The following is a 60948-nucleotide window of genomic DNA, read 5'->3' on the forward strand; positions in this document are numbered from 1 at the left end:
TTATTGGTCTAAAGAATTACGCTGAATATCAGGTAAGTGTGGCGCGACATTGTGTCGTGTTGACGATTGTTCCTCCCACTGCTATGAGCTTGTGCAGATCGGGATTTTAGATCGTCATAGAGAAAGCGGAGTCTACTTCACCCAGCGTGTCGCCGCCTCGCGGCTGCTTGTGGCCTCGCTGGATTTTGCAGGACTCTACAGCTCTTTACTCAGAATATTTGTAGTTCTTGTGAAGTGATACGAATGGTGTGTGTCTTCAGGTGTGTCTGGCTGCGGTGGGGTTGGTGTGTGATCTGTGTCGAGCTCTGATGGCCAATATTCTGCCTTATTGTGATGAAATCATGCAGTTACTGCTGGAGAACCTGGGCGTAAGTCTCACATCACGTCACACACGTATTATAGCACAAACACACTATATGTAACTCCAGCTGTGTCATTTCTCAGAATACACTCAGGGTATACAGTGATGGGGGAAATGATAGTTTGCCCACTGACAAAGAAATGATCAGTGTATAATTGTAATTGTTGGTTTATTGTAACGGATAGAGACAGAATATCATCAAGAACATCTGGAAAAAAATATATGAACGTTATAAATTGATCTGCATTGAGGATTTGATCCCATATCGTCCAGCAAGAAGTCTTTGTATCACAGATTGGTATGTGCTTATGGACCACAGTTTAGTCCTGTCACTTTATGAAAGTTCTCCTTCTGTGAGGGATCATGTACAGGCAGCCTGTGGTTATGGCGGAGGGTCTTGTTTCACACTGAAACGGCTGGTTGTACATCATCACGCTTATTACACGGCTAATTGGCACATGAGAAAAAAACTGGTTATGAAATGTGAATTCGAAATTATTAGCTCATTTTTAATGAATGCAGACCTTCTGCGAGGAAATTTTTTTAGTCTCTGTTTTAAAGAAACGACGTTCAAACGTCACAAACAGGCAATTTGGTTAGTTTTCTTATCTTAAATGATTTGCTGCATCTGGGTTAGCGTGTGTTATTCAGTGAACAGGGAATAACAAACCTGCAAATGTCGCGACTGGCCAATAAGAATCAACATTACAACAAGCTGTGTAATGAAGGAAATAAAAGATGCCTGCCAACGGAATCTGTGTCTTCCATTTCAACTTCTCCACCATGGTCAAGACCAAAGCTGTCAAATGACATCTGTGACTCGGTTGTAGAGCTGCACAAAGCTGGAATGGGCGTGGTGAGGAGACAACTGTTGGTGTGATTATTTGGAAATTCAAAATAACCATCTATTGCCCTTGGTCTGGAGCGTCCCTAATGGGGTAAAGATCATCCTAGAACTACACAGATGAAGCTTGTTAATGATTTCAAGGCATTTGGGACCACAGTTAACAAGCAAATCATTGGTAACACACCGCAACAATAGGTTGAAATTCTGCTACACCTGCAAGGTCCACCTGCTCAAGAAGGCCTGTCTGGCGCATCTGAAGTTTGCTAATGAACATAATTTCTAGGCAAGCACGTTGTTGGAAGCATTATGCTTTAGGACTTTTTCCTGGATACAGGATGACTTCACATCATTGAGGGGCTGAGGGACGTGGTCATGTACAGTAAAACCTCCTCCCCTTAACTAGATCACTGAATATGGGTCGTGGAAGAGCCAAAACATATCGCCAAGACAACCAAGAAGTTGCTCAAGAAGAAGCACATTAGTGCCTTGTTTCCACTGAGGGATACGGTTCAGTACGATACACAGTTCTCCCGTTTCCACTGTGAATGGGACCAATAAAGCGAACCATACCATAACACTTTTTTGGGACCGTTTCGTAAGGATGCCTAGCTCGGTTAGTACCAATAGTGCCAGAATCTAATGGGTGGAGCTAGTATCACTGTAGAACGCTGATTAATCTACAGAGAATTGTCACTTGCGTGCACTACAAGGGGAACCAATGAGTATAGATACCAAGAGGCAAAACTCAATAGAACATTCCATTGCAACCCCTGCACCGGCGCCATTTTGGGGTGAAAGCCACTCTGCTGTGGCCATGGCAGCAGCGCAGTTTTCTCTCAAAAAAGCACCAGAGTTGTGCTGCTTGGTCTCTATACTCTTTGGGCGATAATGATGTAAATCGCTACTTTCCGGCGTACACCAAACATACCAGATGTCAGTGGAAACGCAAGCCTGATAATGATCGCCCGTGACGAAGCGTACCGTACTGTACTGACCCAACCGTACTGCTCAGTGGAAACCAGGCATATGTGTCCTAGCCAGTCTCCAGACCCTAGTCCTATAGAACATCTGTGAAGGAGGCCAAAACGTCAAGTTGCAAAGTGACAACCAAGAAACCTTGAAGATTTAGAGAGGAGTGGACGAAATGTCTCCTGACACGTGTGCATCTGCTGACCAGCTATAAGAAACGTCTGACCTCGGCTTGCTATCAAGGGTTTCTCCAGTTATATTTTGCTCGGGGATCAAATACTTATTTTTCTCAATGAAATGCCAATCAATTTATAACTTTTATATAATCTTTTTCTGGATTTTGTGGTTAAAATGCTGTTCTCGGTTAAAATAAACTTGAATGAATGGTCTAAAACTTTTACGGTAAGTAGGCAAACTTATAAAATCTTTGTGTATAGAAGGATCGTCTCTGAAACTGTCTCTTTGTGTCTGTAGAATGAGAATGTGCACAGGTCTGTGAAACCTCAGATTCTGTCCGTCTTTGGGGATATTGCTCTTGCCATTGGAGGTGAATTCAAGAAGTATCTGGATATTGTGCTGGACACTTTACAGCAGGCCTCACAAGCACAAGTGGACAAGGTAAGAGCCATGCATTCACCTGTGCTGTCACTTCCACCGTGATCTGATGACTTACTGGCTTTGCAACACAAGCTTTGAGGGTCCAGACGGTGTTTTATTTGTTTGCCGAGTACAACGGTGTGCTGGTGTGTGTTACAGACGGATTACGATATGGTGGATTATCTGAATGAGCTGAGAGAAGGCTGTCTGGAGGCATACACCGGCATCATTCAGGGTTTGAAGGGAGACCAGGAGAATGTACACCGTAAGTATTGTCTGACCTTGAAATGGCTGAACGTTGACTGAACGTTGACTGAACGTTGAATAAAACCCTGCGTGTGTGTTTGTGTGTGCAGCTGATGTGATGCTGGTGCAGCCTCGTGTGGAGTTTATTTTGTCCTTCATTCATCACATTGCCGAGGATGATGATCATTCAGATGGAGTTGTTGCTAATGCTGTAGGACTCATTGGGTAAAATCTTACTTCATATAACCTGAAGGCTAGTTTGGCCAAGCACAAGGTCTTTCAATGGGTCACTAAACAGTGTGTGAAGAGAGAAGCCCATTTAATAAAGATGAGTCGGTATATAAGTCAGTTGGTCCTGTCCACTTGTATGTCAGCATGTTGTTTGAATCAAATATTGTACAGTATAGACATTAGTACACATCATGTAACTGGTAAGTGTTCAGCAACACATTGTTTAGATGTTTCTTAACCAATGGGTTTGATTTGTTGATCTCTCTTCAGTGATCTCTGTACGACCTTTGGCAAAGATGTCATGAAGCTGGTGGAGGTTCGACCTCAGATCAATGATCTGCTGACAGAAGGCCGGAGGTCCAAGACCAGCAAGACCAAAACATTGGCTACATGGGCCACAAAGGAGCTGCGAAAGTTAAAGAGCCAAGCTTGGTGTGTGACGACAGATTCATGAGTTGACCTTAGTTCTCATCGTTGATGTTCTGTTGATGTGTTTTACAGTATGCATGCTACAGATCCGCTTTGGATGCCGCTGTTTGAAATGTTCTCTGTTGTTGTGTTGCGTGTGTGTTCCAGATTACTGGCTGTGGAAAGAGTAATGGAATCCAACCCACTGAGGTTTCTTCTGTCTTGAACACAAGTCAAAGCAGAAGTGATGTGTGCGCTGAGATGAGTGAGAATGTGAGCGAGAGAGAGAGCGAGTGAGAGAGAGAGAGCGAGAGAGAGAGAAAGCGTGAGAGACATCACACCACCTTCAGAATTTAATTCCAGCAGAAAACACAGCAGCCCAAAACCTTCACCGATTCAAGCCCTCCTCATGTGTGGACTCTCTCTGACCCGACCAATAAACCGTAGAAGACAACATTCTGTGCAGGCGCACGCTCATATCTGTCCCCGGTTAGTGAAAGACAGGACTGTTTTACTCATCTGTGGACACTTTTTTTTTGGCACTTATTAAAAACAAAGTTAGGACTATGGATTGTTCCCGATGACGCGATGCACTTGAGACATAAGAACACGGGGCAGAGATGATGATGCTGATGCTGATGCTGCTGGAGTTTATAATGGCGTGACTGGAGTGTGTGTGTGAATGAGCGGGGGGGGCTCTATATCCCCTCTAATGTTTCAGCCGCTAATAAATAAAACATTAGAAATCTTGTTGCAAATTCCGTGAACTGCACTTCTGTAAAAGTGAACATGGGAGAGCCAGCAGGCAATGAGTGAACCAGATGAAGGACATTCATCTTGCTTTTCACTGCAGTCTTTTCATACTTTTGTTTTGGGTTTTTCTTTTCGTTCTAGTTCTCTTTAGTATGTTAGTATGGGCTCTACTGGGCTTTCACCTGACCTGCAAAGGGAAGGAATAGAGGAACACCACCACTGGAGAGGTGGAATCTGATCGGCAAGCACTTACACGTCTCACTTTATTCCCCCTTCATTTGATTTGCAGGATGAGTGCCAAATCCATGCGAGTACTGATGATGGACATGTGCTTAAACATTCATTAACACACAAATTTCCAAATAAACATGTCACTGTTTCATTTACATTGATGTGCTTTGCTTGTGTGTGTGTTTTGCCAGCATTTCATTTAAGTCATTCACTGAGCTTTTAAACAATGACAATGGACAGAATCAGACATTTGTATGAGGTTATATTTTTCCATTGATATGAAAAAAATAAAATTTAACGTTTCCTTAGCAGTTGTGGTACTTTGGCTGCCTTGCATTGCAAAGAAAATGAATGAAAGTGACAAGTTTTCTTTGTCATTATTATTGTGTGGCCTCTGCCAGATTGTGGGTTTTCTTTACTGAAAGACTGCGCTGATGCTTCAAGAATCCCTCAAAACTTTACGTTTGATGAATGAAACCCATATGGAGTGAAATACGAGCGTGATGGTGAAAGTGCTGCGTTGTATTGAATATTTGGACCTGATGTTCACATGATGCAGTTTGGGAACGTTCATCAGCTTGAACGCTAATAAATGACATGAAAACCTTTCTGGTGTTTTGATGCAATTTCTCTGCTCTGTGCTTTTGCAGGTAATCCAACAATATCATCTACGTCAAGTCATGTTGTTCATGCTGTCCTGTAGCAAAATGTTAAATGTTCAAATTCCATAAGATGAATATCATGATATTTATATTAGCCCTTGGACAAAATAATATGAACGCCGGGTAATTAGGTGAATCCCTGCTTGCCTTTAATGCATCTTCAAACTTCATCACAACAGATCAAATCACTTTTGAGTAGACTCGCATGTACGAAAACATCTTCGGTTACTTCCGAGAGTTGCTCTTGAAATAAACAATCAGACTCTTAATGTTACAGATGCTCTGCCACAATTTATGCCCTTTAGACATCCGACATGTTCAACAGTAACATGTGTCAATCACTGCTAAACACAACATAACATAAACATATATAGAGCCATTGTTGGGTTAAATTAACTGTGATAATGTGCATGTTTGACCCAACAGTGGGCCGTCAGGTAAAACCCCAATGGATGGGATTTTGATGGGAGCCATCACAGCCTCCGTTTAAAACTCCTTCAGCTAACAGCAGCTTATGATGTTGCTCAGGAGTAAATGACCCTCCTCCATCCCCAGCTCCACCTCACATTTACAATCAGGACTCCACTTCTGTTATTGCTTTTCAAAAGTCTCAATCACTTTACATAACGTGTCTTGAAGGACTAACATGTGTTTGTTCTGTAGTTTACCGCTTCTTTTCTTCACGGCTGCGCGGATGGGCAGGGAAATTTGGACCAGAACAGAACCATCACCAATCTACACTTTATGGCGTTGGTGAACATGACAAAACTGATGAAATCATTAAAAGGTTTTTCTTTCACTAACAACATTAAACTCTATAACAGCGGATGTTGCCCTAGCCCTGTACATCTACTGTATGTACGGATATCAAATCCATCAGCTTTCTGTATGGGAACATGAAGAGTGAGCATGCGGTTTATACAGCAGAGTTCAGCCAGCTTTTCAGGCGACTGATGAAGATGATGAAGTTATCATGAGCACAGCTGAGGCACACAACAAGTTCAACTATTAACACATTTTGTATTAAAAGAGGAGAATCTGTTTTCGGAAATTAGACAGTTTATTAACTTGACAGTATTCTTCAGTATTGAGAATCAATGGTGCTTAAGACGCATCATCACAATCAAGACATTCTTAAAGCCACATCTTCCTTAATACACAAAGCTTCTGTTGTCGCATAAATTAAATAAATAAATAAATAAATAAATATATACATTGACAATGAGGAGACGTATGAGGGTTTAAATCCAAATGAACTTATGATTACATACATAAAAGCGTGCATACACAAATATACATGTATATTGCTTGAACATTCAATAGTAAACATGTTTATGTGAGCAGTGCATATGTGTGTATGCACGCTTTTATGTATCTATCCATAAGTGCAGTTTGATTTAAAACCTATACGGCACCTCATAGAGACGCACTGGATCTTACACCGTTAAAGGTGACACACAACACAGTTACACACAGATGTGACACACACTAGTGAAGGTTATTCTGTGTGATCCGTTCAGGAGAAGGCGATGTGACGCAGACAGCGGAAGACGTCCTGCGTAAACCTGCGCAGCTGCTGCAGTGACAGATGAGCCGCCACCTGCACTATATAATCACTGCTGAGACGGGAGGAGATGTCTGGAATATTCCTCTGGGAGACGGTCACGGGAATCTGAGCCAGCTGCTGCATCTGAGCAAACAAAAGCTGTGATGAACTCACATTCTTCACAATGTCAATCAACAGGAACTTTATTGTTATTAAAAGTCTTGAGAATGAGTTTGGCGGGTCGGTAACAAACATCAATAAAACATTCATGACCACCAAGCATAGAGCAGACCGAGATCTGAGACACATCAACAAATATGATTTGGAAATAGTTGAGATTTAATTTGAGACAGAAGATAGATGATACCTGTTGGACTTGAGTGGACAGATCTCTCATATCTGCTAACAGAAGCTGGAGTGTTTCAGTGGAGCTCAAGACGTCTGAGAGTTTCTGCAGAAGGTCCTGATGAAGATCTAAACCCTCCAGTATACGACTCAAGCTCTCGGCCTGATCACAACAAACAAAACATCATCAGAAAACACCCAGCAGCCTCACAGCTTGCTTTAGTCAAGGCTTTCATTGCAGATATTTACCAGACTGTGATCCTCTGAGATCTTCTTGAGGACTGGAGCTGCAGGAATCCCAATCTCCCTTAATAAATACTCCAGGTTATGTGCTTCAGCGGAGAGTTCAAGGGTCAAACCCTGCGAGAGACCCACACACTGGACATTATTAACAGCACGACTCGAGTCACTCATTCACTCGGGTGTCACGACCCGTGTGGTCACACAGTACACAGACTCACCGTTGTTTTGACGCATGCGTCGTGCACGCGCGGAATGTCGTCCAGAATCTTCTTCGCAAAACTCAAGCCGAGCTCCGCCGCACGCGTCAGCGCGTCACGTTCTGTTAGCGGCGCGGCACACAGGAGCGCCAGACAGCAGTGGACTGCAAGAACTGTGGCAGAAAATGAACGTTTCGTTTAGCAACGACGGGAAAACTTTTCATAAACAGTCTCGTAGAAAAGTTCATCAAATAGAAACATCAGTGCGCAACGAAGTAAAGAAAAGTTACTTACGGAGACGCAGAGACTTCATCGTGTTTGTTGTCTCTAGAAGTGTAATGAGTGTTGTGTTGATGTGCTCTATTTAAACACAATGACATTGATCAACCGGTGATATGACCTGCTTTAGCAGGGGCAGACGTGGAGCCTATTCACAGTGAATCAGGTAAAGTTTCAAAACTTGGGAACGCACTCAGAATGAATCATTTGTCAAGGGATTTCTTCACGCATGTTCTGCCCAACATTTCGTTTCCGTGAATCTTATTCATTCATTCACATTTGACGTGTCATGTTTCACACACATCAGACGACATGTCGCAAGATCTCTCAATCGCGCGCGCGCTGGAACTTCCTCCGTTTCATCACTGAAGGAAAACCAAACCCGACACTATTTAATAACTATATTGTCCTTCTGTCGTCACTCGGTGAAAACTTCCCCATTTATCAATTTCAACACTGTATTTCCTGCTTTCTAGTTTATTTTCTTCCCTATTTCATTTCAATTATTAGTACAATCTACCAGCCCGAGTGGAGAAATATAGCCTGTAAAAATATTGATCTGTTATTGCTAATATCATTTTAAATCTTAGATTATAAAATAGCAAAATTATAATATTAAACCAGCAGCGCACATTCGAAACAATCATGTGTTCATGAAAGATACAATCAGAAAGCACACACACAATATAAGGATTTTATACACAACGTGGAGTCCAACAACTACCCGACGCAAAGCAGAGGTGCATTAAAATCGTTTAGAACGCGGCGCTCTGGAATACTTGATTCTGATTGGCCAGTTGAGACATTCCAAGTGTTATAAAGCACAGCTAGCAGTGGATTATCCCGTTTATACCACGTTAATCTGCCAAAAGCTGTTATGTTTTACATTGTAATTTTTGATCAGAAAATGATTATTATTTCTGTCAGTTAATTTCATACATGGCTCAAACTGACTGAATTACCCGTGCGTTTCAATGCACACCTTCCAGCCAATCAGAATCCAGTATTCAAACAGACCAATAAATGCATTCATTCATTCATTCATTTATTTATTTAATTAGAAATAAGATATTATTTATTAGAATGATCTTACTCGTTGTATAAATACCATGCACTGTGCTGTGTTTTAACTTTTCTGTTTTTCCTGTTTGCCCCTGTAAAGCTGCTTTGAAACAATACACATTGTGAAAAGTGTTATATAAATAAACATGAATTGAATTGAATTGAATTAACCATATTATGGTTCATTGTACAGTAATGCTGAGCGCGTCTGGTCACCTGTCGGAGAAAAAAAACAAGACCCCTATATCCCTACAACAGCTTTGTAATTCAGTTTAAAATACCGTACACGCAGATTCTTAAACTGTTCCCTCAGTTTATAAAACCGTGCTCTCGGTTTATTAAACCGTATCCACGAGTTTCCAATCCGTGCTCTCGGTTTTGTTAACAGTCTCCTCAATTTTTTAAAACTGAACTCACAAATTCATAATCTGTGCACACGCTTTCGCAATCCGTTCCCACATGTGTTATCAGATTTTACCTAAAAAGTTTGAAATAAAACAACATTGTAAATAAAAATTATGCCAGCGTTCATTAATTATATGTCTATTTTTTCACAAATTAAAAAAATGATTAGTTAATTGTACGGACATTGCGCATATATCGTCAATTAGTTAAAACAATAAAAACATGAACATGCGAAAACAACGCACAAGTCAATGCGCATGAGCTCCACATTGGAATATTGAAGCACAAGTACACAACAAGCAGACGTCTTTCGAGCTTTTCTGTAATTATTATAACATTGATTAGGTTTTATTCATAAAGTCCTTGTTTAACTTACATTACAAATGAACAAATGGACTTTGGAAGCTTGTGACCAGTGGCGGTTTTAGGCACGGGCGAACAGGGCAGCCGCCCGGGGCGGCACATTTTCACGACACGTGGGGGGCGGCAAAAGCACTTGAAAAAGAAAAATAATCTGCGCCGCTAAACGGGTTTCTATTATCTATAATATAACTGTCTGTGTGGGGAATTGGCAAATTGCCGCCCCTGCTTGCTGAGAAGCGCTGAAGCTGTGTGAAAAGTGGAAAGGGGAGGGGCCGCGCCCGTGATGGACAGTTCAACTTTCCCAAAGGGAGTGGACAAGGAGGGGGGTCACTTAGTGAGCTAAAGTCAGTCACACCTTGACTTTCTTCCAAATAACGCACATTTCATTCATAATATTAAAGCACTAGCCTATATTTTCCATGTTTTTTTTCTGAATTGTGTGTGTGAAATGGCTATTAAAAAAAGGTAATCCAAAACGATTATGTGGAGGTGAAGTGGTTTAGTCTTGACTTCTGGTTGTGAGTGACAGTGTTGTGAAATCTGTTGATTGTCGAGTGCCAGATAAACACAGTGACAGCGATGGAGAGAAAAAGGTTTAAACCGTCAGGTGCCCAATATAGGAACAAATAAAAGTAGAAGACGAGAAAAGAGCAAAAGATAAAGGTATGCAACTACGTTCTCTCTGTATGATTACGGTAATGTTATCCATGTCATCAATGAAGGGCTCATGTTAATGGGTGGTAACGTTAACTCTGACGTTTGTTAGCCTTCTTGCTATGATGCTAGCTATGCTTATACAACAATAATTCGGTCTTAACTCAACAAACACGAGATCTAATTTCACCATAAGATTGTGCTTTGCAACAAAACTGTTACAAGTAAAGTTATTATTTATTTCCATCATTGGGGTTAATGTTGGGCCCTGTAATTAGCCAACGAAATTAACATATGTGTAGGACGTTTCAAAGACGAACATTTGCTATTTGAACTTCCCAGATAGCACACAGACATCACGGAGACATCTATTTGATGTGTGTGTTTACATCTGGCAGACGTATTTTTTAGAGTGTTTGCTCATCTGCAATACGTCTAAAGGACGTTTCCTGTTAGAAGATGTCTTTAAGATGTAATGATTTAGAATGTATGTTAAACTGACATCTTATAGATGTCTATCAGATGTTAGTAAACAGCAGATGCTTTCCAGATGAAGTGATCTTTAACAGACATCTTGCAGACGTACGTGTGCTATCTGGGGTTGTAGCTGCCTGTTATTTTATTTTAATTTTTTAATGTGTATTGTTATTGGAAAATTTGACTTTTCTACCCAGCTGCTATATTTACCTCAAATCTGTTAAAAAAACTTGTTAAGAGATTATACACCTCATAACGTTATGAAATTCGTGTTCTCATTCATAAAATTCTAACATAGAAGAGATTATAAAAAGAAAGAAATTAAGTATTGAAAGCGCCAGTAGGCGGCAGCGATTCACTGTTTTAATGAGTGATACTTAAATTATTCATTCATCCAATTCGTTCAAAAATCAGATTATTTTAGGAAGAAAACAAACATCAATGTGAATGCTTTTGTCATTAATAATTACAGACACTTTTGAAAAATGAACTAGCAAAACAGATGGCTGCTTTGGTAACTTTTTATACTGATAGTTATATATAAATACATTGCAATTGATTAGCTTGCTAACATATATGGTGTGTACTTATCTATTATTACACAATATTCTTATACCTCATTCTCAGTACATGCTTTATTTTTTTTGCATCCCTCTCTGACCAGCAGTTTAATATAGTCTGCTGTGCAGCACTTCTATTCATTTTTGGCGTACGTTAAGTTACCCGTGTGCTCTCTCATTGAAACACCACTCGCGTTGTTTTGGTGAAAGTGCGACTCATTGGTTGGGCGTTACCAATCGGTTCAATGGAGGGGGAGTTTTTTTTGTCTAATTTATTATGACAAACTCATATTTGATAAGGAACAAATTTATCATCACGAAATAAAGTAATTCTACATATTTTTCATTTGATCTACTGTGATTTTCATTTTGAAATATTGGAGGGGTTGTAACTGATGGATTTGAATATTGGGGGGTTACCTTCCCCCCATCCCCCCCACAAACTACGCCCCTGGAGGCAGTAACCAAGGAGCTAATTGTTCCTTAGATTAGATTAATATAGCGTCTAATGGGTGATGACAGACATTTGCCATGTAAGGGCATGTTTATTTAAATTTGCAATTCATAAGAGTTATACTGTAGCCTACTGTCTTTTGATGTCAATTTCAATTGCAAATTCAAGGGCATCTTCCTTGAACTTATCACTTTTATGCATGATAAGGATCTATCAGAGATCTACTCCAACTTTTGGACTGTTCTCAGGATTGCACTTACTCTGACAGTCACTGTGGCTCAAGCAGAGAGGAGCTTTTCAAAAGTTGATGAAGTCGTACCTGAGGTCAACCATGTCTCAAGAATGGCTCACTGGCCTTGCTATCATCAGTATCAATCACTCAATAGGGGCAGATTTCGTATGATGACATTAATGATGATTTTGCATCAAGGAAGGCCAGAAAGGTCAGGTTTTAGTTTGTGTTTTCTGTTCTTAGTGCAATAGTGTAATAATTAGATTTGCTTTTGTGTGATGAAGGATTTGTGCTATTTAGAATATCTATTCTATATTTTATTTATATATTATTCTTAATATTTTATATTGTTGTTGTTCTCCGCTCGTGTTACATCATGATTGTACATATGTTGCAACTTTTATGTACATAGAGTATATTTAAGTTCTGAAAACGTATACTGATTTGTGCAGAATTGTGTTAAAATGTTCTGTTGAAGGATTTGTGCAATTGAGAAATATAAGGTTTGTCTTACACTTATATAGTTATGGTAAACATGGCTTTTTTTTCTCTCTCGGATGGGTGGGAGTAGGTGGGGGGGCACCCAGAAGGGATCTCGCCCGGGGAGTGATTCAATGTAGAACCGCCACTGCTTGTGACGCAAGGATATCTGTGTCAAACCTTTTAAATGCCAGGAGCCTTTTTTAATAGAAATATATAAGAAATACACATTTATTTCTCTTTAGAGCTGCATAATGGCAAAACAAACCCATATGTTCATTTTAATTATCCCCCTTGACATTGTAATTGAATATTAGATTTAACATTAAGTATAACTTTCTGTAAAGCAATTAGATGTCACTATAACAGCTCCTGAAATATTTTATGATCAGGTCAGTTTTATTTCAAACACATAAATTAAAACTCATGAGAACTGTAGACGAAATACGTTGTTACTGAATGTTATAAAATATTATGTTAAAAAGGTGTTGTATTTACAGCAGACAGATTGTTCGTTGTGCGTGAGAATAGTGCGGTCCACCGGCGGCTACCAGCTGCTGTTCACCGGCTTTTGCTCATCATTTTCGAGCGGTCCACCGGCGGCAGCCGCCATATTTCCACCGGTGATCCGCTGCTGAGCCGCTGGTTTATAATGTTTGCTGGCAGCCCACGGTCGGTCCGCGGTTCATTATCGTTCAATCACGCAAACCAAAATGTCATTCAACACAAAAACCAATGTTCAATAACAACTGCAAATGTAATATTACAACAGATTAAACACACAAATGCATGACATTCATCAGACCATCACACAAATACAGTATTTGACCCATATGGAAGTTATCCATGTTTTGTTTTTTTTACAATATTTGCAGTAAGACCATATTAAATGTCCTACAATGATTGATTGTTGTAGCAAAACCACAATAACTATGGCATTAGTACCAGGGCCGGATTAACATAAGTGCTGAAGCCCCGGGCCCGCGGAAGAAAGGGGCCTTGATTGGCTGGAGGAAATGGAAGCTGTCCTTACATCATTGATTGACAATTCATATAAGTGGTTGGTTATAAAATAACAAGAACCTAATGGAAAATGTTCCTGACTGATATTATTCCCTGTCCAATCAAAACCGTTTTACAGTTCGCGCCTTCACGTCGGGAAACGCCTCTTTGCGTTATGCTTTCACAAGCCATTAAACACAGATGTCCCTGGAATGCGTAGTTGAGAATCAACTATATCATTAGTGTTAAAAGTTAAAAAAGTAAAAAAAAAACTTTTAACGGCAAGACCCTATTTTAGGTATTCATTGCAAAATATTTATTAAGGAAGTATGAATCCAAAATGTCTTTGTTGATTTTGGAAACTTGTTTGTTTGAAGTTCATATCTGGAGTTAAATATCCTGGAAAATGTAGTATGCAAACTTGTGCTTATATAAATTGAAATAAAAAATACATAATAAATTAAATTACAATAATAGAAAATGATATGAAATTATTAGAAAATAAATATAATGAATAAATATAGAAGGAAATTTAAATAGTAGAAAATTAGATAAAATAATTAGAAAATTCTGTATTATAATAAAATGTAACAAACACATAGAAAACACTGTGGGGTGGCAGTTAAATGAAGGGGGCCTTTGGGTTTGCTATAGCCCCAGGGCCCTATGTGTTCTTAATCCGGCCCTGATTACTACAAGGTACATGGTTGAAGTTTTACCATAGTAAAACCAAGGTTAGCTCTCCTAAGCATTTAGAGTCTAACAATGCATATAATTTCATTATAATTCAATTTTATAATCAAAAATATATCCTTTAATCAGCCAGAGTGGGCTGTGATTCACTGAGAAACAACAATGTGATGTTCATATCACAATATCTCTAAGACAAGACAAGTCACATGTTTAAAGTAATGTTCAGTTAAACAGGCAAATTTTATCACAGGTTAAGTTTGCAGATTCTCAACCCATATCTGGCAATTTTTTTGTAAAAGTAAATGGGAATATCTCATTTTGAAACAAAACGAATAAGGGTAAACATTGTCCATTTACATATACTGCCATTATTGTCACCACACAGAAACTAACACTTTCATAGGGCAGTGATAACAATATCTGGCAGGTTTTTGCCTTTATTTGTACAGTATAGTATGAGAGAGGACATGAAGCGAAGTGGGAGAGAGAACCACGAGTCGGGTCACCCAGAGCACAACTACACTAAGTGTCGGAGCACTGCCCACGATGCTATCAGCTCCTACATATTTGTTTTGTATGTCCATCTATAGTTGCCATCATCTGAAGTCTTTGTGAGTGATGCTGTTACCTATAATCACAGCACACCTCATATCACCTATAAAAGTCACAGAAAATAAATAGAAGTCAGGTTAGGTGCTAAGGCTTTTATCATTGATTTCTAGTTCTGTTTACTTGTATACAAATCGTGTTGATGTGATTGTAAACATTTATATTCTTTTTCTTTTTTGTCCAGACTTCTGCATTATAAAAGTTTCTGAGTTTGCTCTGTGAGTGACATCTGTCGTCACGTCCTGATCGGCTGTCAGCATCAATATGACTTTCACCTTCACTTCAGTGTTTCATTAGTCTTATAAAAACTGTTAATAACAAGATTACTACACAGATTTTGTTCTCAATAATTCATCTGATTCGTTTTTATGTACAGTATATAACATAAAACCATCAAACTCAAAGTTTAGTGCTTTGTTCATCTGAAGCAGTTTCTGGAAGTGTGTTGGTGTGTGTTGTAATACCATGAGCTCTCCTCTTTGTTGCTCATAATTAAATCTCTTTATTACAGTATACAGCTGTGTTACAGTGATGTTTTGTCTGCACGTGTTGTCACATCACTGTGTTTGTGTAGTGAACGACTACATGGGAATTACTATCACAAACTCAAAATGAAGGTTTTGCGTAATTTGTGTCAAACACAGGGAGTCTTTATCATGTACAGAACGTTGTTGTTCGTAAGGGAGCAAAGTATAAGATATTGGCTGTAAAATGCAGGAAAAAGTGACATAAAGAGATCAACACTAGCTGTGTCTGAACCCTGCAATGACGCTGTTGTTGTTGTTTGGTTCAGTTGTAGGTGTTCACACTCACACAAAGAAACAATAACTTGAGCTTCACAAAGTAGAGAAACATCTAATGTGAGATCAACAGCATGTGTAAGTTGAGCGGAACATTACCCGACTGAACTCTGGTGAGCGCAGAAGATCTTGTGTTTCAGATGATGTAGAACAATCACTTCTCTTCAGATGTTTATTCCTCTCTTGTAACTATATGGACTTCACTCTTCAGTTTCTCACTTCCTGTCCTCATCTGAATGTCACACGTCATCAGAACCACAAGACTGTAAAACTGTGAAAAGTGCTAAATGAATAAAACTAAATAGAACATAATCATCCTGGAGAACTGAACACATGCTCGTCACCCATGAAAACTGCACAAGTCATGTGTTTCCTCAGACATCCATCGGTTGAATAATCATAACCTTCAAGATGTGCTCAAGAAACAGCTCTGGAAGACACCGATGACATCACGTGCTGTCACAGGCCAATAGGATCACACGCTGTCTGACATCACTTACACTGATGATGTATGTTCTCTATATCATCTCATCAGACACGTGTGAATATCATTTCAGAAGAGAAGTTATCATGAGCTGTATCTGTGAGGGCTGTGTGTGTTCTGGCTCTGATGACAAACATGAAAAAGAACTGATGGCTATTTCTCCCTTAAAGGGACAGTTCACCCAAAAATATTTCATTTAATCATCATTTATTCACCCTCAGGTCGTTCTAAATCTGTTTGAATGACTTTGTTATGATGAACACAGAGAAAGATATTTGAAAGAATGTCAACATTGTTCATGTTCTTATGATGTATTTATGTTTGTTCTGCTGAGGACAAAATGACATCTTATGAAGAATTTAGGAAAACAAACAGTTCTGGGGCACATTTGACCAACATTTCAGTTTTTCTACTATGATAGTCAATAATGTCCCACAACTTACATTCTAACAAATATCTTTCTCTGTGTTCAACCATAAAATGTTACAGATATGAAATGACATGAGGGTGAGTAAATGATGACAGAATTACTTGGGTGAACTGTCCCTTTAACAAAGTCATCTTCATGTTTTACTGTCAGATCTTTATGTTCACTGTGGAGTGTTTATAGAGTTTTATCATCAGTGCATCACAAGCCTCCAAAAAGTGTCACCAAAGGATGTTTAAGGAGGTCTGGAGGCATTCCCAAATAAATCCACATTAGAACAGATAAACAGCCTTAATTCTCTAGCGGTTAACAAGCCAATCGATCAAATCTGAGTCACATAAATGAGATGTGAAAAACAACACGTCAACAGAGCGTCACAATATAAACTCACACATTACTTATGATCCCAGTGATAATCTCCTCAGGTACAATGATGTATAATGAATAATCATATAAAGTCAAACACATCTGAGGATGAAACACATTAAACACATGATTGACACTTAAAGTCAAACATCAAACTTCTTATAAAGTGAAAAGAATCATCTAGAAAAGAGTCGATCTCTGACAGTCTGAAGTGAGAAATGAGGTTTCTTGTGAAGTTATTTTGACGCGGGTCTTCACCTCCAGTACAGGACTGACACCTGCATATAAGCGTGTGTGTTTCTCAAATATAAATACAGTAAAACAAACTCAAATACTGTCAAATAAAACATCTGAAGGCCTTTAGAAAGAATGCTTTATTCATAAAGTCAAAAGACACCACATGAATAATCACATCTACATAAAGAAATAGTGTGAAGGAAGATCTTAAAGAGAAATATACAAAAGCATGATTGAAAGATTTATACCAGCATGATTCTCAGCTATAAATAATAAAGAAGATCAAGTTGAATGTAAAACAGTGAGCTGATAACACCAGACCTTTTGTTCCACCGCTGTCTCAAAACTCACTGACAGAGATGATGTCATTTCTGTTACAACTAAAGAAACTGTGAGTTCATCTCATGTTGTTTATGTGATGATAGTATCGGCTTTATCTTATATTGTGAAGAAGAAAAACAACAATACTGAAGAAGAACGTAATGACTCTATTAATCCTGTATTTGATCAGTTTAATGATTTCACATCACAATTGTTATTACACCTCATATAGGCAGATTTTACTCATGTTAATATCTGACATGTTATCTGTGACGTGTAGAATCTCTCTATAATCTATAGATCACACAGTTTCACTGATGAATTGGATATGAACATAAAATCCAGGATAGAGAGGATGAGTGAATGTGGTGCTGATGCTGTGGATGAGGGTCATTGTGTCAGAGACGCTGTAGAAGGACAGAATTCCTGCTCTCTCATCCACATACACTCCTATTCTATCACATCTGATCTTTACAGGGAGTTTAGTCTCAATCTTATTGTGTCTGAATGTGTAACTAGAGTCAGAGCAGATCAAACTCCAGGACTGATCATTATATCCAAACCAACACTCACTCCGTCCCTTCCTCCTCATGATGCTCTTATATGACACTGATATACACACATCACCAGTCCTCTCAATCTCCCAGTAACAGCGTCCACACACACTCTCTCTACACAACACCTGAAAATAAAACTCAAATCTGTCTGGATGATCAGGATACTGCTGGAGTGTGTTAGTGTGTGTGATCTTTCTGTTTCTCTCAGACAGACTGAGATGTTTATTCACTGTGTTTAGATCCAGAGTCAACTGATGAGAATCTGAGGAAGAACAAACACATTACAGAATGATGAATTTAAAGATGAAAATAAACATCTGATCAATGTCTGGTATCTGAACTCTTCATGTATGAGTGTCCTGAAGAAGCTCTGTGTGATTTGAATGCTTTTTTAACTCATGTTAAGATGAATATGTGTTTATAAAATATGAAACTCTAGACGTCAGGAGTCCCAGATGTTCTTCTGACTGAATGTATTTTCATGAAGTGTGTGATTCTGAATGATTGATGATCAACTCTGCTGATGTTTTCTTTCATTGTTCAGAGAGATGATCTTCTAGAGGAGGTGTGTGTGTGTGTGTGTGTGTTATTGTGTGTTATTTACATTGTAGGAAGTGCTCTCTGATCCTGGGCTCAGTGATGGTGTGTGTGACTGTGGAAATCAGCAGATAGAAACAGTGTCAATCTCATGATATCACTGGACTGTCATTCTAATATGATGTCAGATGTCCAGTGTTTTACCGGAGATCTTTCTCATGTGCTGTGTGCAGAAATCCTGCAGTTTGTCTCTCAGCTGACGGACAGATTCTCTCACATCATCAAAAGAAAAGAGGAAAGTGACACTGATGTCGTCTGGAGATTCAGGAGGTGCAGAGAGAGACTGAAAACTCTACACCATCAAATAAACACACAAATCCCATCATGACTTCACATGAAATCAAGCAATAGTGACACAATCTATGATGTTGTGTAGACTGTCAGTGTAATGTTGATGAATGAAAGAGACTTCACAGACCTGTAGGAAAGTGATGTGATCATCTGTGTGTGAAATCTTGTCCAGCTCAGCGTCTCTCCTCCTCAGATCATCAATCTCCTGCTTGAGTCGCTCCAAGAGTCCTTCAGCTCGACTCACTGCAGCCGTCTCCTGATCTCTGATCAGCTGTGTCACCTCAGAGCGTCTTCTCTCAATCAATGACATCACTTCAGTCAACATCATCTCACAGTCCTCCACTGCTGTCTGTGCACACCGCTGTAACACACAAACATTACAGTTACAGTTACACACACACACACACACACACACACACACACACACACACACATACACACACACACACACACACATTACAGTTACACACACACACATTACAGTTACACACACACACACATTACAGTTACACACACACATACACACACACACACACACATACACACAGACACACACACACACACAAACACATTACAGTTACACAAACACATTACATACACACACACAGATCTCATCACATGTCACCTTATGACCCTCCACAGCGTCTCTCAGCTCCTGAACATCTTTCTCTCTCTGATGGATCTTCTGCTGAAACTTTCTCTGCGTCTCCTTCAAGTGTTTCTGAAGGACAAAGAAAATAAAGCTCATAAGTCATGTGATGATGTGTGAACATTAAGAGTCTACAACAGTGTGTGATTTCACTTCAGACCTCTTCATCTGTCCTCTGTGCTGCCGCTGAAACTGTGTCGTGGTTTTTATGTTTATCCATCAAACACATCAAACAAATGCACTGCTGATCAGTACGACAGAAAACCTCCAGAAGCTTCTGATGTTGAGGGCAGATCATCTCCTTCAGTTTTCTAGTCACACTCACTATTTTGTGTGAATCTCCAGAGAGAAATTCCTCATGACGTTCAAGATGAGTTTGACAGTAAGACTTCAGACACGTCAAACAGGATTTGATGGCTTTGTGTTTTCTTCCAGTACAGACGTCACACTCCACATCTCCAGCTACAGCGTAACACACATCAGAAAGTTTGGTCTTCTTCAGTTTCTCCACCATTTCAGCAAACACCACATTCTTCCCTAGAACAGGCCGAGGACTGAAGGTTTGTCTGCACTGAGGGCAGCTGTAGATTCCCGTCTGATCGTCCTGATCCCAGCAGTCTGTGATACATCTCATACAGTAAGTGTGTCCACAGTGAAGCGTCACTGGATCCTTCAGTAGATCCAAACACACTGAACACATCAACTGATCCTCTGAAAAACTCGCTTCTGCCATTTCTTCTCATTGACACACACCAACAGCTCAACAACACTTTCACTTTCTCAATCCAGTTTCCTGGTTGTGTGTTTGAGAGACGTGTGCAAAACAGGCGTGTCTGTGAATGTAATAAAAGAGTTCAGTGTGTGTCAGTGTCATATAGAGGCAATAAAACACTGCTGATGACTGATTATTATTATTGAAGTAAAAGTACTCAAGCATTAAAAGTAAATCTCATTTATGTCAGTGGTGGATTGTTTTATTGTTGTATATCTTCTGCCTCTGACGTAACCTACTGAACACACTGAAGCTCACAGTATCAGCGCTCTTAAAGGGAAAGTTCAGTCATTTTTATTCCTACTGTGGAAAATCAATGGGGGAATTTAAGAAGTGAGCTATTCCTTTAAGAGCTTTATATGTTGAGTTTAGATATAATCCTGTATGGTCTAATACTCCTCATTCACCCCCTATCTCTATATGTATTAATGTTTTTGTTTATTTGCTTGACCAGTAATTTACCAGTAATGTTCTTGAATAGTAAAGTGTAAGCATGTGTTTGTTGGATTTATTACCATTTATATTACCATAGTTTAACTACAAACATAAACTATAGCTACTATAATGAAACAATGGTGTTTTAGTTACTGTGGTTTTATTTAAGTATGACTTCTATATAGAGAAAATGGTACATTTTGGGTTTTATTGAAAATATCATCCCTGCTGAAAAAAACAATGAATCTGTGAATTAGATTTTTATATTAAATTCCTCTTTGTAGTGTGTTTTGGGTTTAATTCCAACAAGTTTTACCGTCCCAATAGAATCAATCACACACAAGTATCTATACAATACAATATTCCCATTACATCCATTACATTTCCTGTTGTATTTTGGGCAGGTTTGAAGGTTCTATTGTTTTTATTTCAGCTGGAATAATTCTATAGTTCCTTCAGTAAAAACTTCATTTAACTTTCCAAATCTTTCAGTGTTTATCTAACAGCGCGTCTTTTAGGTTTGAATGTAGAACAAACTTGCTTCTTCTTCATCTGTTCCATGAACATTTCCTCTCTGTCATCAACGGGTCATGCACTCTTTAAGCATTGTGAGTAAGACCAGTGAAGAAGATTAAATTCAATGAAACAAAACACCTCTGTGTTCCTGAAGAGAGTCCAGCGGTGTCATAGATGAGCTCTGGTTTACTTTATGTGCTGAAAGATGCTTTGGATGAAAGTGTCTCCCACATGCATAAATGTAAATGTTTTGAACTGCAATGTTATTTCTTACACCCCAGGAGCTCAATGAAACGACTTCTGATTACCATTTTAGACTCGTGTCCGACGCCGGAATTCTTATTTATCACTTCAGTCGTTTCATCTCAGTCCAATGCATTGTATTCTATAGTATATGAGTTTCCTAAGTAAAACAGCCTAAGATGTCTTGTTTACCACTGAAATTAGAAAATCATTTTGATACCCAAATCTAAAGTATGGTAAGCATGGTTTTACTACTGTAACTCGTTCTTCTTTAACTGTAGTGAAATCATGCTTTTTTTGTCTTAAACCAGTTAGTTTTGGTTAGGGCAATGCAGCAGATACAGCATGTGATTCTCCAATATCCCACAACAGTCACAAGCTGTGCGAGCATGAGTCTGGCGTCTTACATTCTTTTTAAGAACAATCACATTTTTGAGAACACGTCAAGGCAACATTAATTCATCAGGTGATGTTTGTTTCCAGAGGTTTTGAAGAAACAGACTGTACAGACATCAGAAGAAAGGGTCTCATCGTGTGTTTGGGTGAAGATGTGAGTCTGTGAGTTGGTTGAACCTTCTGTCGTCTCTTACTCGTCCCTCTTTATAATTTTAAAATATTCCTTCACATCATGACAAAAGTGAACTGTTGTATGTGTTCATGTGTTGAGAGATTGTTCAGCCAATAACATGTTCAATCAAGACGCATCAAGTTATTTTAAAGTCTTTGTCATTTGTGACGGTGCATCTTGTGTAAATGTTGTCATGCTGATTCTTTAATAAACAGATTGAGAAAAAGATGTGAAACATCTGATGAGGACAGGATCTAATGCTAATGACATGGCATGCAGCTCGCAGTGCTGGTGTGAGAAGTAGATTCTGTCATCGTGCATTCAAAGATTTGAGGTTTGGCCAACAACTTCGAATAAACTAAAATATATAAACTAAATAGAAAAAAATAAATAAAAAAAATCACAATAAAAAATAAAAACAAAAAACCTATAATAAAACAACTTCTGTCATGCCAGAATGATTCCACTCGTCTCAATCAAAACTCAAATGTCTCGTTTATGTAAGGACAATTATTTAATATATACGTTGTTATGATAGAAGTGAAAAACATCAGCTGTTCATCTAACATGTCGGAGCACAGCTGAGGCAAATGAAAGACACGGAGGAGACATTTATTCTGCTTGGAGACAAATCAAGAATCATAAAGATGAAGTCTTAAGGAAAACTGTCATCATCATCCTCCGCCATCTCTTTTGCAAACTCCAGATCCTGCTGTTCTCTCTCTCTTCTCTCCTGTCAACACATACAAATCTGTTTCATCTCCCGTCTGTCACACACAAACACACGTCTCACGAGCACACGGCTGTTACCTCAGCAGACTCCAGGTCTTTGTTGTAAGCTTTCGGTGGAAATCTCATCGCCTGTGGTGTACAAACACACACACACACACACACACACACATATCAGCACTTATTGAGCCACATGAGCAGTCAGAATGACACTGTCAAATCTGTTGGGCTTCTTTCTACCTTGACAGACATGTTGTGTATATCCAGACAGAAGGAGATGCGTTGGTGAAAAGCGAGCTGAGGCTCACGGGTGCTGTAGATGTCCATGGTCTCTTTGGACTGAACGTAACCCTTCTCGTGGTTAATGCTGGCCTCAATTACACCATCACGAATCGCCTGCACACACAAACATAAACACTACTCAAGAGCTGTGCAACTACACCACCAACTCCTCTACAGACGTCCTTTAGAAAGCAGTTAAATAATCATATGACGCTTTGATGCTTTAAGTGCTGCTGTCACTTTATAAGTGGAGCAGTTTATCTAAGCAATGCTTCAGAAAACCAGCACACAAGAATTCATTCAGAAAGTATAAGAATAACAGCAGAAGAGTGTGTGTGTGTGTGTGTGTGTCTGACCTTAGCCACAATGAATTCAGCATCTTCAGGACTGTCCAGCTGAAGTTTTTGTGCAATGTCAGCCAGAGAAATGCGTGAATATGACAAACTGATCATCCTCACACCTGCACACAAACACACAACACAAAATCAGAATGAAACTATTTATTATAATATCACCCCAAAATATACAGTATAAACATCATCTCTAGACATGTGTGAAAGCCCTGACGTCAGATGACATTCACAAACACTCCATTGACAGCCAATAAAACAACAGAACTGTAATGAGAGCTGAGAGACATGTGACCTCACACCTGTTTTTATGACGTTGTGTCGCAGGCGGATGATCAGCGTGTACGTGCCGTCGGCCTGGAACTTCTCTCCAAACTCATCCAATACCTGGTTAAACGTAGCAAGATTTCCAGCTCTCACGGCTGATCAGAACAGAAAACAAAGTCATCTCACATGAGTTCAGTGCATGAAATATGACACACACGTGTGCAATTCTGCTGAATACAGCTGTGTGTCCATACTGGACATCTCAACAATTTATTACTAGAGGTGCACAGATGTGCAGATGAACTTTTTAACAGTGTGTGTGTGTGTGTGTGGAGTTGGTTTTTATATGTTAGTGGGGACCTAAACTTAAATGCACAACAACTCATGTGGAGCCGTGTCACTGTGGGGACCAAAATTGAGGTCACAAAAGCTTATAAATTGTACAGAACAATAATTTTTATAAATTTAGAAATGCTTTAAGTGTTCTACGATCTTTAGGTTTAGGGGGGTTGGGGGATAACTCATCACGCCTATGGACTGTGCCCACGGAGATAATAAAACATACATGCGTGTGTGTGTGTGTGTGTGTGAGAGAGCACCTTGAGTGAGCAGAAAGTACGGCATTAGAGATCTCTTGAGAGACGGCTGACGAAACTGCAGACGGTCTGGGATCTCACCCAACAACAGCTCCACTACAATCAACAGCTTATGAACCTGACAGACACACACAAACCAAAACTCATCCACGTATGTTTGTGTGTGTGTGTGTGTGTGTGTGTGTGTAAGAGTGAGGCTGCATACGGTCTGTTTGAAGCCCACGGCGGTGTGTTGAGGAGCTTTCCTCAGAGCATTTGTCAGAGTCCTCCTCGCTTCTGAATACTCCAGTTGAATGGCCTTGATCCGACCTGAACCAATCAACAATCACATCACGCACAAACCTTCCATGCGTCATCTCAACAGACATGCCAGATCATGAGAAATCACAGTATTGCATGAAGCTGAAGCTTGCAGACATTAAGCCAACAAATCATGTCGTTAAATAAGAAATAATTTAACGTAAAACTAGAACTGAAATCAATGTATGTAATAATATTTGAAAAAAACAATCAACGAATCATAAAACCAAAGTCCACAGAAACATGAATGAAAGGGAAGAAAGTGAAAGTAACTGACCGGTGTAGTAGAGATATCGAGCCCACTCGTTGTTATTGGCCAGTTCAGGGAACACAGACTTGGACACCAGTTTCTCGGCCTGATCGTATAAATTAAACTGCAGATAGTTTCTCAGCAGCAGGTTGAGAAGCGTGGCCTGACCGTCAGCGTCGTGACGTAACGTCGCCGTCCTCAGACGCGTGTGCAGGAAACTGACAGCATTCAAGAACACAGATATGAGCACCAAACCTCAGGAGTTGAAATGTCACGGGCTGAACGTCACTCACCTGCGTACAGCGTCCAGTTGGTTTAAGAACTCGTACACGCGGGAATGATAGTAATAACACTTAGCGGCCACCAAATCCAGAGCGCGGCGGTTCTGAGAGCCGATCTTCTGCAGCAGGTCATCTGACACTTTCTGAGCCTGCGAGACACACATCCGTTATAAATGTTGCACAGACTCATCGCCGCATGACATCACAGCTCTCGTGACCCTATGATGTCATCCGTCGATGAAGACAGCTGAAGTAACTGTCAGGGTGTGATTTCTCTGGGCTGACCTCAGCGTAACGCTTCAGGTTGGTGAGATAGACCACCAGCAGCAGCTGCAGATACGCCTCCACCTCTGGAATGAGCGGAGCCGCCGCAGCTTTACCCGTGCGAGGTCTGAACGGCACGTCTCCTTCGCTCTCCGCCGGCTGAAGACACATAAACACGGTCAGACAGACATTCATCACCAAACAAACCCTGCAGAATCCTGAACGTACTGCAGACGGTTTGACTTTATTACACCGTGAAGAGACATGAAGGTTATGACAGAAGTACCTGCTCCAGAAAGCCGAGCAGAAACTCTTTTCCAGCCGCGTTGGATGTGAAGAATCCTGATATGGCCTTGTGCAGAACATAAGGATTGAGCCGGCGGCTGGTGGACGGCAGAGCTCGCAGTGCGCGAAGAACAAACCGAGGTTCCTTCCCCAGAACGGCTTTCTCGATCTGCTTCACATGCTCCTTAATATCTGAAAGAAAAGTATCATGATCATCTGTGAGAACGCTGGACTCGTGTGGAATCAACACTTTTCCACATTATACAGATGATGTGAGTCCATTCTCTGTAACACAGCCTTGATATTTAACACACAAGTGTTGTTCTGCAAAACTGAAACACAACCCCGATATTACAGGTCACTTCATTGTGTGTGTGTGTGTGTGTGTGTGCGTCAGCAGACAGTGAAGTGAATCACACACTCTCTCTCTCTCTCTCACAACAACACACTGATCTTAGGAGACTCGCCTCACGTGAATCTGACTCTTTAATTCATGACGAGATCTGAACGAGATTTAATTTCAGTCTCTGACCGTCACTCGTCTGCTCTCACACAGATGATTTGTGTTTTAGTTACAGTTTTACGATCATATCATCAGTTCCTCGTTAGCCGCCATTATGACGAGACTCGACCATCAGGTCTGTTTGACATGAATCACACAAGTTTAAAGTCATAATGTTCAGTGTGACAGATTCTGACCGTCCAGTGTTAGCTGATCTTGTTCTTTCGCGCTTTTATGCTCGTCCTCCTTCATCTCAACATCCTGCGGTTCCGCGCACGTCTTCTCTTTATCCGCACGCGCCTTCTCGCGCTTCTTCGCCGTTAATTCTTTCATGTTGGCGCTCAGAGGTTTAAACTCGATAACTTAAGTGGAAAACAACAAAATCAGCGCATAAGACAAACACGAGTGAGATGCCTGAACTGTAAGATAAACACACAAGAAGATGACTGGCAAATCTCACGAGCCGCGGTGCTTTCTGGGACACGATTTTATTCTCTCGCGTGGACACGAGGACCGCACGCACGCGACTGCCCTCTAGCGTCAACACGACTCATTGCGATGTGTTAAATACAAGGACTGTGTCCGAAATCGCCCACGATACCGTCATTCACTTTTCACTAATAAAGTCCGAGTGAGGAAACTCGGACACTCTGTGCACTGATAACGCTGCGGGCGCCATCTTCAGTCGAGACGCGGGAATTCATTCAGCGCGAGCATCACGATATATCGCTAGCAGCTAACCGTGAGTGTTCATCGGTTGTACATTAGTTATTATGATGCATCATGGGATTGAATAATGTCCACTATGAATTTGTACACCACCAAAAATGGATGTCCCCTCCATTAGTGCAGCATATTAGGCTATAAGGGGCTATTGCGGACTTAAAAATATACATTTTGTTCAGTAAATGTTGTGGAGTAAAAATAAAAGTCTGCAGAAATATAAGTAAAGTACAGATTCTCCCAAACTCTTGTAACATTACAACACTGGAAATACTGATAATTGAGGAACAGCTGACAAGTGTCACAAGCAAAACCAAATTAAATTATTATATTGTGCTACAAACGTCTCTAAAAAAACACAACTGCACTAGTGTTGTATAAGTTCACAATAATTAACTTTCCTTTCTTGTTTCCTTGTTTTTCTCTTATTGAAAGAAAAAGGGCAGTTTTACCGCTCATGTTCTTACTTCTTTGTCCAGTAGAGAACCACCAGAACAGACCTGAGAACAGATAACTTCATTATTATTATACCCCTCTGTTATGAAGCAATCGTCCAACAAAGCTTTTAAACGATTCATGATATCAATATGAATTCATTTTAACATCATAACATATATGTTTGTGTAATTTATACTCAAACACAGTCAAATTAATACTAATTGACCAGGTCGATGTTCTGTCTTAATCGACCTTAGCTAACCATGTATATGCTTACTCGATATCTTTTACTTATTTTTATAATTATTTTATTTTTCATTTTCTTTTGTTGTCTGTCTCTTGTGAGATGGCCTTTTCTGGTAAGATATTCTTCTGACCCATTAAAACATATTACAGTAGGCTCATACGCTCACCTAAAGGATTATTAGGAACACCTGTTCAATTTCTCATTAATGCAATTATGGTGGTGGTGTACATAAATGACTTACAGAGACATATGTGGCAATGTTTTAATGAAAAATCTAAGTTTTCTTTGCACAGTCCATCATCACTGGCCAAAAGAAATCAATCCTTCTGCCAAGACCATGCTTGTGCCTGTATATGTTGAAGATCAGGACCAGATTGAGGACATCTACTGTACATTCACCTCACTTCAGTTCTGACAGGACACCCACACACACTCACAGTGACACAATCAAGTTTATTATGGATGTCTTTTTTTCACAGGTAGGTTCTGTGTTCCTCAGATTTATTTTGTAATTGCTTTAAAAAGAAATTACGGAGAGCAGGAAGGGCCTGTGTTCTGGGCAGATTGGAACATGAAAAAAGGCATCTTTAAATCCAGAGATGTCAACCATTCCCCCACCCTTCGATTCAATTCAAGTTTATTTATATAGCGCTTTTCACAATGTGTATTGTTTCAAAGCAGCTTTACAGGGGCAAACAGGAAAAACAGAAAAGTTAAAACACAGCACAGTGCATGGTATTTATACAACGAGTAAGATCATTCTAATAAATAATATCTAATTTCTAATTAAATAAATAAATGAATGAATGCAGTCTCCCGGTGAGCAGGCCAACACTGCCCTGCTGTGGCGAGGAACCCAAACTCCAATGATTGATTAATGGAGAAAAAAACCTCGGGAGAAACCAGGCTCAACCGGGAGGGCCAGATCCCCTCTGACGTGTCATAGCTGCACTCAGACTGGTGACATGTGATTTTAGTTTAGCATTTAATACCAAATATTGTAACTTCAGCATTAATAAGACAAATAGTCCGTCTTTGCTCTTGGTTGGGGATGTAGTGGTCTGAGCTGGGATGGTCTGATGGTCATATTTCTCTTGGCTGGTGGTGGAATTGCCTTAGATGGAGCTGGGATGGTCAGTCAGTCTGCAGCTGTATCTGGTGTAATCTCAAATTGGGGATGGGCATCTGTCGGGTCGTCTGGACACGGTGGAACTTCTTCCTACCTCGGGATGGGCATCCCGAGGCAGAGGCGGAAAGAGAATAAAGAGAATAATTAGCGTAGCTGCTGTTCATTAACTATGCATTAAGTGAAAGCTTGGCTGAAAAGATGTGTCTTTAATCTAGATTTAAATTGGGAGAGTGTGTCTGACCCTCGAATAGTATCAGGAAGGCTATTCCAGAGTTTAGGTGCTACGTATGAGAAAACTCGTCCTCTGGTGGATTTTGTTATTCTAGGTGTTATCAAAAGTCCTAAGTTTTGAGATATCAGCGAGCGTGATGGGTTGTAACGTGATAAAAGCTCGGTTAAGTAAGTAGGTGCTAAACCGTTCAGGGCTTTGTAAGTAATTCAAAGAATTTTAAAATCAATACGATACTTAATGGGTAGCCAGTGAAGCGATGATAAAACTGGGGTTATGTGATCGTATTTTCATGACCTAGTAAGAACTCTGGCAGCTGCATTCTGAACTAACTGTAGTTTGTTTATTGATGATGAATGACAAGCATTACAATCGTCAAGTCTTGAGGTCACAAATGCATGAATAAGCTTTTCTGCGTCAGCAACAGATTAAAAAATTCGTAATTTGGCAACATTTCTAAGGTGGAAGAAGGCTGTTGGCCCTAATGGACTACATTACAATTCTCATATGGATCATTTTGAATGGAAGAACTTTAGAGATCCCTGAGGTCTGGGACAGTATGGTGACCGCCGTCTTTTATGAAATCCAGTAGAAAAACACCACGATTCACAGGGACACAAGGCACCTGCACCATCTAGTGAAGAATTGAACATGTAAATAATAGATCGTTCTTTGCCGTACCGGGTCTCTTGAAGTGAGAAAGGTGAAGAGAACGAGCCAGATGTAAAACCAGCTTTTATACGTTCAGGAGTTCAGCCTCCGGGGTCATGGGCTTGACTTTGTTTATATAAGTGCTTGAGAGAAGGCGGAACGAAGGTTATCATTCTATTCAGACCGTTAGTGACGGTGAGGTCAAAACAGATCTATCCACACTGGTCCACATCTTGCACACCACCCTGAACGAGTGTATGAATATGGCGATGTCGTCTGCTACATTGACGTGATCATGTGACGTAATTCTTCTTTTTTTCCTCTTTAATTCTTCACCTACTGTACTGGAGTGTTGGCCAGAGATTTGCCAATTGATGTAACAACAGCCAACATCTTAAAAGTCATGAGAGACAGGTTCTATTAAAAAGTGAAAACCTGTAAAATCAATCATAAAAAAGTCAGCAGAAGATGTATGCTTATCACTCACTGGAGAGAAAAGATCAATCTTATTTGCGAATTTTTTTAAAAACTTTAAATAGAGTTCGGTTACACATGGCACCGGTGAAATTTTTATGCCAGTTTTATATGACGTGTCTTTGATAAAACCTATATTTCATAAACCAGTTTACATCCAAAACACTCACACAGTCTTTCACATGTTATTTTTGAGTTTCTAATTATATTACTGAAATAAAAGTACAATTGAGTACAGAAATAATTACTCAATTAGAAGTAAATTAAAAACTCTAACCGTAACCCATAAAGTAATAGAGAAAGATACACATCTGCCATTACAATGAATGGGAAAGAATGAAGTGCTCAATATGTCCGCTCAAAAAATGTGATTTTAGTGCAATTTAAGCTCAGCAAACCAAAGTTATGGTTCAGTTAATGTCAGGTTTATTATTGATCATAAATAATCTATTTAATTCTGATTTCTGCGAGCGATTTGAGAAATATCTGCCTGTTGTCTTGTTATGATGTCAATAGCTGCCTGAAGACATTACAAACACGGCCGGAGAGTAACACGACTTCTGTAAACAGACTTTGTTCCTGGTTACTTTAAATTACATTCTATTATTTATATTATAATTATTTATTATTATTAATAGTAATTATTGATCAAATTATAATATTTTCATCATAATGAGCAACATACACAGAGACTCAAAGAGTAAAGAAAGAGAAGAGAGAATCATTTTTGTGAATTTATGCATCAAACTAAAGAGTTCAGAATATGATCAAATATCAAAATCTATGAATCCTGCAAAGTCTGGCGTTCACAAAGCATAAACTCCAGCACCTCCTGAGATCTGCAGCGGTTAGAATGAAGACAAACTGACTTTAGATAAAGCTCCTGTTCTCTCATGTGGTGAAACTGCTTTCACGTGTGTGTTGTTGTGAGAAGCGCTTACATCTGAACATTGTTGAGATTATCAAGAAGTCTTCTTTTCACCTCACTCTTCTTGTCAAGAAAAGCACGCCAATATGGAATTGTCTGAAAAAACTCATAGAGTAAAACACGGTGGAAAGAGGAAGAATACCACAGTCAGTCCAGAAGAGAAGAACTCGTCAAAAAACAACTTCATCTTCAACCTGACCCATCAACATTTACAGCCAAAAGAAATCTGTCTCCTGAATAAAGATTTGAGTTTCTCCATCAATAGCCTCTGAGACTTCTGTCACAAAGATTTAACTGTTAAAGCTCTTCAGGACATTGAGATTGAAATGTTTTTATAAAAGTGAGTTATATATGGGGTCGTGGTCGTGTTCAATTTAAGATGAAAAGCACTTTCGGTGTGTTATTGATCTGTTGATACATAATGCTGTAGAAAGGGATGCGAGTCGTTTCTTTGAACAGGAATTCTCTTCTCATAACAAGAAGTCAAATTTGACTCATTCTGAGAAAGAGTACATGCTTAGATGTTCATTTCTGACACAGAATTTAAATATTTGATCAATCTCTCTGCGAGCAGTCCTGTCTGTTGTCTCTTAAAGTATAAAGTCTACAAGAATTTGGTCAATCCAGTAGAGCAGACAACCATAACCTCACAGAACTCTCTCATCTTATCTCTAACAATCAAACTGATCTTTAGCGATCAGATGTATTCACTGATACGTCACTTTGTTCATGCAGATTGTCAGATCTCTTGTAGATGTCCAGGGTCATTTTCCTCGTCACAGTTTTGTCTCTTATGCCAAATATGTAGTATGACTTCTCCAATTTATCATCATTTTAAACAGTCTAAACATGTTTTATCTGATATATTGCATTCTTTAACACTTCACAATAAGATTTCATTGGTTAACATCAGTTAACTACATACTCCCGCGTTTTTTTCTCTCCATTATTCAATCATTGGAGTTTGGGTTCCTCGCCACAGTAGTGCAGTTTTGGTTTGATCACCAAGAGACTGCATTTATTTGATTATTTATATTAGATATTATTTCTTAGAATGATCTTGCTTGTTCTGAAAAAAAAAACACCATGCACTGTGCTGTGTTTTACCTTTCTGTGTTTTTCTGTTTTTCTTATTTGCTCCTATAAAGCTGCTTTGCAAGAATGCACGTTGTGAAAAGCGCTATATTAATGAACTTGAATTGAACTTCTGAATATATTCATTAAATGTTTATGATAATATTATATAATATACATATACATATTGAGTCAAACATTTGTTTCTTTTCATGAACCCTGTATATGATTATTTACGTTAAGAGTGCCTTTTTGAAAGTAATAAAATAAATGATTTCACACTTTAAACTGGATTGTTATTACACCTCATATAGGCAGATTTTACTCATGTTAATATCTGACATGTTATCTGTGACGTGTAGAATCTCTCTATAAATGGTGTTTTACTAAACTAAGTTCGGGAGGAGCAGGAGCAGATAATTAACTCGGCTGGTCGGCTGTCAGCAATCTCAACAATCAACCTATCACTTCAAAGAGAGAGAGAGAGAGTGTCTCTATAAATAGTCAAGACGTCTTACCTTCACTTTCTCTTCAGTCTCAAGCATCCCACCACCACCCCGGCTCCTCACCTGGAGCCCCTCGTCTCCAGCAGGACACAAAGGGGGGGGGGGGAGTGTTCCGGGTTCAGGCTAATGCCGGATTCGGAGCCCTCACCCCGGACAGGGGGGAGTGCTCTGAGCTCGGAAGAATGAACGAGCTCGGAGCCCTCTCCCCGACAGCACGCCAAATACGCATACCCTCAAACTACTCTATTATCTGTGTAGGTGAACTCGTGAATCTATAGATAGTTTCACTGATGAATTATACTGAACATAAAATCCAGGATAGAGAGGATGAGTGAATGTGGTGCTGATGCTGTGGATGAGGGTCATTGTGTCAGAGACGCTGTAGAAGGACAGAATTCCTGCTCTCTCATCCACATACACTCCTATTCTATCACATCTGATCTTTACAGGGAGTTTAGTCTCAATCTTATTGTGTCTGAATGTGTAACTAGAGTCAGAGCAGATCAAACTCCAGGACTGATCATTATATCCAAACCAACACTCACTCCGTCCCTTCCTCCTCATGATGCTCTTATATGACACTGATATACACACAACACCAGTCCTCTCAATCTCCCAGTAACAGCGTCCACACACACTCTCTCTACACAACACCTGACGCACATCAAATCTGTCTGGATGATCAGGATACTGCTGGAGTGTTCCAGTGTTTGTGATCTTTGTGTTTCTCTCAGACAGACTGAGATCTTCATTCACTGTGTTTAGATCCAGAGTCAACTGATGAGAATCTGAGGAAGAACAAACACATTACAGAATGATGAATTTAAAGATGAAAATAAACATCTGATCAATGTCTGGTATCTGAACTCTTCATGTATGAGTGTCCTGAAGAAGCTCTGTGTGATTTTAATGCTTTTTTAACTCATGTTAAGATGAATATGTGTTTATAAAATATGAAACTCTAGACGTCAGGAGTCCCAGATGTTCTTCTGACTGAATGTATTTTCATGAAGTGTGTGATTCTGAATGATTGATGATCAACTCTGCTGATGTTTTCTTTCATTGTTCAGAGAGATGATCTTCTAGAGGAGGTGTGTGTGTGTGTGTTATTGTGTGTTATTTACATTGTAGGAAGTGCTCTCTGATCCTGGGCTCAGTGATGGTGTGTGTGACTGTGGAAATCAGCAGATAGAAACAGTGTCAATCTCATGATATCACTGGACTGTCATTCTAATATGATGTCAGATGTCCAGTGTTTTACCGGAGATCTTTCTCATGTGCTGTGTGCAGAAATCCTGCAGTTTGTCTCTCAGCTGACGGACAGATTCTCTCACATCATCAAAAGAAAAGAGGAAAGTGACACTGATGTCGTCTGGAGATTCAGGAGGTGCAGAGAGAGACTGAAAACTCTACACCATCAAATAAACACACAAATCCCATCATGACTTCACATGAAAACAAGCAATAGTGACACAATCTATGATGTTGTGTAGACTGTCAGTGTAATGTTGATGAATGAAAGAGACTTCACAGACCTGTAGGAAAGTGATGTGATCATCTGTGTGTGAAATCTTGTCCAGCTCAGCGTCTCTCCTCCTCAGATCATCAATCTCCTGCTTGAGTCGCTCCAAGAGTCCTTCAGCTCGACTCACTGCAGCCGTCTCCTGATCTCTGATCAGCTGTGTCACCTCAGAGCGTCTTCTCTCAATCAATGACATCACTTCAGTCAACATCATCTCACAGTCCTCCACTGCTGTCTGTGCACACCGCTGTAACGCACAAACATTACAGTTACAGTTACACACATACACACACACACGCACACACTCACACACACACACACACACACAGATCTCATCACATGTCACCTTATGACCCTCCACAGCGTCTCTCAGCTCCTGAACATCTTTCTCTCTCTGATGGATCTTCTCCTGAAACTTTCTCTGCGTCTCCTTCAAGTGTTTCTGAAGGACAAAGAAAATAAAGCTCATAAGTCATGTGATGATGTGTGAACATTAAGAGTCTACAACAGTGTGTGATTTCACTTCAGACCTCTTCATCTGTCCTCTGTGCTGCCGCTGAAACTGTGTCGTGGTTTTTATGTTTATCCATCAAACACATCAAACAAATGCACTGCTGATCAGTACGACAGAAAACCTCCAGAAGCTTCTGATGTTGAGGGCAGATCATCTCCTTCAGTTTTCTAGTCACACTCACTATTTTGTGTGAATCTCCAGAGAGAAATTCCTCATGACGTTCAAGATGAGTTTGACAGTAAGACTTCAGACACGTCAGACAGGATTTGATGGCTTTGTGTTTTCTTCCAGTACAGACGTCACACTCCACATCTCCAGCTCCAGCGTAACACACATCAGAAAGTTTGGTCTTCTTCAGTTTCTCCACCATTTCAGCAAACACCACATTCTTCCCTAGAACAGGCCGAGGGCTGAAGGTTTGTCTGCACTGAGGGCAGCTGTAGATTCCCGTCTGATCGTCCTGATCCCAGCAGTCTGTGATACATCTCATACAGTAAGTGTGTCCACAGTGAAGCGTCACTGGATCCTTCAGTAGATCCAAACACACTGAACACATCAACTGATCCTCTGAAAAACTCGCTTCTGCCATTTCTTCTCATTGACACACACCAACAGCTCAACAACACTTTCACTTTCTCATACCAGTTTCATGGTTGGGAGTTTTTTTTAGAAACAGGTCTGTCTGTGTTCACCTGTAGTGAAGTCATTTGAATGAAGCAAATTGTCAAGATAAACTTCAAATAACATAATAGTTGAAGTGTTTCACATTAATAAGATTTTAACTTGATCAAATTAAAGAAGTTAAAGACATACGGTGAGCAAATGCACAACAAGCAGTCGCTTAAATGATCCTGTAATGTCAGTTTATTATAGTGTTTTAGTCCTGAGAGACACGAAACAAAGAGCCTTTCACACTATTCACAACGTTAGTTCACTATCACAGTTCAGTTGAAGGAGTGAATGAGAATGAGAGAGAATTGGGACACAGTGTTCCGGAATCGCTCTGGCGCCCTATTCTGCGTCACAGGGGATCAGCAGGTCGGAGAATTGGGAGTGTCGATGTTCCACATCAGTAGTCTTATAACTGTTCACAGCCTATATGTGTGTATTTAGTATTTACACGTCTTGGAGCACTGACTGTGTACTTTTGACTATATTGCTTTCTCCTATTCTACAGACTTACACTGTAGAGTTTAACACCATAAAATAAAGTGTTAGTATTATATTTAATTTGATTAGTAAAGAAAATAATCACATTACCTTCAACAAATGAAAGTGAAAAGAAGCAGGACAGGGTTGTGTTAATATCATATTGTGTTTATTGTAAATGTAAAATGAAGGTAAAGGGGATTGGATATTGGAGTTGAACTATTTCAAAATAACCAATGATTTATAAAGTACCTAAAAGCAATACTTGAGTAAAAGTACAAATATCTGGCCGGAAAATTGCTTTGGTGGAAGTGAAAAGTAAACTATTAGAAAATGACTTGAGTAAAGTCTTAGGCAGGGTTTCAGTAAATCAGTGCCATTGTTTTGTATCGACATTCACACCAGTCATGTATTCTTCTAAGGCATTTGTATAAAAGAAACATAAAATCTTCATTCAGCTAAGGCATAGTCCTGGTTTATGATAAGCCGTGTCTGTGAAACCGTCCAAGTACCAGATAAATATTGTAATTAAGTATCAAGAGTACTATTTATGTTAAATCAAAGTATTTAAAGTAAAGTTGAAGCAAAAGCTCAGTAGTTTTATCTGGAACAGCATGTTGGTAAATTGCTAAACTATCAAAATACAAGTTCAGAAACCACAACTTTATAACTTTACTTTATCACTTATAACTTTATAAAATGATAGTTCCCTCACACCTCCAATATAATCCCTCTAAGAGAACAACTTAAAACTAAATCAGACCAAATATGTCTGGCCTTTACTTCTTTCTTTCATTAATCTTATGTCAGAACAGGCGGACTGCAAGACAGAGGCGTAACTGGTAATGGGCGGAACTTGTAATAGGCGTAACCTGTAATTGTCCAAATCACACGGAACAACGCGAGATATCAAAAACGTCACATTGTCGGCAAGATGGCGGGTCCTATAGATAAAGCGGTAAGAATATTTTCCCGAAATAAAAGTTTAAATTTAATTCTTTAAGTAATTGTCATGCAATAGTAGGGTAACGCACATATTGGTATCGTTTCGTCGACAATATATTAAAACTAGGGCTGTCAACGTTAACGCAAGCGATTCCTTTTTTCAAATGAACCCGTGAAAAAATATTTAAAGCAGCATCCGTTAGATTTGACATCCTTTGTCTAGCCTTACATGATGTTATCACGCTTTTATTCGTGTACAGGCTTTTAAACCACGTAAGCGCTATTTGAAACATTTGCTTTGACATGTTCAATGAAGATAGATCACTTTTAAACTGTGACACGCGGCAAAACGCAACGCGAGCTCCAGTCTGGTGTGTACAGTAACGGGCTAAAGGCTGCGTCGGTGAATCTCTGTCAGACAGTGCATCCTTGTTCTCTTTCCGAAAGTTCTCTTTCGTGCTTGAATTAATAAAACCTCACAAGATCATGCCAGAAAGCCGTTTTGTCAAGCATTTTATTAAGCACAGACTTCATCAAATCTTAAATGAATGCAAAGAGTTGTGAATATGGGAGTGCGGTGTCTCCTGAGACCGTTCTTAAACGTGCTCGTGTGACTCCTGTCACTTATGTTCACCAGAGATCAAAAGAAAATCAGAAATCAATGTGATTTTGTAGCTTTAACGATAATTATTCTAAATTTCAATTCATAATTTGTCATTAAAGACTGTAAAGGGTTTGAGAACTTCCTTCAATTTCTGTATATTTCCTACATGATGGCTTTAATTAATGTTAAAATTATCAATTTAAAAGAGACATCAGTTACAGTACTAATATCAGAATGTTTGCTTTCATTCATAAAATGTTAAAGAAATATGTCGTTTCTGCATCAATTCGATGATTAAATGTGAAATTATAAAAATGTGAAAGTATATTGTAAAGAGAACAAAATTAACTAGCTTCGTCAATTTTAATAAACTGCAGGTAAATAAGGTTAAATTTAATAAAGAAGGGGTTTTTCTGTAGTGTCATATAGCCAGCAAATACAGGAATTTCATGATTGTTGTGATGTTTGTGTTGTGAAGTGTTTTTGATTAAATCTTTTTGCCCAGATTTCTAGTCTGTCTGCAGTTCAGATCAGATCAGTTTTTCTGAATAAGTTTTTTTTGCAAATAATGTTGTTGTATTACCTGTATTATCTTTGGAGAGCATGCCACTTTGGGAAGTATTTTCAAGTGTTTGTAAATTGTATTTTGAAAGTTGTTATTTTTCTTCCAGCTTCATTCAACAGTTTGTAGAGAAGGTGTCTTAAAAAGTTCAATTGCGGAAGGCAGAAATTACAAATGTCATCTGCAGCAAAGTGGGAGAATTGCATATATGGCACTTAGTGTACACGTGCTAATTTGCCATTTCTTACATATTGTATTTTAATCTAAGATGCAACAATGACTACATATATTCTTTTTGCAAGACACAAATGTAAAGGCTACAATGTAAATTGGCTATTTAATTACAGTTCAATGTGGTGGATCAAATTTACATGTTCCATTTGTTATTTGCTGACCTAAAAATTGAACTGACATTCATTAGGTACAGCCAACAATTGTGAGAGACCTGCAAACAGCATGGAATTGGGTGCAGAGCCACAAAGATATGTTCATTAAGGAGGTGACGGAGTCTGCCTTTTTGTGGATGAGTTCCAACGAACAAGAAGATGCACTCAAGAAGGTCCTGGGGGGTCATTTCCCAGAAGACAGAGATAACTTTTTGTTTGTGTTTCAACCTTTCAAAGACATAAAAAATATTTTTGTAAACCTGTGTTTATTTAAACCATTTTTCATTTATTTGTTTATTAAACTAAATTTTTGTCACATTAACTGTGACGTAATGTAGTGTTGTAGGGTGGAGGTGGCCAGTAGAGGACGTATTTTACTATCATGTCGTTCTGTTCTCCTGCGCAACCTTGAAGAGTGTTCCCGGTGGAAGTCGGGTGTTAGACGTCACAGATGCTCTTATGTTCCACATGTAAATAAACCCAGAGTTAATATTTCCTTCCTGTCTCGTAACGGTGTGTCACAAAGGATATCACGCATACATCTGGTGAAGACAAGCAATTAAAAAACACTACCGGTACGGAGCGAGTAGTAGTGTACTTGCGCTGCACAAAATTAATAAATAGGCCAAATGATGCGTCGCTGAATTAATAAAACTAAACAGTTAATAAAACATAATAAATGATTAATAAAGAAATGCTTAAATGTAAAAACAAGTTGCTGTTTGTCTTTGTTAATAATTATAGTGTCCTAAGGAAACAGTTGTGACTTTAGTTTCGCGTACCAGTACATACTATTAAGGCATAAAATAAGAAGGTGATCTTGCCAACATCTCATTTTTGATATCTCGCGTTGTCCCGTGTGATTTGGACAATTACAGGATCCGCCCATTACAAGTTCCGCCCATTACCAGTTACGCCTCTGTCTTGCAGTCCGCAATCAGACACTATTGGAACAGGGGGCGATTCTAGGTTTTCAATATTAGGGGGGCTCAGCCTCCAATGAGGAGATACATATATATATATATATATATAGCCACTCTCTAATCATACTGTATTCTTTACTAAAATAAATCATTAAGAAATTATATGCAGAATAAAGATTATTGTTATTAAAATCAATATGTCTCAATCAACTCTCATTATTTAGTAGAAGAATAACTTGATATGATGTTTCTATTGATTCTGATCAGCACGAGCGCTGTCACTCATGACCACATGCTCATCTATCACATCCACAACATGTTTAAATAAATAATAAAAACACTGAAGTACATGCTGAGTAAACAGTGAGTAAATGATGACAGCACTGTCCCCTTTCAGGAAGCTTTTCTTTATATTCAACTATCACGTGTGCTCCAGTGGATGGCAACAAACGAATTCAATATACTAAAAGCCTTATTCAACTTTATCACAATCTTCAAATCTACTAAAAGTTTTTTACACAAATAACAACAAAGTGAATCCATTTATCTGTAAAAGGACATGTATGTCAATAACTTGTTTAATTTAGCCTATAATTATATTTAAACGTTTACTGAAACCGTAGACACCTGGTCAGGGGATAATAAGAAAAAACTGAATTAAGCCTCATACATCTACGATATCGCCACAGGGGTATACCGTGTGATATAAGGGCTGTGCATTCAGTGATTAATAAAAGGAGAAGAAAGCAACATCGTTTTTACAGTCCTGCAACACATCTGATCTAGTTTAAATGTGTTCGTCAGATTGAGGGCATGTGTTCAGGAGGAGGGGTCTGATCTAAACTGGATCACATCACTATAGAGTGGCTCTCGTGTCACTGTACCGCGCGACACACGCACGCGCACACGCACGCGTCTGTGTTTGAGTGGATCTGAGCAGAAACACTGAGGTCTCTTTCACTTTATTCAAGTGTTTACTGAAGATCGTGGATGAATATCAGGAACGGCCCGGAGCGCGAGCTGCGGATCCATGAGCGCGCCGCAGACTCCAGCGGGACCGCGCAGAAGGTATGACGCGCGTGTGCATTGCTGTTCATATGATAAATCTTTATTATGTTCAATGTTAGGATTATTATTGTTGTTTCACCTTATAGATATGTGACTGCTTACACCATTCATAACGGAACAGTCCTTGTCAGTAAATTAAGAAGTAGACTAACACTGCAGTGGCCTTAAAAATGATTTAAAACACGAAAACCTCTGGCACAGAAAGTGTCGGTTTCTACATTCATTAATTATTGGTGTTTTTTTTAGTTTGTTGTTTATGCCCTTTCCATTAAGAAACAATCTAAAACTAAAGCATTTGAATGACGGATAGTTTTAATCAACAAATATCTAAATGTTCTTTATAAACATTAAAGCTTCAGTCATATTGTTATACTTCTTGCTGCATCCACGTAGAGTTTCCTTTTTCTTGAACTTTCCAGATACTAATGCATCCACAATATCACTAACGCAGTAGACCTAAAATGTATAATTGTATTTAAATTGAAAATTTGAATGAAATCATTGTTGCGCTATTAATACTGCAGTACATCACTCATAGTGTTTGTTTTTAATCTTCTAGCTTCTGCGTCTGAAGCGCTCGCTCACATTCATGAGGAGTAAAAGTGTGGAGAACTTCTTCCAGCGTTCTCAGAATGATGCTCATCTATCATCAGACATCATTCACAGTCCAAATGATAACACTGCCACGCCTTCCATCAGCATCAGCCCCACAGCGAGCCCCGCCCCCTCTGTCATACAGCAACGCCCACCACTCAAACACTTCTTCCTCGAACACGTGTTTCGGCGACCAACCAGCTGCCATCTGTGCAAGAACATTATTGTAGGTAAGCAGCGAGTGGGTAGTGTACACTTCATGATGTCATTTTTTTTTAAAGTTCACTGCACATGGAGACATACTCTTTAATAGAAAACGGGTTTTAAGGACTACAATCTTCTTCCTGGGTTAGTGACATAGATGAAGAGCCGCTGGAGTAGTGTTTTGTTGTCATGACTGAGCTGTGTGATTTTATAAGTCTTTGTTTAATGCTGTTACACCTGTTCAAAGATCAACTGATACGATCTAATATTCTCTTCAATTACTTTATTAACCGCCATGAAAGCTGTTCTGTGTTATACACTGATTTTATGAATAATTCAACTGAACTCGAGAACAAAATGAGTTGTGTTTGTTCATGAATCATTCAGACAGGTTTTATTAATCTCGCTGAATGATATGACTCAAATAAATGATTCACTTATGAATCAGACATCATCTCACCCAGTACAATTAAAGCAGATGTATATGTTTTCTTCACAGAAAGTTGTTTCAGGGCTTTTGAAAGCTTGAATAAACAGTACATCACTGGACTATAGTGTTATTGTTGTTTTATTCTTTTTTGAAGTTAAATGAGTTCAATGCTCCATGACAAAGGCTTGGCACCAAAAATTACAAACAAATATATAGGTGTGAGTAACTATTAAATGTTCTTTTTATGCACATTTCATTCACACAATTTGCATTTTCTGCATCTGTGGTTTAAAAGTATTAAAGCATCTTCATATGCGATGACAGCAAGCATCAGTGGTTTTCTTAAGAGAATGAGTCACTGAACATTTGGCAGTAACTGACATGGGGAAGATGCAGAAGCATGGCAGTATATACACAAGTGCGACTTGACAATTGCAACCCAATCAACGAAAATGCAGACGCATTCTAAACCTCAAACATTTTATACCCGGAGTGTTTCTCTCCAAAGAGTGTTTACAGTTTCCACAGGTCCTGTCAACACTGTCAAAGCAGGACATCAGAGATCCACAAGCTCCTGATGAAGGAGTGATGGGAGAGGTTTGGCCCTTCAGGGATCTGCTCAACACACCGTCACTAACAGCTGGAAACACTCAGAGTTGATGAGTTGATGATGATTCGATGTGTCGAGTGACATTGGCCAGTGCGAGATGTATTTGAATCATATTTCCTTTTTCTTTCAGGTTTAACATTTGTTTGCTTTAAGACCAACATTTTAGTATGTTGAAATAAGTCAGTTAAATGTGTCATCATGGAGATCTGTGTATGAGAAGTGTTGACAGGATTTCTTTTTTTAATGTCAGGTGTGTGGTCTAGCACAGAGCTAATAATAATGAGTTATGTGCTTGTGTTTTAGGGAATTCTAAACAGGGACTGCACTGTAAGACATGTAAGATGGGAGCTCATCTCTGGTGTGTTTCTGAACTCTCACAGCAAGCGTGTCAAGGCAAAGTATGTTTGATCCGTCTCTGTTATTCTTACATCTCACTTCTCTATTGTCAAGCTGAAATAAAGTTTACGGTCAAATGTGAATATTTCGTAAAACGATGTTGACTCATCAGGCTTGTATGCATGTTGAGCTGCAACGAAATGTCCGTCTGTCCATAGATCTTTATATGTTTAAACTAAAAATCTGTTTCTTGATATTTTAATGAGTTCTACTTTTCATCTCTTTGATTCTGATTTGATGCTCTTGTTTCTTTCAATGAGTCTGGGATGTTCAGGAGGAACTTGAGTTCACCTTCGTTAAACAATACTGGATTATGTGTTGTGAGGTCACAGGGTATGTAAGACACGCACACACGCACACGCACGCACGCACGCACACACACACACACACACACACACACACACACACACACACACACACACACACACACACATGATGTCTGGTTTATTACCTCAGAGGGGACAGTCCATAGGCGTACTGATTTTTATACTGTACAAACTGTATTTTTATCACTTAACCCAACACAACCCCTAATCCTAAAGATCGAAGAAAACTTTTTATATTTTTAGTAGAAAAAAAATATTGTTCTGTACGATTTATAAGCGTTTGTGCCCATGAAGATCTCAATTTTGGTCCCAGAGGTGATACGAGTCCCCATGAGCTGGTGTGCATTCAGATTAGGTCCCCAGCAGGATAATAAACAAGGCCAACACAAACACAAACACACACACACACTCGCACTCATGCACCCACACACGCAGACACACACACACACACGTACATAAACGCACAGACACACACACACACTCACACATGGACACATGCACCCACCCACACACACACGTACACACACGCACAGACATGCGCACACACACACACACTCACACATGGACACATGCACCCACACACACACGTACACACACGCACAGACACACACACACACACTCACTCACGGACACATGAACCCACAAACACAGACACACACACACGTACATACACGCACACACACCCACACTCACACACACACTCACACACGTACACACACGCACAGACACACACACACACACTCACTCACTCACGGACACATGCACCCACAAACACAGACACACACACACACACGTACACATACTCACACGCACTCATGCACCCACACACGCACACACAGACAGACAGCCACACAAACACTCACTCACAGTCCATGTTATTAATGAAAGAATGTCCATGTTGTGTGTTTGTGTGATGTATAATCCAGTGTTTTGTGATGACAGAGGCTCAGGTGGACCCTGTGTACACTACACTACGCTTCGGGTCCTCTCTGGCTCGATCTAGTTTCTGTGAGTCTCCTACACAAAGCCTGGTGTGTATAAAGCATACAGTTCATTTGTGTGAAACCTTCCAAAATGTTATTAAACCCAATATATAGTTTTGTTGTAAACTGCTGTTCAAACATTGAATGAAATGTGTATTTTGTTTGCGAGGATGAAGAGGACGAGCAGCAAATGAATGAATGTTTATCTGCTGAAGATGTCACTGAACACTCAGAGAAAGGTCAGAAACATCATCTTAACAATGACTTCAATAAAAAAACTCTGATCAAGGCGAATCTGAGAGAGAGAGAGAGAGAGAGATGTGGAAGCACTGAATAAAACCAAAAACATCACAGTATTACTGTAATGCTTAAAGAGAAATAAATGTGCATGAGAGCCGTCTGACGTCACATATACTTGAGTTTCACACATGTCTTACGTTCATTCTCAGATGACATGTTTGGGGTTTTCTCTAAGCAGGAGAAAAGAGTCGTAGCACATAAATCAGTTTCATATGAACACTCAATAAGGGCAAAACATGCAGTGTGTTGTACAAAAGATTTCTACAGCGTCAGATTCCTTATAAGAACATAACACAACAGCAGCACATTAAACTGCTTAAGAGACTTTTATTTTGTAGAAGACATCATTCTCTTTCATTGACAGATTCCTCTCAGTCTGAGAATGAGAAACATGAAGTGGATGAGATGTTAAAGGTAAAGTGTTGTTATGAATTATTATTAAAGGACTTCTGAATGATTTCATGATAGTTTGAATGTTTTCTCCTCAGGTTCCTAAAGTTCCTTCTCTTCACACTTATGTGGTGCTGTACAAGTTCATACCTCAAGAGCAAAACGACCTGGAATTACAGTGAGTGCAGGGCGGGCCGGGGGGATTCATCTTTAGTTATAGACAGTAATACATTAACTCTCTCTCTCTCTCGCCCTCTCTCTCTCTCTCTCTCTCCGTCTCTCTCCCTCTCTTCCTCTCCCTCTCTCTCTCTCTCTCTCTCTGCAGTCCTGGTGACAGAGTTCAGGTGATTGATGATAGTAATGAAGAATGGTGGAAGGTGAGGATTCATCTGTGTGTATGGCCTTGTTTTTATATCCCGGTGGGACCTAAACCTGAATGCACACCAACTCAAAGGGACTTGTGTCAGGTCCCACGGGGGAAAAAAACTATAATTATACAGAATGATATTTTTAGAAAATCTAAAAATGCAAAACTTTTTCTATGATGTTTAGGTTTAGAGGTATGGTAAGGGAATAACCGTGTGTGTGTGTGTGTGTGTGTGTGTGTGTAGGGTAAATGTGGTGAAAGGGTGGGCTTTTTCCCGGCTAATTTTGTGCAGCGAGTTCGTCCAGGTGAGAGAGTCTGGAAGGTAACACAAGGTGTCCATGGCAACAGAGATCTGGGTCACATGACTGTTAAAGAGGCACAGGTAACGAGCTGTCTTCTGAATCTAGCAGTGTCTGTTTAATGATCTCTTAACATCGACGTCAAACATCATGACATGGCCTCCTCAGCTTCTTTCTGTCGTTCTGATGAATGAATCGTATCTTCATGAGAACCTCTCACTCCTGTACTTTATGCTTTCTGGCTCGATCACTAAACCAATGATATTCAGTGAACTTTTCCAGTACGCACAGGAGACCAGAAGATGATCAGACCTGCTGCTTTTTAATTCAAGTCTGTTGACTCCTTTATTATTGTTGTCACATTTGCTATTAGGTCACGTCTGGAGATGTTCACTCAACTCAATGATCCTCCTGATCGATGGTTTCCTTTTGTTATTTCTCACAGATTTGTGTGGGGAAGGGTGAAGACACTGATGGCTTTCTGAAGCTGAGCAGCGGTAAGAAGAAAGGTCTGGTGCCGGCCGACTCTCTGGAGGAGATCTGAAACACATCTGTTCAAAGCACCAGCACAGTACATGATATCATCCCGTTTCACAGACAAGACTGAAGTGTGAAATGACTGTCTTAACTTATCCTAACTATCCTAAAATATAGATCAGTGCCATTGTTGTGTGTCAAGATGTCCATCAGGAATGTGTTTTTTATGAAGGCATTTTTATACACGCGGCTTAAATATTCTCATTTAGCTAAGCTTTGTCTGTGCAACCAGCTCTTAAAGTTTTATTTCATTGTTCCACAATAAACCTTTCATCTATCAAGATCCTTTCTTTTTTTAAGTTCCTTTTTCTTAAAATGTTTAGTGACAAACTTTTTTTAGAGAATGTGAAATGTTTTTGGCACATCATTCCCTTCAAATAAAAATATACTAATTTCTAAAAAGGTTTTAGGAAACAATACATCTACATTCAGAGAATATACATGTAGTATAAACACCCCAAAAATTCATTGTCTGTATGATTTATAAATTAGATCAACAATATGAGGTAGAAAAGCAGCTTTGAGAGTTCATTAAAAGCTTATTAAATAGAAGCATTTTGTCTGCCTAGCTTGCTGTAGCTGTAGTGAGCTTGTTGAGTTTGCTTGAACTGGACTAGTAGCTGTTTGTTAACGAATAGACAATAGACTATTGAACTTCCTGCACTTATTTTAAGGTAAATTGTTGTTTGTCAAGTAGCTGATGTTAGCACCTAGCCATCTAGCTTGAGTTTTCACCTAGCATTTTTAGGCCCAGTCCACACGTACGTGGGTATTTTTATAAACATACTTTTAATTTTATAAACGACTACCTGCGCGACTCCACCGAGCAGCGTCAACGACAGGGCATGCCACACTAAGCTAACCAGTTCATTCAGACTGTCACCGTACACACACCTTAGGAGACCTTAGCACCATCTTCAGTGGCCCCCTAAAGGGCATCAAGAAAGGTCATTCTATGGAGACCGCTCTCCTGTCTGTCGTTGAAAACCTATGGCAGGCAAGGTCTAAATCCTTGTCAACTGCATTTGACACTGTGAACCATCCTGCTGTCCACGCTCTCCAAACTGGGCATCTCTGGAACTGCACTCAACTGGTTTGACTCTTATCTCACAGGCAGATCCTTTAAGGTATCCTGGAGTGGTGAGACATCCAGATCTCACCAGTTGACAACTGGAGTTCCTCGGGGATCAGTTCTTGCTCCTCTCCTCTTTTCTATGCACACCACTTCCCTGAGTCAACTAATCAAGGCACATGGGTTGTCATAGCATTTTATGGAGATGATACGCAGTACTAATTCTCTTTTCACCCAGACAACCAAACCATCTCTGCCCGTGTCTCTGCCTGCCTTCTTGGACATCTCTTCTTAGATGAAAGAGCATCACCTACAACTCATCCTCTGCAAGACAGAACTCCTTGTTATACCGGCCCGCCCATCAATTGAACACCTTACCATTCAGCTCAGATCCTCAACCAAAACACCCACCAAGTCTGTGAGGAACATGGAGGTGATTGTTTGATGACCAGCTGAAATTCACCTCTCATAGCAACCTCTCAAACTTGCAGGTACACTATGTGCTCTACAACATGAGGAAAATCAGGCCGTTCCTGTGGGAGCCTCTCAGCTGCTAGACCAAGCTCTGGTCATATCAAGACCGGACAGCTGCAATTCTCTACTGGCCAGCCGTCCAACCAATGCAGTCGAGCCCTTGCAAATGATCCAGAATGCAGCTGCATGTCTACTCTTCATTCAGCCTAAAAGAACCCATTTGACCCTCCTCCTGATTTCACTTCACTGGCTGCCAGTTGCCGCCCTTATCAAGTTAAAATCTCTGAAACTGGCCTTTAGAACAATAACGGCAAATTTGCCCATTTACCTTAACTCACTGCTCCAGGTCTACATTCCCAACCGTCACTGGTCTGAAAATGTGCAACACCTGGTTGTTGCATCACTGCAAGGCACCAAATCGCTTGTAAAAATCTTTACTCATTGTGTTCCCCTGAGCTAGAATGAACTGTGAGCCTCCACACCAACTGCAGCATCCATCACAACTTAAAAAACCCAACTCAAATCACAACTGTTCTGCATTTATAAGACTTACCAATAACATTACACATTTGGTAGAAGATTTTATCCAAAGTGACTCACATTGCATTATACAATACATTTGTTTTGGGAGTATGTGCAATCCCTGGAATCGAACCCATGACCTTGGTGTTATTAGCGTCACGCTTGGTTACTCCAGATTTAATCCTCCTAGTAGCACGGTCTTGTAAACTAACGGTACTGTTTAGCGTGTTGACAAAATGTTTATATGCTCTCCTACTTGTAAGTCGCTTTGGATAAAAGTATCTGCCACAGTAGCGTTCTGTTTCATTTCAAATAACAATCATATCAGAAATATACAGCAGCTTAGACAGCTATGATTGAATCCATCAATCCTGCCTGAATACTGAATTCACTGTTCAGAGAAGAAAAACAGCACATAGTGAATAACTGGATTCTCCAAAGCATGTTTTGTTGACAGCTGTGTGCTCTCTCTGTCTTCACACAGGACACTTCAGTGTCAGCATGGTTTTATTTTTCCTGATTCAATCAATTCATCAAACTCATATCAAAGGATACTTCATTTTAAACTCAAATGGCTCCATCATGTTTGGCAGTAATGGTCAAGATGTTTCAGGACATGAGCACTGTGACATCAGCCGATCTGTAATGAACAAGTACAATATACACCTTTGACAATATTCTTCCCTTTAACAGCAACACCCGAATTTCATGGTTTAGTGCACTCTTACACAAGCCAACATATTAACTTCACGACATGTGACAAATATTTTAGGCTGTCTGTTTCCATAAAAAACATGATTATGAAAAAAAAATATTTAACAGGACTGTTCTTTGGGAAACAAAAATGGTTATTTTATAATTTTGGTGCGAAGAACCTTTTTTATAAGTATAGGGTCACGCTTTCAAACTAAAACACAAATGTAAATCACATGTTATACGTGTGACATACTCCATAATCGAACACTAAAAACATCTGAATTCAAACTCACAACCTGGTTATAAACTTGGTTATTTTACTTTCAGACAGTCGTGGGATGGATTCCTAAACTTCACGACCTCTTTCATTCAAACTCATTGTTTCAAGTTGTTTTTTGTCTGGTGTGTATATACTTCAGCCTAATTTACGGTTTACAGTTACTGACGTACTTCTCTATTTCGGTCCGGCCTCGTTCTGAGAGTACTTGGTAATGAGGACAGTAAAGTAGGACAGTAATTGTTCTCATGAAGTCGTCTCTACGGTCAGATATTCACCAGCATATGCATCACAACACAACTACAGATCCCTCAGAACATCTGATTTACACACTCGTGTCACATGTGTCAGCTTAAATAAACTTGGTCATTATCTTCCAGAAGTTGACAGTCCTTTACATTCTCTGTGAAAACATTTGATTCAGAGAAACACCTCCGGTCTGTCTGGGTCACATTGACAAACATGTTCATCCCCAAACCGCACAAAGATTGTACAAATCCTCAGAGCAAAACATTTTACTCCAAAATAGAAATGAGAATCATTTTACATTTCTGGAGCTTAATTCTAAAAAAGTCATCGTTCAAAACAACCCCAGAAAAACAAAACCGACAAGAATAACTGACAAACAAAGCAGTTTATTAGCATTCAGCCATAATGCAGTTGAAGAAAACAAACAAATCCATTTTATAAAGAAAAGCTGTACTCATGTACAGAACATAACTGAAATATTCTTCAACAGAAACTCTTCAGCCATTATTATCATACAGAAACTCAAATTATCCACATTAGCATGTGTTGAAAACCCGGTGTTAGCGCTCACTTCATTTTCTTTCAGCCGGTTTGGTTTGAGGCGGTTTGATGCTGAAGAGATCTCGCAGGTTCACTTCAGGATCGACGCGGTGCGGGATCTTGCGCTCATTGAAGAGACCCGTCAGATTGGCTTCGCGTTTCACTTTGTGACCGATGTTCATGCGTAAAGAGAAGAGCTGACTCACGTCTTCAATCAGAGGACGACGGTCGTGCCCCTCCAAGCGCTTCTGCCAACTCTTGCTGCTGCGCATGTGTCGACGCTGAAAGACAAACACACAGAAGAGTTACACGCACTCCACAGCTAATCAACCAGCCACTAGTCAAAGAGAATCCAGTGGATTAAGACACGTGTCTACTGCTGCTTCACGTGTCCTGAACACCTCACCTTGAACTTGGCCATTTCAGGGTCATGATGCAACATGTGACGGACCAGACTCTCCTGATAAAACAGTCACACATAAGCCAGTGGTTAATAGCCCATCAGAAGCACACAAAAACATCAGCGATGTGCATCACTCACACGCATGGCGAAGGCTTTGCTGCAGCTGGGGAAGGCGCAGCGGTGTGAGAGCAGCTTGAGATGAACCTTTCGAATGTGATGCTGCAGGTTAAATGTGGTGGAGAAATACGCCTGACAGCCCTGACTGGGACACAACAGAACCGGCTTCTGCAGAGCATGAGTGCGTTTGTGTTTCCTCAAAGCCTCTTTCTTCTTGAACACCTTCGTACAAACCATACAGGAGAACGACACTGTGCACACAAACACAACACTTCAGATGAAGAGCACAACACTCACTCACAAACACACGCACACAGCTTTAACACTTCACCTGGATGAGTGGACTTGTGTTTCAGCAGGTTACCCCAGGTGTGTGCGCTCACAGCACAGTCAGCCTGAGGACACCGATAACCTGAACACACACGCACATATTTTAATTAAACACTAAACACAACACAGTTGTGAAAATTTCAGTAATTCATTTTATGTAACTATTGACGCTATGAAAAGAGGAATGCGTTAAACTAAATATTAATTTCAACTGCACTCAAAACAGTGCAGAAATTATTTATCAGAAGTAAAACTCTGTGGAAGTGGATGAGTTTCTCACCTGCGTGTCTTTTCTTGTGAGCTTTGAGCGCGACGTGAGACTCGAACCTCATGGCACAGCGACCCTTCGAGCATCTGAGACACACAACAGTCAGACACTACACCCCACAAAAACACACTTCACACAACACACTGCACCGTGCACGCGCACCTGAAGCTCGACAAACCGTGCGTCGCCTTGTGAAGCTTCAACGCGCGTCGCTTCCGAAACGTTTTCACGCACTGTGGAAAGTTGCACTGAGAAAGAAACGTGTTTGAATATTAAAGCCATGAGAAAGAATAACAATACAAGTCATTGCGTTTTCTCTGATGCGTTTCTGTAAAGTTTCTAGAAAAGTTATCTGAATAAATAGAGGAACCTTGAAGTAGTCGCGTGTGTCGTGTTTATAACACGCGTGTCTCTTAAGTTTATCAGCGGTGAAGAAGCTTTTACTGCAGTCGGCGGCAGTGCATCTGTAAAGCACAGGTAAAGCACAGGTAAAGCACAGGTAAAGCACAGTCATCAACAGACAGTCGGTGTTTAAACGGATCTTTAAGTCTACAGTTGTGTAATATGTGAGTAGCTAAATCGCAACATGTAAATGCTTCATTTGTATTTTTCCATATTACACGGTAATCGTAAACTGTTCAATTAAAAACGCAATTATGCCTTGCGGACCTGAACGTTTTGGCGCCGTTGTGCAGAAGCGCGTGCCGCCGCAGGTGTGATCCACGCGAGAAACTGCGTCCACATTCTTCGACCGGACACTTGTGAGGTTTCTGAGGAGAAAAGTAGAAATTCAGCTGCACATCCAGTCCTAACAGAACTAACGGTAAACGAGTCTCGATCCGGTCACTGACAGCGCGCTCAAACACATGACTGACAGAGTGCGATCATCCGGCTATTGTTAATGACGTCATAAAAACAGTTCGTTTATCTGAGGTGAACCCGCGCGACTCACCGCGCCTGTGTGCGTGCTCTCGTGCTCCCGCAGACGCCACTGGCGCGTGAAAGTCGCACCGCAGTCAGCGTGCGCGCAATTAAACAACTGCTGGCGCGGCACCGCGTCCTCTTTCTTCACCATCTGTTCGTTTATCATGATTCAAAACTCGTATTTAACTTCTTTACTGTCACGTCTTGTGTCGCGTTATAGTAGGAAGCGCTGCGTGAACGAGCTCAGCTTTATTAGCTCATCAAACCCTGCAGACACCTGCACACTGTTGCGTTAATGATCGCCTGTGACGTCACCATCAGCGTTGATAAGCAGCAGGACATCAAGGTTCATTTACACTGGCTTTCCATTGCCAATTGCAAAAAGCAAGATTAAAGAAATTAATAAAATAAATGTTAAAAAATAAAAGACAATTAATAATGTGTACTTAAACGTTAATGGCATCTTTAATTTTTATAAATAAACACGTACTCTATTTGGTTTGCTATCCCATCCTATCTTTATTTTAATTAGGAGGTAGGCCTATATATGTTTTACAATGTGACTTTGAAATAAGTCAAATTCCTCAGAAACCTTCTGTTTTTCACAACCATTTTCATAAGCACTCTTGTACTTATGTTGTTTAAACATACCTTCAGTCCACATAATAAATGCCTATGGAATAATCGCTGTATTTATGTCTTAACTATTATTTATTTTATAAATAAACAACATGCTAGAAGAAATGTTGACCACATAATTATGATTAACACCATAATTATAACAATATAAATAACTGAAAATATTTCAATGTTTTTATTAACTATTATTCACTGCACATGTATTGCATAGAAAAATAAATTGGAAGCACAACAATGCCTAATATGATGTCATGTGTTTCTGTAAATAAACTATTCTTAAATAATAAAGATTAAACTAAACTGAAGATAAGATTTTTCTGAAGTTAAAGTTTTGTGAAAGACATTTATTGCACATTTTACACTAAAACACACAGTGCAATTTGAACAGTATATAATTCAATCATAATCAAATAGTTTTATACATGCAATTGTTTAAAAAAAGAAAAAACAAACGATAAATGTCATACTAAGACTTCTTCGCAAGATGTACACACTGGTCCAGAAACACTTCAAATTACAGCTTATATCAATATATATATTTAATCCTAAATATATAATTAAACCTTATATAATGAATAAGTGACTAATAATATGTAACGTTAAGTTGATTACTGACGTTAGTTATTTCTTGCTAAAATAAACAACATTTGCTTAACTAAACAACAACAAAACAAAAGTAAATAATAACAAAAATTATAATAATATAAAAGAATTCAACTAAAATATCTGGACAATGAAGGCTTGCGTAAAACGTAGCAGATTGTTGTGCTTTTTTGTTAATGTTCTGTAAGTGCTAGCGCTAGCTTACCACGTAGTTCTATGCTATGCTAGTTGATATGTAAGCTAACTAAAACAGTAAGAACGAGATCTGTAAGACTTCACTACCTACAGCCTTATCTACATACTAGCATAGCAAGCACTTAAGAGAAGTAAGAGAAGTTAATGATAATTTAGCAAAGTTCTAGTGACATGAATCGTGATGTAATTTTGTAAGAATTGCAATCAGGCGCTAAAAGACTACCCATTAGACCTCCTTTCAGCCAATAGAATCACTCGGGGTCCTAAAGGGGATCGATTTCGAGAGGGTACTCGAATCTCATGACAGCTGTCAGCACAACACGAGCTAATTTTAAGTCAAAGGTAGATAATGGACAGTAAAAAAAGAAAAGGGGGCGCAGAAAAAGTTCGAGAAAGTAAAAAGAGGACTCGTAAGTCCGACTCTCCCAAATGCGTCAAACTAACCCAACATCATTCAAAAGGTTTAACTTCTGCAGCTGCACTGGAGGACAGCAGAGCCGTAGAGGTAAGAAAACAGAAAACACAGCTCAATAGTTCAAGTCGTGTTCACGCTACTTAGCTCCAGTGTGATTTAAAGTAGCTAAATTGTGTCGAACAGTTGTGGCGTGGTGTGACGTTACCCCCGTATCGAAAGCCAACAGTGTCACAATACGCGTCCTTTGGATCGCAGTATTAATATTAAAACACCGATTTATTAACGCCGTCTGTTGCTAAATTAACGTCATACGTCGCCACGCGTTTAAGTTACGCCGGGCGCCGATCGACGTTAAGTTAACGTCACACGTCACTCAAAATGCAAACGTATTAGCTAATATATATATAGCCCCTCCTCTTCTGGGTTTGCACGCTCTACGGCAAGTCGGAGGCCCGTATCATCTTAAATCCGTACCAGCTTAACTTTGTGGGGAAAAAAATGGAAAGAGATGAAAGAAAAACCCACTGAAAAGAAAAGCATATAACTAATGCAGTATGTTCCAGTAAGCTATGTGTAAAATATACTGCATGACCATATTCTACATCCCCAATCCTACCCAATACATAAAACAACCACAATACTAACTATTAATAGGCAGAAAATTAAGAGTTAACTAAGGAAAAGTCGTTGTTAATAGTTTACTAAAACCAAGAACTGGACCATAAAATAAAGTGTGACCATTGTTTTTACTACACATTCTTTTCCCTTTTGTGCTATTGTTATTACTTGTTTGTATTCATGTGTATTCCAATTCTGAGAGCAGTCAGTGAGAAAAGATTTTGTCCTTATGTTTATTAACTAGGATGTTGCTGGAATCAGTACAGCCAGAGACCCCAGGCGTTCCAGAACCAGTGCTGTGGAGAAGGATACTATGTTAGGCCTAGGAGACACAGAAAAGAGGGTAAAGGTAGGAAAAAACTGTGACAAACAAATGTGCTTTGGGTTTGTATGAATTAACTCTAACTGTAACTGTACTTCAGGTCATAATTATTCATTAGGGCCCCTATAATTGATTCATAAGTGCATATATTTATTAAAAATCTGAATGATGCAAAGCCAAGCACAAGCAGTGATCCAGATAACCATGACGGGTCTAGTGTTGTCACGGTACCAACATTTCAGTATTCGGTACAGATACCAGTAAAATTCCACAGTTCTCTGTACCAATTTCAGTACCAAAGCAAAACACCACTACATGCTAATTGAAACACAATGTTATTAATAAAGCTCATTGTTAATATAAATGTATGAAAAGAAATGGCAAGTTAATTGTTGCTGAACACTGGTGATGCTGATAACATCCTCCACAGTCTGCTCTGAAGAAGACAAACAGAATAAACTTCAGTAAGTCAACTGACTCAACACACATGCATATACAATATTAAAACAAACCTTAAAACATATATTGTTTCTAGAACATAGATTTCAGATAGGCCTATTTAAAATAGGTACTGTAAACCCCATCATGTCTTATTTATTTTACCCGGTTACAGTTATTAAAGCATTAAATGGTTAATAAGGACACTTGACTGGATTAGCATTGACGCTAACAAATTAACACGCAAACAGGGACGATTATTTTAATGTAACCTTTAGTTTAACATATGATACAATATTCATAATGCAAACTCTAGCAGAATTTGAAACCTACCGCTTGAACTGGTTCAAATAAATCAGAAAGTTTCCTCCTTTCACTTCAAAAACTCTGTTTGTTTTCTTGTGATATGACTTAAATCTGAAGTATTTCTGTGAGCATCTCTTGTGGATCAGAGCCTCGCTTATCCGCTCATCACTTCTTATTGTGTCTATGAAAAGTTTCTGACTGACAACCTGTCAGACAGCGCATCAGTACTCGGTTGACCCGGTTTGCTGGTGGTAAATTAGGTACCGCCTAGGGCTGGGCGAAATGGCTAAAAAAGATATCAACGATATGATGCTTCATATCGTTCGATATCGCTAATTATTGACCTTTTTTTAAGTAAAAATGACAAGTAGAACAGTAAGTATTTAACCACTGTATCTTAACTGACCCACATTATTAAGCAATACAGAAAATAAAATTAGTTTTAGCATTAAAAAAAAGTAAAACAAAAAATTTAAACAAAATATATTTTTTATGTCTTACTCTACTTATATTAAGATAAACGTTTAAACAAACTTTAACTTTGAACTTAAAATGTTACAAAATGTGTTCACTTAATTTAATGTAAACATGGAAGAATCAAGGTAAACTTTGAAGTAGATCAACAACAGCATCTGTAATAAGTAATACCAACAAACCTTTATAACAGTAAACTCCACTATGCTGAACGGCAGCATTTCTTTTGCAATGAAGTACGCTATTGCATGGGTTATGTCATTATATCGCTTTGAAGATTTATCATATGGCATTGTTACCGAGTACCTCTCCATCGTGTACTGCTTGTGGGTTGTTTGTTGACTTGAGGTAGATGGGCGACATGATGTATATTCCAAAGGGTTGCAGCGGTTTAGATGGTGGAATAAGTTGCTTGTGTTTCCTTGCGTTCTTTTTACATCGCTTACACACTACGTTCTTCTGATGTTGGTTGGAAGAAATAAATAAAAAAACTGTCACACTGGCGAGCTGACATTTCGCTTTTTGTTTACAATTTCCTCGTTGACGGCAAGCACGGCACTCATCTTGCACGTGTTCTAATGTCAACATGGCGATGACGCAACCAAATTGAGCCTAACACAAACCGGCAAATTAGATCTTATTTGTTGTTTGCTTGTCCGTCGCGGCTTATCAAGTAGAGGAAAACGAGCAAGCAAAAAAAATGAAGCAGAGGACACAAGAGATGCAGAGCAGACAGGAGAGCTAGCAGAAAAGACTAATGTGGATGGCCTAAATCAACAGATCATGACTTGTTCAAGAATGCTGTCATACTGACATACTAAATGACAGGGATGCTCCTCTTGTCTTTGGATTTTTTAGTGCATTGTGGATGTGGTTCTCACCTTGACAACTATAAAATAAATAAGGATTCTTTTTTTTGTGACAACACATTTCTCTCTCTTTATCTTCTCATGTTGTGTCTTTAGCGGTTTGATGATGTGTTTGTATTTAAATTTAAAACTTAAAGAAGCATCAGGTGAGAAAGTGTCATCGTTGGACACATCATCATAAACTGAAGGAAGAAGACAGCAGATGATGTTTATTGTGTACTGTATGTTTTCATTATAAATATTGACTTTGATGTTTATCAGATTGCAGAATTATCAAAGAGTTCTGTTTGTATGAAAGAGCCGGAGAGAGTTAATGAGATCTTAACCTCCATGAGAAACTCTGGATCCAGCACACTGCAGGTACACACACACACACACACACACACACACACGCACACACACGCGATTAGTTTGATTGACAGCATTGTGTGTGTTTGTGTGTTGTAGGTGATCTCAGATTTTGATATGACTCTCACTAGATTCGCTTACAATGGCAAACGCTGTCCCACCTGTCACAGTGAGTAAATACACTCATCATCATGACACACAAGAAAAAACATGGTGAGCTGATGATGATGATTGATATGAAAGCATCAGAGCTGTCTGTGAGGTGTAGTGTTTGTTGTTATTGAGTGGACACTACTGAGGGGTTGTTTCTCACAATGTTCATTTCTCTCTTCTGCTGACTGTATGACCACAGCGATGACAAACCTGTCAACAGATCAGTAGTGTGCAGATGGAACACAAACATTTTTTGAGCTTTTTAAATTGACTCCTCGACAAACGAGAAGAGAACTTCATACTATAGCTGTATAAAACACCCTATTTTCCTAGTATACTTGAACCATGGACATCACATGTAGAGATATACTCTCAAATAAAATCAAGTATGTGTCACTTATTAGTTTATGGCTTAAGACTAGTCCCAGACCAAAATAAATGTGTGAGCTCTCTTCACAGTGAATCACAGAGCCATGACAGATCCTCAAATATATCCATGACATTGTTTTCAGATGCACACCTGTGAAGATAAAACACAGTTCTGACTTAAGCTGAGCCTCTTCTGTGAACGCCGGCCTGTATTATATAACACTAACATAGAAATGTTCTATAGTGACATAGTGTCTCCGTGTAAATGTATACGTATACTTCTACTTCCTCACACCGTGTCTACAGCGACAAAAGACAAATAAAACACATTAAACTGATTGTAATCCAACATTTTGTCCACACTGGATGCGGCGCGTCGTGCTGGTCACGTCCAGTGTAGACACGGTGTTATGTTGTGTTTTATTGACACACACACAATTATTTATTTTGATATTTGTGTCTTCATATGTCAGATTGTTCATTGTCATTAGTTTGACAGTTGTTGTATGTGATTTGTGTGGGTTTGAAGACGTGTGTCAGGTATTCAACACAGATACAGACTGATAAACAGGACCACCTGTCTGAATATATGAATCTTATGAAGAAACCCTATTTTGAGGCGTTTATCTCATTAATACACAACTGAATGCATGTGTCTACACACTTACACAGTTCAGATGGACACCAGATGAACACAGACACTGAATGATGATGAATGACATTTACAGTGATATGAAGGAGGCAACCGCCTTCAGAAAGTGTTCCTATGAAATGTTTTTCATGTTGTATAATATCAGATGTGTTTTTGTAGATATTTTGGAAAACGACAAACTGATCAGTGAAGAGTGTAAAGCTGAGGTATGAAAGCAAACATTCATTTGACTTGTGTTGGCTGTTTCTCACAGTCATGAATGATGATGATGAATTGTGTCTTGTGTAGCTTCAGAATCTTCTGAACACTTATTATCCCATCGAGATCGACTGCACGCGCTCACCGGAGGAGAAGTTACCGCTCATGGTGGAATGGTGAGACACACAGAAATAAATCTGACATCATGCACTCATTCACTGTCACAGAGAAAACTCTTTTCTCTACTTGATTTCATCTCTAATCTGTGTGAAGCACTCTGTGTATTGTTTGTCTCAGATGTGCTCTGTTAGTGTTATGTTGTGTTTCTAGGTTGTACAGTTTCTGATGATGTTTTTCTTTTGGTCGTGTGTGTGTGTGTGTCTGTGTGTGTGTGTGTGCAGGTGGACTAAAGCTCATGATCTGTTGGTGCAGCAGAAGATCAGGAAAGATGATTTGGCTCATGTTGTCAGAGAATCTGAAGCCAGGCTTAGGTAACACAACAACTCTTACTTTCATCTGACTGACACACCTTTACAACACACAAAATCATTACACTGTGTGTTTGTCTGTACTGATGATGTGTCTGTCGGCAGTATTGATGTTGTGTGTGTTGTCAGGGATGGATACAAGGAGTTTTTTCATCATCTGAAGGTGATGTGTGTTCCTCTGTTGATCTTCTCGGCTGGGATTGGTGATGTGTTGGAGGAGGTGATCAGACAGGCTGGTGTTTTCTATTCTAATGTCAAAGTCGTCTCCAACTACATGGACTTTGATGAGTCTGTAAGTCACAAACACATTTGACTTGTGAAGTGTTCAGATGATTTATTCATGATCTCAATGTGCGTATAATCACATGACACAGAGATTTCACAGACTGGTGAACAGAAGCTGTGTTTGTCATCATCATCACATTGTGAAATAATCATGACTTGAGTCTATTTATGAAGTCATTATTATGTCATAAACAAAACATTCTTACACTAAACACCACTGACTCTCGCTCGTGTCATCTCAGATGCGATTGGCTTCCTTTCTTCAGCTCCACACAAACCAAATCGAGTTATTTTAATTGTCATCATGTTGTTTTTTTATTTGGGACTTAAACATCCATCATTTAATTAATTGAAAAGACTAGAATAGATGTGAAACTGTGTGTTTGTGTGAGAGTGAAAGTGATTGATATGTTCAGTTTGATTGTCATCATGTGTTCAGGGTGTGTTGCGAGCGTTTAAAGGTCAGCTGATTCACATCTACAACAAACGTGAAGGAGCGCTGCTCAACACTCAACACTTCCGAGAGCTTCACAGCCGCTCTAACGTTCTTCTGCTCGGAGACTCGCTCGGAGATCTCAACATGTCCGACGGAGTCTCCGACATGCAGAACATCCTGACCATCGGGTACCTGAATGACAAGGTAAAGAAAAACACAGTAAACAAGGTAAATCCAGACAGTGGACGAGAGTGAATGTGCTGTTGTGTTGTTTCAGGTGGATGAGAGAAGGCAGTCGTATTTAAACTCTTATGACGTCGTACTCGTGAAAGATGAAAGCATGGAGGTGCCCAACGCAATCCTGCGCTACATCACAGGACACTAGTGAACTTTTCCTCCAACCACTGATCAATGTGTGCAGTTGAGCTGTAATATAATCTGAAGACATCCACTGATGCACCGTATGGATGTACAGTGTGTGCTTCATTCACTCTGCATTTCACTGTATAGAGCGAGACGGGTGATGTGTATCTATACATATCTTGTTCTGATCACACAACACTGCTCTTTAACATGGACAATGACTCGCATACAGAACTCCATTAAAGACAAAATATTGGATTCAAAGTTCTTTCATTTAGGACTGGTTTTGCGTTTCTTTCTCAAACAGATTGATCATAGGCCTAGTTAATCTGAGTTTAGACAACTCAGTCTTTGACCGAAAGAAAAAAAAAGTGAATAATTTTGGCAATAATAAATAAAATATTACCAAAATTTGCATTGTTGTTCACACTAGCCTTCTTGAATCTAGACTTATTTGTTTAACCTGGAAGTCTGTTTTGAAATGCTTTTATTGTGTACAAAATGACACATAATCACACTTGTGGTGTTCCCGAATCAAAATGACCCGCCTACCAAGGATAGGTTATAAATCCCTCAATATCTTATATAATCACCAAATATTGGATTTAATCTTATTGTCGACTTGTTTTCTTTCAGTTAATGCTGGTTTTGTTTTTCTTTTTTGAACTGATTTATCGTAGACTTCATTGATCTGAGCTTAGGCACCTTTAAAAAGACCCGCCTCTGAAAGTAAGTGTGCAAAAAACTCAGGACCTTTATTTTGAAATAGTTTTATTTTCTGAATAAAGGTGTGAAGTAACAATTATGCTGTTTCTGTGTCAAATCTGACCATTGTGACATACAAGACACAACACAATGACACTTTCACACAAAGAACAATTTAAAGAGCAACAAAAACTAGATATTCTTTAAGCACACTGTGGGCCCCAAAAGATGTTTCATGACATATACTGTATATGTCAATATGACAGCATTAATGTGATATGTGCTAATGTTCTCGTCAAATTTGAAAGGGAACCGCACAAGTATTACTTTTAAAGTCGGCCCTTTTCAGAAAATAAAATTCTTTTTTGTGATCTTTGACTTTCAAAGGCCAGAAAGTTTTGACCAGGAACACGATTT

The 60948-nt window shown here is 39.3% G+C and overlaps 7 protein-coding genes, 2 long non-coding RNA genes and 1 other non-coding gene across 10 annotated transcripts in view; 6 read left to right on the forward strand and 4 right to left on the reverse strand.

Annotated features, from left to right (window-relative positions):
- The window catches only part of kpnb1 (karyopherin (importin) beta 1), a 14891-nt gene extending 9640 nt beyond the window's left edge, over positions 1–5251 (forward strand). Inside the window, exons 16-22 of the mRNA XM_056741328.1 lie at positions 1–32; positions 261–368; positions 2652–2795; positions 2934–3039; positions 3131–3245; positions 3522–3683; positions 3828–5251. The exon at positions 1–32 is cut by the window's left edge and continues 51 nt beyond it. Of these exons, the coding sequence (XP_056597306.1) occupies positions 1–32; positions 261–368; positions 2652–2795; positions 2934–3039; positions 3131–3245; positions 3522–3683; position 3828 (668 nt within the window). The 3' untranslated portion in view covers positions 3829–5251. The remainder of the gene's footprint in view (positions 33–260; positions 369–2651; positions 2796–2933; positions 3040–3130; positions 3246–3521; positions 3684–3827) is intronic.
- LOC130416178 (small nucleolar RNA SNORA79) lies at positions 61–203 on the forward strand. Its single transcript, XR_008906045.1, has one exon. It is a non-coding gene; the product is annotated as a small nucleolar RNA SNORA79 (small nucleolar RNA).
- Positions 5252–10278: 5027 nt separating the features above from the next.
- LOC130415376 (uncharacterized) lies at positions 10279–15421 on the forward strand. Its single transcript, XR_008905914.1, has 2 exons — positions 10279–10408; positions 15091–15421. It is a non-coding gene; the product is annotated as an uncharacterized LOC130415376 (long non-coding RNA).
- Positions 15422–17384: 1963 nt separating this feature from the next.
- On the reverse strand, positions 17385–20499 carry LOC130415373 (tripartite motif-containing protein 16-like). Its single transcript, XM_056741030.1, has 6 exons — positions 19796–20499; positions 19612–19707; positions 19114–19347; positions 18840–18987; positions 18703–18750; positions 17385–18360 (listed from the first exon to the last, which is right to left on the reverse strand). The coding sequence occupies exons 1-6, from the start codon at positions 20366–20368 to the stop codon at positions 17843–17845; spliced, it is 1617 nt and encodes a 538-aa protein (XP_056597008.1). The 5' UTR covers positions 20369–20499; the 3' UTR covers positions 17385–17842.
- Positions 20500–22664: 2165 nt separating this feature from the next.
- On the reverse strand, positions 22665–26798 carry psmd3 (proteasome 26S subunit, non-ATPase 3). Its single transcript, XM_056741031.1, has 12 exons — positions 26473–26798; positions 25775–25965; positions 25510–25647; positions 25237–25373; positions 24971–25161; positions 24599–24702; positions 24397–24511; positions 23826–23952; positions 23537–23633; positions 23139–23294; positions 22980–23030; positions 22665–22902 (listed from the first exon to the last, which is right to left on the reverse strand). Exons 1-12 carry the CDS (start codon positions 26606–26608, stop codon positions 22825–22827), a joined length of 1521 nt encoding a protein of 506 aa, XP_056597009.1. The 5' UTR covers positions 26609–26798; the 3' UTR covers positions 22665–22824.
- A 5993-nt stretch (positions 26799–32791) lies between these two features.
- On the reverse strand, positions 32792–35342 carry LOC130415471 (tripartite motif-containing protein 16-like). Its single transcript, XM_056741207.1, has 6 exons — positions 34727–35342; positions 34543–34638; positions 34210–34443; positions 33936–34083; positions 33799–33846; positions 32792–33462 (listed from the first exon to the last, which is right to left on the reverse strand). The coding sequence occupies exons 1-6, from the start codon at positions 35297–35299 to the stop codon at positions 32921–32923; spliced, it is 1641 nt and encodes a 546-aa protein (XP_056597185.1). The 5' UTR covers positions 35300–35342; the 3' UTR covers positions 32792–32920.
- A 1444-nt stretch (positions 35343–36786) lies between these two features.
- Positions 36787–38851, forward strand: LOC130415473 (uncharacterized). Its single transcript, XR_008905931.1, has 2 exons — positions 36787–36817; positions 38392–38851. It is a non-coding gene; the product is annotated as an uncharacterized LOC130415473 (long non-coding RNA).
- Positions 38852–40149: 1298 nt separating this feature from the next.
- LOC130415472 (SH3 and cysteine-rich domain-containing protein 2-like) lies at positions 40150–46066 on the forward strand. The gene is made up of 11 exons (XM_056741208.1): positions 40150–40347; positions 40907–41171; positions 42489–42583; positions 42842–42914; positions 43850–43938; positions 44060–44129; positions 44555–44604; positions 44679–44758; positions 44906–44957; positions 45192–45329; positions 45692–46066. Exons 1-11 carry the CDS (start codon positions 40270–40272, stop codon positions 45788–45790), a joined length of 1089 nt encoding a protein of 362 aa, XP_056597186.1. The 5' UTR covers positions 40150–40269; the 3' UTR covers positions 45791–46066.
- Positions 46067–49480: 3414 nt separating this feature from the next.
- Positions 49481–52025, reverse strand: 42sp43 (P43 5S RNA-binding protein). Its single transcript, XM_056741069.1, has 9 exons — positions 51684–52025; positions 51401–51501; positions 51102–51195; positions 50894–50979; positions 50744–50817; positions 50465–50545; positions 50155–50384; positions 50020–50073; positions 49481–49894 (listed from the first exon to the last, which is right to left on the reverse strand). The coding sequence occupies exons 1-9, from the start codon at positions 51819–51821 to the stop codon at positions 49646–49648; spliced, it is 1107 nt and encodes a 368-aa protein (XP_056597047.1). The 5' UTR covers positions 51822–52025; the 3' UTR covers positions 49481–49645.
- Positions 52026–53345: 1320 nt separating this feature from the next.
- nt5c3a (5'-nucleotidase, cytosolic IIIA) lies at positions 53346–60241 on the forward strand. Its single transcript, XM_056741068.1, has 10 exons — positions 53346–53597; positions 54370–54474; positions 56796–56894; positions 56982–57051; positions 58216–58262; positions 58345–58430; positions 58656–58745; positions 58872–59034; positions 59467–59667; positions 59741–60241. The coding sequence occupies exons 1-10, from the start codon at positions 53442–53444 to the stop codon at positions 59846–59848; spliced, it is 1125 nt and encodes a 374-aa protein (XP_056597046.1). The 5' UTR covers positions 53346–53441; the 3' UTR covers positions 59849–60241.
- Positions 60242–60948: the final 707 nt, after the last annotated feature.

This window comes from Triplophysa dalaica, chromosome 25 (genome assembly GCF_015846415.1).
Source record: "Triplophysa dalaica isolate WHDGS20190420 chromosome 25, ASM1584641v1, whole genome shotgun sequence".
Classification (NCBI taxonomy): Eukaryota; Metazoa; Chordata; class Actinopteri; order Cypriniformes; family Nemacheilidae; genus Triplophysa; species Triplophysa dalaica.

Coding starts and splice junctions, on each gene's coding strand:
- LOC130415373 (XM_056741030.1), bottom strand. CDS start 20,368: ATGGCAGAAGCGAGTTTTTCAGAGGATCAGTTGATGTGTTCAGTGTGT. Junction 19,708..19,795: donor CACAGAGGACAGATGAAGAG/GTCTGAAGTGAA, acceptor TTTGTCCTTCAG/AAACACTTGAAGGAGACGCA. Junction 18,988..19,113: donor ATCACATCACTTTCCTACAG/GTCTGTGAAGTC, acceptor TTGATGGTGTAG/AGTTTTCAGTCTCTCTCTGC.
- psmd3 (XM_056741031.1), bottom strand. CDS start 26,608: ATGAAAGAATTAACGGCGAAGAAGCGCGAGAAGGCGCGTGCGGATAAA. Junction 25,162..25,236: donor CAACTGGACGCTGTACGCAG/GTGAGTGACGTT, acceptor GAATGCTGTCAG/TTTCCTGCACACGCGTCTGA. Junction 23,634..23,825: donor GTCATAAAAACAGGTGTGAG/GTCACATGTCTC, acceptor TGCAGGTGTGAG/GATGATCAGTTTGTCATATT.
- LOC130415471 (XM_056741207.1), bottom strand. CDS start 35,299: ATGGCAGAAGCGAGTTTTTCAGAGGATCAGTTGATGTGTTCAGTGTGT. Junction 34,639..34,726: donor CACAGAGGACAGATGAAGAG/GTCTGAAGTGAA, acceptor TTTGTCCTTCAG/AAACACTTGAAGGAGACGCA. Junction 34,444..34,542: donor ACGCTGTGGAGGGTCATAAG/GTGACATGTGAT, acceptor TGTGCGTTACAG/CGGTGTGCACAGACAGCAGT.
- LOC130415472 (XM_056741208.1), top strand. CDS start 40,270: ATGAATATCAGGAACGGCCCGGAGCGCGAGCTGCGGATCCATGAGCGC. Junction 40,348..40,906: donor CCAGCGGGACCGCGCAGAAG/GTATGACGCGCG, acceptor TTAATCTTCTAG/CTTCTGCGTCTGAAGCGCTC. Junction 44,759..44,905: donor CAAAACGACCTGGAATTACA/GTGAGTGCAGGG, acceptor CTCTCTCTGCAG/TCCTGGTGACAGAGTTCAGG.
- 42sp43 (XM_056741069.1), bottom strand. CDS start 51,821: ATGATAAACGAACAGATGGTGAAGAAAGAGGACGCGGTGCCGCGCCAG. Junction 50,546..50,743: donor TCACAAGAAAAGACACGCAG/GTGAGAAACTCA, acceptor GTGTGTGTTCAG/GTTATCGGTGTCCTCAGGCT. Junction 50,074..50,154: donor GCAAAGCCTTCGCCATGCGT/GTGAGTGATGCA, acceptor CTGTTTTATCAG/GAGAGTCTGGTCCGTCACAT.
- nt5c3a (XM_056741068.1), top strand. CDS start 53,442: ATGGACAGTAAAAAAAGAAAAGGGGGCGCAGAAAAAGTTCGAGAAAGT. Junction 58,263..58,344: donor GTGAAGAGTGTAAAGCTGAG/GTATGAAAGCAA, acceptor TGTCTTGTGTAG/CTTCAGAATCTTCTGAACAC. Junction 59,035..59,466: donor ACATGGACTTTGATGAGTCT/GTAAGTCACAAA, acceptor TCATGTGTTCAG/GGTGTGTTGCGAGCGTTTAA.